This window comes from Parambassis ranga, chromosome 12, assembly GCF_900634625.1.
Source record: "Parambassis ranga chromosome 12, fParRan2.1, whole genome shotgun sequence".
Lineage (NCBI taxonomy): Eukaryota > Metazoa > Chordata > Actinopteri > Ambassidae > Parambassis > Parambassis ranga.
Genome location: NC_041032.1, coordinates 7,965,672 through 8,037,760, shown reverse-complemented (window position 1 = coordinate 8,037,760; position 72,089 = coordinate 7,965,672). Strand labels below are relative to the sequence as shown.

The 72,089-nt window shown below is 40.1% G+C and overlaps 2 protein-coding genes and 1 non-coding gene across 5 annotated transcripts; all 3 read left to right on the top strand.

Moving 5' to 3' along the window:
- The first annotated feature begins 9,552 nt into the window (after positions 1-9,552).
- trnaa-cgc (transfer RNA alanine (anticodon CGC)) lies at positions 9,553-9,624 on the top strand. Its single transcript has one exon. It is a non-coding gene; the product is annotated as a tRNA-Ala (tRNA).
- A 6,520-nt stretch (positions 9,625-16,144) lies between these two features.
- sh2d3ca (SH2 domain containing 3Ca) lies at positions 16,145-58,233 on the top strand. 3 transcript variants are annotated; one of them, XM_028417199.1, is made up of 17 exons: positions 16,145-16,212; positions 17,340-17,399; positions 17,930-18,202; positions 18,286-18,621; positions 18,722-19,181; positions 21,537-21,576; positions 48,958-49,086; positions 50,968-51,117; positions 51,616-51,893; positions 52,672-52,799; positions 52,878-53,250; positions 53,889-54,018; positions 54,158-54,273; positions 54,637-54,808; positions 54,890-55,001; positions 55,077-55,289; positions 56,256-58,233. In XM_028417199.1, exons 2-17 carry the CDS (start codon positions 17,381-17,383, stop codon positions 56,429-56,431), a joined length of 3,105 nt encoding a protein of 1,034 aa, XP_028273000.1. In that variant the 5' UTR covers positions 16,145-16,212; positions 17,340-17,380; the 3' UTR covers positions 56,432-58,233. The 3 variants fall into 3 exon arrangements, with proteins under 3 accessions (XP_028273000.1, XP_028273001.1, XP_028272999.1); XM_028417200.1 differs by lacking the exon at positions 16,145-16,212 and having other exon boundaries at positions 17,150-17,399; positions 17,930-18,193; XM_028417198.1 differs by lacking the exon at positions 16,145-16,212 and having other exon boundaries at positions 17,150-17,399.
- A 2,899-nt stretch (positions 58,234-61,132) lies between these two features.
- On the top strand, positions 61,133-69,746 carry urm1 (ubiquitin related modifier 1). Its single transcript, XM_028417308.1, has 5 exons — positions 61,133-61,190; positions 62,032-62,102; positions 66,852-66,933; positions 68,528-68,576; positions 68,994-69,746. Exons 1-5 carry the CDS (start codon positions 61,156-61,158, stop codon positions 69,060-69,062), a joined length of 306 nt encoding a protein of 101 aa, XP_028273109.1. The 5' UTR covers positions 61,133-61,155; the 3' UTR covers positions 69,063-69,746.
- Positions 69,747-72,089: the final 2,343 nt, after the last annotated feature.

Genomic DNA, 72,089 nt, shown 5'->3' with positions numbered 1-72,089 from the left:
CAACTCAAATGCTGCATTTATAAGACTATGCGACCTTATAAAATACAGTATTTCTACAAAAAAGTGACTAAAACTTACAAAAACAAAATATTTAAAAATTCACTTTTAAAGCATAAAAAGTAAAATTTAAGACTGAGTTATGAGCAGTGCTATTAGAGTTTTAACAGTAATAAATGATGCTTTTATGGAATTAATTAAATTATTTATGTTATCAGTGACAGTATAATGCAAAGCACTACATTATGATTGCATAGATACACTCCCACGTAGATGTCCAACATGGAGGTCTGTGAAAAATAAACAATTATTTGTCGTTACTTTCACGTGTAAATAGTATTGGCTAACCAATCTACTGTGAATGGATGCACATACACATACCAAACTATTATCCCCCTGTGCTTTGTGTATTCTCTAACGAGGAGCGGACAGCTGCCTCTCTAAAACTGAACTGTAATTAACACCTTTAAACCCATCATGCCAGACTCATAAATAAAAGAAGACGATTAAGGGCCTGGGACACATTAAAAGTGGATTAGTCGCAAAGATGTAAATATCCTGGACAAATTTTCATTATAGTAACCAGAATCCAGAGGCTGAACCCTCATTAGGGAGCCAGGAGGACTGAAATATATGCAAATGTTTTTGAGAAAGAGACACTGAGGCTAAAATGAGAAACGAGGAGGCCGTAACAGAGAAGTGCCAATCATAGATAACTTCTTTTGATCTAATTCCCAGGGATTTACATTGCTCTACACCAAAATACACACTGATGTGTACACATACCAGTTATCAGACATCAGAGTGGGCACAATTATCATAATACTCGACAGTAAGGATGCTAAGTTAGGTGTAATAATCGTTGATAATGTACAATTCTTTTTCACTTAAGCTGTGTAAATGCATGTTATTATACACACGGTATTGTGTAAAAGGTCAGAATGTGGACATTAGTGAAATTAGTGGCCTGTGAGATACTCAGCTCTGTGGCAATATACTGTTTTGTTATAATACGATTCTTCTTCTCAGTGGTTGCCTGTGTGGTGACAGGGACACAACACAGAGGTTTCATCTTCCAGGATCTCTCACTCTCACTGCAACAATAAGAGAAGAAGAAAATTTAATAATCAGAAAAACAACTTACAGCATGTTTGCAGCTTTTCAAATAGGTTTTAATTTAGTCTTTTGAGCTGCAATCAGTGATCACAATAAATCTTTGTCTATTTCACAATCTATGTCAAGAAAAAAATCTGATAATTTGAGATCTTTATAAAAACAAAACAAAGAATGAACAGTGAGTGTGTGCAGAATTTTAAAATCTCTGTTTGCCAGAGAGATAGAGGGTTAGAAGACAGAGGAAGGAAAAATGAAGACAGCTTGCCAGAAAAAAATATGTCTCATCTGTATTACGTGCTAGTGTGAGTGTGTGTGTGCCTGTGGGTTTATACGCCTGCCTCTGATCTCCAGGCTGACTGGATTCGCACCTGCTGAAGATTTTTTCTCAGACACTCAAAAATCTGTCACCACCACATTTTTGTCTCTCTCTGTCTGTCAGATCTTCATTGACCTTTTTTCCCACCCTTCTGCTCGTCTGCCTTCTTTCTTCAGCTTTACATTAATTTATTTTTTCAATTCTGCATGGATTTTAGAGCAGATTCCTTTCCCACAGAAATGGGCTCTTTCACTTTTCATAGCCTTCCTATATTCTTGATCTTTTTCTAATGCAGTCCCCTTCTCATTATTCCTCAGTCTCTCAGTCTCACGCTTGCTTCTCCCGTGGTTCTGTCTGTCCTTCTCCTCCCATTGCGATGATAGAATATTAGGCACTGTCGTTATGAAGTCCTACATGGTGCCATGTAACAATATAACAATGCACTAGTGTGTGGTAGTAGTTTACAAAGCATATAAATGATGTTAATATTGGAGATAAGGTGAGAAATTCAGACATCCAAGAAAGGTTCAGAGAGTAGGGCCTGATACAGTCTCCAGGCAAAGGGTGGTCAAGCATGGTCAGCTGGATAGAAGCCCTGAGGCCAGTCCAGGACTAGCCAGAGGGATCATGTCTCCCAGCTGTTCTGGGAAAGCCTGGGATCTCCCACGAGGAACTGAAGGAAGTTACTGGATGTCTGCTCCCCAGTTGATACACAACCCTAATGGTCTACGTCGTTCGGAGAAGGATGCAGATATTGTATAATAGTCCCTGAGCTGTGAACTTCCTCACATGTGTTCAGAATTAAACCACTGTTATACAGTAAGACCATGGCACATTGAGGCTATATAACAGCACTCGAGCAGACACACAAACATAAAGGATGAGTGGCAGTTTGTCAACAATGTCATGGCATTGTAGGGCTGACAGTTGTTGGTCAGTCAAAGAAAAAACAAACAAACATCCAAGCAATGAGGTTGACAAGTCATGGTATTTCTGTTATGCTGACTGGTGTTGTTTGACTACACTTGTGTTATGGAAGCAAAACAATAGATGTTAAGAATACAGAAATACATGGCAGTTACATACTATGTTGTGTGATGCAGGGATGAGATAAATCAGGAGAAGATGCCACATTTAATAGTGTGACAGTAACAATGCAACGAAAGTATTTATAGAGTTTTCAGTAAAGACATAAGAACCCAGCCACCTGTTCCTCTAACTATTTACTGAGACCACCATGTATGTGTGTGTGTGTGTGTGTGTGTGGGAGAGAGAGAGAGAGAGAGAAAGGGGACCCATTCAACATAACAGCACAATCTGCAGTCCACCATGATAGACAGCAGTATTAACGTGGCTTTCTTGTTAGGTTAATGTTCTGGAGTAAAAACAAAAATATCTAAGGTAACATGGTTATAAGTGAAAGGGCTGTAACTTGACTGTATTTGTTTTTCATAACTGCTGCTGAGAGTCGCAACTAAATTCATGCTCATTACATGTAAGTAATCAATGATCATTTTCATTGATCTTCGGCCTGAAGGAATGAGAGGTCATGAGGGACAGCGGGCATAAATGGCTAAAATCAATGCACTCACACTAATTGAGGTTGGGAACCAATCAGAGGATGGTCTTTCTTCAGAAAGCGTCACTGGAGTGAGGTCACCCATCTGCAGAGAAACTGCAAATCTGATCTAATACGATCCCAGAAGCCGTTTACCTGTGACCTTCACCCGAACTTCAGTGGACCCCGGGCTGTTTCCACACGTTCACACTGAGATATTTACATGTAAAGAAAGCAGCAGTAAAAAAATCCATCAACCATAGCACGCAGTGTTGGAATCATCTGTTCAATACTGAGTGCAGGGCAAAAGCCTGAGGCCTCTGATGTCAGCTATTTCCACTGTGACTTTAGTACATGTTGACATCAATCAATCGGATAATCCATTGAAGTTTCTGCATACAGTGCAGCAATATCTGAGGATCACAGTACAGTTCACATTACAGTAAGAAATAGTAAGAAACCCAGAAACTTTATTGACCATGCTTTTACACATCCTCTCATTGGACTCATCACCATAGTAACAACATCTCATTTTTGGACTCATTGTTTATCAATTAATTCAGATGTCCCATCGAGTGCCATCATACGTGCCTTGACACTGCCTGTGTCGTTCCACTGCTGGAATCCTAAATCTGAAAACAATTGATAAATTCTAAGCAGCAAGTTTTATAACAAAAGGTAATGCTGTGGTCTTTAAAGCAGACAGCCATCAGTTTTAGGTTTTATAATTTTACTCATTACTTTCATGATCAATCATATTATGTCTTGGCCCAAGCTCATATTTCTAAATTACTGTCCCACTACAAAACAGGGTATGGCTTTCTGCTGGAAGTTAAATGAGGCTTTGCCAAAAGGAATCACTTCTGACGAGTGTTAGTGCAGTTGTGTGTGTATGGTGAACATAGGCATTTATACAAACATAGGTTGTTATTACTTATATCAGTCTTTATCGTACAAACACACCTGAAATTTGATGTCAAAAATACAGGAAATTACAGACTTACAGACAAAAAAAAATCACAGTATTTGGGAGAAAAATACAGGGACAGAGAGCTGTCCATGAGACTTCTTTTAAAATGATCCTAGCAAAAATGTCTCTCTTTCACACACACATTTATACTGATACCATTGACACAATCCCATCATAGCCCTTATAACTAAATATAGTAGCAACTCTTCCTTATTCTATGGACATGCGTACATTCCTGTTATTACACAGAAAAACTGGTTCATGTGCAAATTAAACACTCTTCCATGTTTCATTCATAATTCATTGCATAATTTTACACCATAGTTCTCAGTTGTTAAATAATCTCGAGTGACTGAGAACTCAACTTTTCCAAAAAAAAAAGTTCTTCAGCTTTGGGATCTGGCTGAACTTTTCATCCATCCTTCCTTATTCAAAAATCTCTCCAGGTTGTAGTTATCACGTTGAGCCTTGCTACAGTCAGGGCTCTCATCTTTCTTTATTATTCATACATTAGAAATAGTCACTAAACTTTATCACAGAAGGTGTCGTGTCATTGCAGTAAAGCACAGGTGCTGCTTTGAGATAAATCCAGAGTTATTGTCATTCAACATCATTTCCACTGTTCCATAAGGAAGCACAGGAAACATGTTTTCCCTATAGTAATGTGGATATTATTTGTCACTCAGCTTATCGCCTAAGATTATGTATGTGTGGTTATTTTTGGCACTGTGAAGTGAAGCTCGGATGGAGTGTGAAGCAGGAGACTAACAAGACAGCCAATGACTTGCCTGTGCCTGCTCATTATCCTCAAATGGAGGCGGTGTGTGTGTGTCTGTGTGTGTCCTGAGAATATGATATTTTTGTAATGGTTATTGATACCAGAAAGAACTGCATGAATGTTTTTTGAACATTACTAATAACTACATAACTGGAATGCACAGTATTTATATGTGTATTTCTGTAGCTGTTATTTTGGTACAAAATCCATTTTTTCCCAACACTTTTTTATTCCTATTGTATAAGGCCAACCAATCAATCACTGAGCACTTGCAGGGATTTGTCTTGTAAGGCTGCTGTTGTGTCGCAGTGCAATAAACAATAATTGATATAAAGGAGCGAGTTAGAAGGAAGAGGGACTTAAATTACTCACTATTAGAGACTGCAGGGTGTTTTGTTTGTGAGATAACACACATTAATATTCCTCAAGAGAGTGAGAAGGAGTTTGGGAGATGGCAAAAATGTGAGAAACAAAATGGAGAGACATAAGAAAATGGAAGTAAGAATGACAGAAGTGAATAAATAAAATGTGGAATGCAAATGTACTGACATACAGACAAAACATGTAAGACTGACATATTATCTGCTGTTATTTAGATTAGGATTAGGATTATTTATTTAATATTCATTTCCTTCTGACTTAAGAAAAGGATTTATGCTGTATGTGTTATTATTGTGATGCTGACATGTTTACATGCAGTAACACTAACTGCAATATTGTTTATCTATTTATTTCTTTATGCACCTTTATATCTAATCCAATAACTGCACATGTACAATTGTTTACCTCCTGACAGTTTTTGCACTATGATTCATTCTCTGCTCAATTTGCACAACAGCTGATGTAGCACACATGCACATTTATATGTATGTATGTATGTATGTATGTATGTATGTATGTATGTATGTTTATATGCATATAGCTCATTTTTTTTTCTTTTTGCTCTTCAAATTGCTCTTTTGCAAATGATTCTATTTTGTCTTTCTTACATCTTTATGGCATTCAGTGTGAGCGGCAAAGTAAGAATTTCATTGTACAGGGAAACCAGTTTCCTTACGGTGCATATGACAATAAACACTTTGAATCTTAAATCTTGAATCTTGTGATATGTGGTGACAGTATAAGTTCTTATTTGTGTCCTGACCTATACACTGCAGCAGTTGTTTCTTTAGGCCAAATTTTGAGTGGACACTTATAGCAAGGAGCAAAAATGACACAGGTGAAGAAAGGGCAGGTGGGGAGAAAATGAGAAAATAAACAACATACATGTGGAAATTAGATTGTGTGTTATTGGAACGACATGGCCTCAGGTAAGCTAAGGGAGCAGTGGAGAGGGAGGGGGTTGAATGTAGGAGCAGGAGATGAGGAGAAGTGAAGGAGATGAGGAGAAGCAGGCACTTCTATGAATCCAAACACCTGAGGCCCTGCTACTCCTTCATCTCTCCTGTTCTGTGGTTGCAGAGTGGTAGGATGATGGCAGAATCTTATTGGAGTTCAGATGAATCGCATTAGTGTAACATGAAGCAAGCACTTTGACACACAGTAACATGTTGTATATCGGATTGGTTTAGAAATAAAATTTGATCTAATCCAAAATATGATGATAATAATGATGAACAATTATACAGAATGATTATAATTCGTATTTTTTGGTGATATTTAATTAACATTGCTATGATAAAGACAAAGGACTTGCCAAATTTTTAAGTGGAACTAATGTTTTGTCACTGCGGGAGGTCGGGTCATTATTACCTGCGCGCAAAACACCGAGAAAGAAACATTTTTGCTGGTGTCAGTGAGAGAAGATGCTGTAAGTTAAATTCCTGTTATGTAAACAAAGATTTGGATTAAGGCATGCTTTAAAGACTCTTAAGTTTCATTTCTATTCGAGTTAACGTTGCCATTGATATACAAATTGTTTGTTTTAAGTTTATGTTTGTAACTGTTGAATGTGCTAATTAGCTAGTTAGCTTACTTTGCATGTGCGTAATGAGGGAGAAGGGAAAACATTTGATTCGACGTTATGAGTTAAGACATAACTTAAGACAGACAAAGGGTGTTTGAGTACTTGTTGATTCTCATGCTGCTAATACCAGCATCCTGTGCAGGAGGTATTGTCACTAGCCTCTCACACTGGTTTCCCAAATTTTGACCAATCTTCCATGCAAACTCTTGGATTGGAAGATGTCCGAAGCTGTTTTGACTATTTCTTTGTTCTGAGCTATTTCTTAGTGGATGTTTTCTAGTGTGCACCGGCTCATTGTCAAAGGATTGTTTGATTGTTAAAAGATCAACCTATGCCAGCAACTTTTTCGGACAGATGGCCTCACAAAAACCTTCAAGCACTCTTTGATATGATGTTGAAAAAAAAAACCCTCCACTATAATATTTCTACCATCATGCTTCACATTTGATTTTTCCTCCTCCTGAAATGCTGCCTTTGGTGTCTGCAGCTTGATAAATCTCTCCAAAGCACATCATTGTAAAAGACCTATAGGCTTCCCCTGTTCACTGTGGAGAGCTTTCCCAGCATGATGTTATTTGCAGATACTGTGATAAAATTTTGGATTTCTTTGGATAAACGACAGTATATTTCATTTGAATTGGTCAAAGGGGATCTTGACAATATACCAGCTCCCTCTGATTGTTCAAAAACAAGGTTAGCATTTATTCATGCTGCATTAACTTGGCAAATTTGCACGCTTTCCAGAGACAGATATCATGTACACAGTGCTGCATCGGGGCTCTTGTCAGGGTTTGTACACACAGTTTAACAGGCAGGCAGCTGGGATCTCATTAGAGCAAGCAAACCTGGAACAAATGTTGGCGATGATCTTTGTTCTTGTCAGAGTGGATCTGTCATGAAAGACATAAGAAAAGACTTTCCTCTTGCAAACCGGACGAGTGGATAAGACAAGGGCAACACCATGTACAGAGGTTATGTATTTATAAATCTCTGTTTCTCTCTCAGTCTGGCTGCATGGCTTTTTACTCTTAGCCTTTTTTAAAGCCTCAGTTTTACCAGTATGTGCCTCAATCGTGCAATCTGATGCTTCATGTTCACCCCAGAGCAGCACTTGAGGTTAATAGCTGGTCTGAGTGCCCTTATTTCAGTTTTTAGATATGTCCCCTAAACCTGGACATTACCAGAACCGTTCTTATTTTGCCCATGCCACAATGCATTCCTTGCACATTATATAAATTACATGATTATGTGACATTTTCTTACCATAACTATACAGGAAGTACTGGTATTTACAGACATAAAGCTGAACTGTCACATACTTGCTGTCAGTTTTCACCTTCAGCCTCACAACTCTGCAATACATCTGTGTTCCTTTGTGTGAACAAACATGTGATTTGCATGACTTACCATGTGTGTACATGGGGGTAATCTCTCCCTTTTTATTATTTGAGCTTGAATACTATCATGATTTTCTGTTTTCATCCCTCGGCAGAGTGTGCACCACTGAGATGTCATATTTTATTCACAACATTTGCCACCTCGACAATTTTATTTTTAACATTTCCTTGCACGTTGCATTTATGAAAAGGACAGGCAGACCATAGAGGAGAAACTTGTTTGTGACATGGCTTCAATAGAGAGATTTATGAATTTGATAATGCATCCCTAAGTACCTTAAACTGAAGGGTTTGAACTTAACCCCACACAGATAAAAACTCCATACATTATGTATGACAGATGGGTAAGATTGAGTTAAGACCAACACCACTAGTGGGCAGTTGACATAACATGTAAATTTGTCATAAGCTTAAATCTTATTGTCGTATTGAAACGATGCTTCTTTCCATTAGTAGCATAGAAGTGATGACACGAGAGCTGTTGTGAGAGAAATGCCAGATCATAGTGCAGGAGCCCATTTTTCACTGCTCTCTGTTCACGTACACTTTGCAATTCCCCAAATCTCTGAGTTGATATTGTCTGATTCAGAGCCTCTGAGCCTCTGGGCCTCTGTGAGGAACAGAGTAGCCCTGTCAGCTCCTTTCTCTCACATGTCCTGCTGTCATTTCCATAATTCTGAAGGTCATTCAAGGCATCACTGTATCCACTGCAATACCTCTGTGATTCCTTTTAACGGAAACACAGTCATTAAAGGGTATTTTCTAACAGAAGGAATATTTGTGAAACCTGTGAGTAGTTAGAGCTTGTTTTTTTTTTGTTTTAGTGTTTTTTTTGTACATATTAGGGTGGACACACAAGTAAAAAAAATACATCTTCCTTTGAACTCCACTAAAATGGTTACATTTAATGTAGCCAGATAATCTCAACCCAATTATACCACAGTCACTTAAAGGCTTTTAGGAACTCCTTGAACAGTGAAAAACATCATTAGTACCATCACATCTCTTTTTCTCAGTGGTGCACACACACCTTTCACTTTCTTCTAACAAAGAAGTTGTTTTTTTTTTTATCAGGTTTGACCGAGAGAGTCTTTGAACTTTCTTTGATGTTTGCTGTGATTGCATCAAAACCGAAGAGGGAGATGATGATGAGATCGGAGCATTTCTTGGTGAGTTGTCTTGTAATTTTGGGAAAATGCAAAACAACAGTAGCTAGGACAACTCATCTGGTGATTGCAAATGATTTACAACATTAAACATGCAAACATCTTCCAGTAGTAGTTTTATATTTGCTCTGGATACCATGGTGGCAGTTACAGAACTTGCATGCTTTTATTGATGTGACCACAGGATGGCACATAGCTACAAAATGCTGCCCTTTTCACTTAAAAATTCATCCACCCTCAACTGTGTTTTCCTGGCTACATCTAACCTATACAATCAATCCATTAGAAGGGGATGTAGCTCAGTGGTAGAGCGTGTGCTTCGCATGTACAAGGTCCTGGGTTCAATCCCCAGCATCTCCATTTATACTAAATCCTGCTAATTTGGGGGCAACAGTGGCGCAGTGGTATAGCAGGGTTGTACAACAGGGTTGTTGGTGGTTCGATCTCAACTCCTCCCTAAGTCATTGTTGTGTGTCCTTGGGCAAGACACTTCACCCTAGCCGGTGGCGCGCCTTGCTAGTCATTGTATGACACTGCATGGCAGCAGCCTTAAACAATTTAGATACTTACTAAAGTATCTAAAATAAAAATAAATAAATAAAGCAAATGCATACACTTTTATTTCTAAATATTCTGAGAAAGTGAATCTACTGAGACCTCTGTTACCTGCCCAGTGTATTCAAACCCACAGACCTTGCTTATAGAAATTCATGATCTAATACCAAGATTTTCTTTTGTAGATTGTCCTAATATGAAGAAAAAAATAGAATCAGCTCTATGTTTCAGCTCCGTGCAAAAACATTAGTTAATAAAGCCATAACACAAGCTGTGAAGATATGCAGCATTAGGGAGTACGTAAACAGATTAGTTTATTAACACTCTATATCACTCATAACTAAAAGTATGATATTTATTATGTGCAGTGTTGCCCAAAAAGTGTTTTTCTCAAATAAATGAATGGATTGTCATTTCCGATCGGTGGAGGTTTAAAATAGTAAATGCATGTATCAGAGAGGAAAACTTGAAGGCAGTTGGCTAATAATAAAGACTGGGCAACAGAAAAGACAAACATAGTCCTTTTGAAGAGCCAATTACAAGAGTATTTATTGGTGCTTGAGAGAAAGAGGATTCATTTAGTTTGCTTTGTGTGAGCACTACTTGAGCTGTCAGTGCATTCACACACGAGCAGACATGAAAATATTCTTAATGAGGAGCTGCGAAGCTGCACAACTCATCCCACAAATCAAATAAGTATGCAAATAAGGACAGTCGAATACTTAAAAAAACAAACTGTCTCTGAGATATTTTCTTCCTCAGTCTGGAGTTCTTAGGTGTATTTATGAAAGTGCATGTAATAGATTTACAAGTTAATATGATAAAACCTGAACTATACCAAATATCATACATAGTAGCTTAAGGGCAGGACAACAAACATTTGTTCTCAAATCAGATTTAGATGTTTTTAAATTTGCATTTTTAATGTAAATGTAACTGGCATCCAAAAAACTAAATGGATGCAGTGGAAATTATGATCTGATGTGCTTTGTTGTTCACAAGATAATGACAGGACATGGCACCAAGCAAGGACTCTATCTGTCAATATACGCATTGCCCATCTAAACTCCTGTGTCTTATTAGATTTCACCGATAAATAATTGATGACTTTGCACCTCCCCCATCTCCCTCAGTCTTTCTCTTTCTGCCTTTTCCTCTCTGTCAGCTGTGCAGAAGGACACTCAAGGTTGAACAATGATGTTATGTGCATTTTGTGTGTGTGTGTGTGCATAAACCATGACAGAGAGCAGAGCTCACAGAACATGGAGCATCCTGTTTTTTTTGACTCCAGGAGGCTGGGTTGATGGAGAGAGGTAGTGAAAGCAAAGGAGAAATGAAAAAGCAGTGTCAGAGAGAATTTAGTACAAAACAAAAACGCATAAAAACACAATAAAGTGACAAGCATTAAGAAGAAAATAACAGGATGGAGTTTTAGATTAGATGAAAAATGTATGATTTGCTTACAGAAACTGGGTCACAGTGCAGGATACAAGCTACACAGAAAGTCGAGATCAGTTTAGTAAATATGGACAGAGGAAAAAAATCACTGAAAAGATGGCCACTGTTTTCTGTGCATTTACAAGATTTACACACAGATTAGATGATTTTCCTTCTAGCATCATTCAATATACAGATAGAAAATCATGAATACAGAATTATGCAAATGTGCATTGTTAGCTTCTGACACATTTCATGAATTACAAAACAGAGAGATGACATGTAATTTATCCTTTTCAATGGTACCTCTGTCAGGTTGGCATGATTATATGCATGAGACTTGAAGTCAAATAGTAAGGTTTTAAAAAAAGGATCAAATAGTAATAATTTAAATAAGAGGATTAACAGCTGCTTTATTACTGTAAACCAGGATAGAGGGTAAATGACACTTTGTAAATGCTGCTTAAACAACCTTAGATGGAATTTGAGACTGAATAAAATTAAATACTGAAGTTGGCAACAAAGTCTCACTATGACATCATCACTGTAGCTTTATAAAAGCCTTCCATAATGTCAAATAATGTCACTCAACAAGATGGAGTTTTTCTTTTAGTCTTTAATAAAACCCATCTAAAATGTCTCTGTTTCCATCAGGAAACTGCTGCCGGATGGAGATGAAGAACTATTCCAGACGGGGCCCAGGTCAAGATAATAAAAAATGGATTTTAAGGACAGACAGCTGTAGCTCAACATTTACCAGGTAAAAGGAGACCATTATGATTGAGCTATTTAGCTAAAAGTTGCAATTTTCCTTCAAATATTTAATATTTCATATCTAGACTTTTTTCATTGTATCTACAAGTCTGTGGGATATTTTTAGTTCTCCCATTCATACCTGTAAATTGTGGTGTGGATACTGCTGGTGTTAAAGTATCATGCTTCTGTAGTCAGGCTTGAATAATTACACCTGGGGAAAATGGGAATCCTTTGCATCCTGAGTGTTGTAATAAGTACACAGTGATAGAAACAATGGTATAGTATAACATCCTCTCTTAACATAACTCCAAAAAAACATCATAACATTTTCTCTGATAAGCCCTTCATCTTGAGTCCTCTTAATTGTCCTTTTTGTCCACCTGGCTGCTGTCCATGGCACTGACCCCCCCCCCCCCACCTGTCCTCAATGTCCATTTTGAGGGAGGATTCAGTGTTTGCCTAATGGAGCAAGTTCTTGATGCATTCACCTGTCTGTGTTTAGGTTATATAGCACAAAACCCATCCTTGCTTCATTTGATGCTTTCTTAGATTTAAGCTACTTACTGTAGCATACAGCAGGTCTGTGTGACTTGATGCCCAGAATATGTCTCAGATGATTTCTATTTTACCTTGAATAGTTTGACTGATTTAATAATCTTTCCTCACTTAATATAATAGCAGCAAAGAACAAGACCTGCCTCTGGCTCCACTCAGTGAGGGAACCATCTGTTTTAACACCTCTCCTCTGGGACACTAATCTCAAACTGAATCTCAGCAATCACCCAGATCCCTTTGAACCTCAGTATAAATCACATTATCATTTCACTCAACCAGCCATTCTCAGATTTACTCCCTACCAAAAATCAATCTCTGCAGCTTAGCTATTCACTGCTATTGCTGTTGTGTGTTACCATCATGTGTAGATTGTCAAATGAGGACAACCTAAGGTACCCCGTTATGCATATGTCATGGTTTTATGATGTTAGCCTAATTATATCACCAATGCTTAGGGAACCAAATCCTTTAAGTTAGATGCTGCATTTCACTGTATAATGAAAAGTATACAGCATTTCAGTACATATGTATTTCTTCAGTTGTAGTCAGTGTGATTCAAGTTGCAAACATTTAAATCAAACACAAATGTGTGTTATATTGGAAATTCAGTGATTTGCAGGCCTCTAGTGGCTCCAAATAGGCATTACATGGGTACATGGTTGCAATTTTCTGTGGAATGTACCAACTTGTTTTTCCAGTGCCAGTATAGCATAGTATAGCACTTTTTGAATTTGAGCAGACTAGATTGTCAACAGCACCAGGAATGGGAAACCATCCATCCCACGGATGTGCCTATAAGTGGTTTTAATCCATGATTTGTTCACTGTTTATGCTTAGAGGCCAGAAATATAGGACACCTGTATAGAGGTAGGTGCTTAAACATGTTGATAAATACAAGTATGAGTGATTTTTTGAATTAATATAATCCAAATAAATTCCCCATCAATGCACCAATCAAAGGAATATAGTATGTTCAAATAAATAACAGTATTCTCTGAAAAGAGAGTTCACATTCTACGTTTTGTGACTCAACACCACACCTTAGTGCTACTCTAAGAGCTGCACCTGGTGCAGATGAGCCACCTTCAGCTGGCTGGACTGCTAGCCTCATTAAAGAGTTACACACACTCGCAGACTCACAGGCCTCACAGGGAAGGGCACAGAAACTGATATCAACATTGTGGGGTAATTAAGCATATGTGCATGTGTGTGTTGTTATGCTCCCAATGCGGGTTGCTGTACCCCACTTTTAATATTGCTTGCTGTTAATTTGATCTGTATACCCCTTCCTTCCTAGTAAGTAGACTCTTGAGCATTATAACCTGGAAATGCTTTCAGAATAGTCCTTTCACCTATATCCAAATATAAATTTGTCCCTTTCTACTTGACCCAGACAGGTAAAACAGAAAGTGACTTCCTGGTTATTTATTGTCTCCCTACTGCCCTGATAAAGCAAGACAGTTTAAAATGTTGCAATAAAAAGTGGACTTTAGGTTCAGAGTCAGGGCTACCTAGCGATACGCTTTTCACATGACCTTTTAATGAACCAGAAGATTCATGATGCTATTTTAAATTTGCTCAGCAGTATTGCTAAGATTTTTATTTCTGGGAAGAAATAGTCATTCTTTTAGAAAGTAGAAAAAATAGTTACCACATGCACAGTTTTTATTCAGATCTTTTATTCAGGTCTGAGTCGCACTAATAGAGCCAGGTGGTTTTCTTTAATGCGAAATGTTCATCTTTGGTGCCCTCTACTGGGTAAAATACACAATGACACCTTTAAAAATTATTTTAATTATATTCTGTTCTTTGTGCCCTGCTGTTAGTATTTATTTATTTAAATTGAAGTATACACATTTATTACTTTCAGTGCCTAAATCCTCTTCAAGCATTTTTATTATTATTGTTATTGTTTGTTGTTAATTTTAGAGCGTTTCTTAAACAGCAAAATAAGGGTCCTCAGAAAGAAAAACAAAAGGTCGGGTCCATGTATAGCAGAATGGATGTCTAAAGCTGGCATCAGTGTGCTGCTTTAATTTCACCTTGATGACAAATAAGCCTTCAATAATTCAGCTCTCTGCCTCCCTCATGTTGTGACAAACAGAGGCCACATCAATACATAAGTGACAAAACCTGATGACAACACACTCTGAAACACTACCGCACTGACCTTTCCCTCCACCGCTTTCACCTCATTTTACCATCGTTGTATTTTGCAGCAGTCATACTCTCTCAGATAGAACACAGTAATAAGTGCCATGATGGATGCTTGACAAGGAAAATGGTTTCTGTGACACAAAAGAGGAGAGAGACATAGAGACAAGCAGGTGTAAACATAAAGAAAGTTACAGTTCTGTAGAGATTTGACCTGAACAGAGGAAATTACTATTTGCTCTCTGGGGACAACACAAGGACTCAAAATTTATAGCATTTTTATTTTTAAGTCCATAGCAGCTGAGACTTCTGTTTGTTCTGCTTTTAATGCAACCCAGGAAACAATCATTCTTTATGCTTCAGGTTCATTTTGCTAATAATATCTGTTATAATGTGTATTTTGCATTGCTTGCTGCATGTATACATTTTCATCCACGGCAGCTTATTAAACCAAAGCAGACAGCAGGATCTGACTGACAAATATTCTTCTTTTAATACACACAGTGCAGTCATCTTCACAGTAATATCATGAAAGATAAATTCTTTTCTATTCTATCTATATTCATGACACTGCATTTTTCAGCAGAAGTAGAAATATGTTTATAATTTACTCATTTTGATGTTTAGCTGCTACACAAGAGCAGTGTTTTGCAAAATGTAAATAACTAGTTTGCACTATAAACTGAATTAACACACTGAAAAACAACATTAGTATGTTTGTCAGAGTATTAGGGAGGCAAGAAGAGTAATCATAAAACCATATGTGTTGTTGATGTTTATGTTAAAAGCCAAAGTCACGTTGGAGAGCTTTTAGTACCTTTCTTTATTTAAAAAAAAGAAGAAAAAAAGTACCGTATATAATTTTATTGTCATCATAAAAATACTGACAGTGCTGTAATCAAATAGACATCTATTGCTTTTCTTTGTCAAACAATTACATAATAGTATTGTGTTATGAAAGAAACTAAAGAAAGGATCATATATGTAGTATATAGACGTTACTGTACACACCACATGTGGAACTGTGGAAGACTTAACAACCAGTGGGAGGGGGACTTACCTTATGTAGACAGCTACTTTTGGTCTAAACAGGGTTTCAGTTATGTATGTGTTTCTCTGTGTTTCTGCAGTGCAGTGTGTATCAGAGCGGCCTCCCGTCAAAGTGACTGATATTTGTCATCGCATGAGAAGGCAGAGAGCTGAATTATTGCAGGCTTGTTTTTCATCAAGGCGAAATTAAAGCAGCACACACACTGTTACAATGCGCAAGCGCTCTTACACACAGCCATTCAGTCTAGTAAATTACTTTGATGGAAAACCTGGTTGGGACACAAAGTCCAAAATGAAACACTCTATTACTTCAGGGTATGTGTGTGCTTGTGTTTACTACACTACATCACATTTCTCACTCTGCTTCATCCACCTTCACAGAAGAGGCCTGCAGAGCGGTGATCAGCAGTTGTGCTCACTTTGTTTAGTCTAAGTGCCGCGGTAGGTGTACTCATTTAAAAATAAATTTATGTTTAACATGAACTGCTGGGATAATGAGATTGCATTTAAATGTGTAGTGAGATTACATGGATAAAAACCTTTTGGATTTTTAAAAAAGTATTAACCTCTATGGTTTTTGCACTGCAGTTTATTTTTCTGTCTAATGTACATCACACTGTTTATTCATTTTCACGGTTGCTTACCAGTGTGGTTGAGTGCTGACAGGAAGTTGAGTGGCGTTTTTTTGCAGAAGCCGCACACCAAAGAGTCAACAGGAAGTAAAAAGGACACAAGATGATATTGCTGTATGTCTAAATAGTATAGCATGCAAAACACTATCATTACTTTGTTGTAACATAGGCAACAGCAGCACCTTAACTGACAAATGAATAGATGTAAAATAGTAAAATCTATGTAGCAGTTTTTGGTTGTGGGTAAATCTCAGCATTAATAAAGGTAGATCAAATAGTACTGTATCTACCTCAGTCTTGTCCACATGCCATGTACTTTTGAGTCACACAGCTCTTATTGATTTCTTCCTTCTTTAAAATGTTGTAAAAGATTGATTAGATTGATCTTGCTTACGCTGAAGTGCATAGTGGCATCATAAAAGTAATTAAATATTAACTATCTGCAATGGGGAGATTAAAGGAGTTTCTAGTAGATAATTGGTGATATCACAAGTAATAATTAGTGATTATAGCCTCTGTATGAGTTCATAACAATTTTTTAAACAAGGCAGAATGCCACCAGTCAGCACTTATGTGTACACACCTCATAATTTCCACTGGCACGCTTTCTGATCTATCGGTGCATTTTAATTACAGCTGTAAGGCACCCTCACATGTTTCACAGTCTTTTTTTTAACCTACCCTGTCAATCCTTTTCATCTCATCTTGGTTTTCATTTCCTCTAACCATCAGTGCTTTCAGCTTTACACAGGAAGTGTCAGGTCAGCCCTTCCCCTGCTGCTCATCTCTGTAGTCTTAGTTTTTAAGCAAAGTGTGTACAGAATTACACCCAGGGAGAGGAACTGTGGTTCATACCAAGGCTTCTCCTCCTTAGCGAGACAATCTTTTGACAATCTGTTGGCACTTTGCTTCTCTTTAACTGCAGCTCTTTTTCAGATGATCAGTTTGACTGCACCCACCTGCAGTGGAACCACAACATGAGTTTACGGAAGCTAAGTGAGTACTATGTGTTTCTGTGTGTAGCAGGTGCAGCTGTTTGTGTTGTTTATGGTAGGCTTGGGTGTGAGAAGTTGGGTTAACCAGAGCTGAATATCAGAAACTCCCATTTGAGTTCTGCAAAGTTTAAGTGATGCAAAAAACAGCTTAAACCACTAATATTCATACATAGACCCTTTTTGATCTGTTTTACTCACTCACTTAAATTACACAGATTTTATTTTAGTGTGGTATATTTTATATATAATATGTTTTTAAAAGCAGGTTATTTGTATGTTTCTTTGACACCCAAGTGGCAACACAAGCTCAGTGACACAGATGAAGATTCACTGGTTGACTGCTTCTTTATATCAACAAAGGATTAACTTTGTGAAAAGTGATATGCTGCAAGAGTTGTTTCTCAATCCTACATTAGTAGAAAATCGAAGTACTGCAGCTCTATGATAGATGACATGGATGATAACAAATGGCCAAAATCATTTGGATACTGACTTTTGCATTCTTTCCCTTCTATCTGCTCCCCTCTCAAGGTTTCAAATGGTTTGACAGCCTATCCAACCTCTCTTTTCGCCGCTCCACTGAGAAATCAGACTCCAAGTCCTCTAAGTTAAAGTCTGGTGCTGGAGTAGGACCTGAAGATGACCGGGAACACTGCAGTGACCTAACTCCAGCTGAAGAAACCCTTGACGACATGGGTGCCATGCGTCCTCGCACTGCCAGCTATGTCCGCTCCAGTGAGAGCTACACCCATGTGGGCACACTGCCACGTCTGCTGGGAAGGAAAAAGGACAAGGGTAACAAAAGTAAAGCAGCAGAAATTAGTTACTAGTTGAAATATGCTCTTTTTTAGATATGCTCTTCAGCTGATTACTGCTTTCTTCCTCAGGAGGCTCAGGCAGCGATAAGAAGAGTAAAGACAAGAGAGGCATCATGAGAAGTCAGAGCCAGAGACCTACAGGTGATTACAGCCAAGGGTCTTCAAATTTCACAGGCTTCTCATTTAAAGTATTTGCAAAACAAGCTCATCCCAAGTCAGTGTCTGAGCACAGCCAAATATCAGACTCCAAGTCCAAAAACACCTGTGTAAATCCAGTAGCCGAGGAAACACTGGACGACATGGGGGCCATGCGTCCTCGCACTGCCAGCTATGTCCGCTCCAGTGAGAGCTACACACATGTTGGCACGCTGCCACGGCTATTGATGAAGGACAAAAGTAGTAAAGGTAAAGCAACAGAATTTTGTGATATAGTTGATGAATATACCTCCTACTGTCTGCTCATTTTTTTTGCTAATTATGGTCATTTTTTCTTCTTCTTTCCCAGGAGGCAGTGATAAGAGGAATAAAGACAAAAAAGGCATTAACAAAAGTCAGAGCCTGCAACCCGCTGCTGATGAAGGCCAAGGGTCTGTGAAACTCTCAGTTGTCTCTTCTGTGTCTGTAGATGACTCTGCTGTTAAAGCTGATGTCAAACTCAACCAAAGCTCTCCAGCTTACCCCAAGACACATCCTAAACCTACAGTAGAGAGTGATGCCATAAACACCCAAAACATCACCTCCACACCCATATCTCGCACTGAAGATGTGTCGCCATCTGGTGACTCTAGCGCGGAACTCCAGTCAGAGATGTGCAACATTAAGGTCGATGCAGACTTGAAGAATGAGTCCACCAAAGAGGCTCCTCCTCTCAACAAGACATGTGAAGGTACTCATGAAGGTGATGGGTCTGGGCCTGGTTCTGAAGCAAAGGAGAAGCCAGGAAACCTAAACGACAGCATTGATGGGTGATTTGTTTTTTCTTTCTAAAATGTTATTTAATTGGATTGCATTTTATACCGTTTGCACAATAATTAAAAGGGAAAATCAAACATCCCTAATATTCAGATACTGAAGTAACTTTGTTTGCGGCTAGACTCCGAGCAGACGCCAGGGGGCGCTCTGAAGGTTAAAGTGCACAAAGAAGTTTGACAATTCATTTAGTGCTGACTTTGCTGTGGACAGGACTTGTCTTTTAGGCGATGGTGAGAACATAAAAAGATTCAGTGTTTTTAAGGCAGCAGGTAATATTGATTCCTTTTATTGATCACATTCTGCTGGAAAGCTTCGTCTTATGCTGGTTTGATGATTTCTCATTTTGCATTGATTTGTTCTTACACACGAGAGACCAGCCGAAATATGTGAGCTCATTGTGTGCGTACTTGATTAAAGTTTGAGAGAGAGTGAACTAACGCTCCACCTGTCCTCCTCCTCCTCCTCCTCCTCCTCTCAGCCGTGCTGTTTCTCACTGTTTTCCCATGACATGCCAAGGGCTCCTCGCCCCTCCAATATCCCATGCCTCACAGAGAAGTGCGTGTATCGTGTTACCGTGGGATCTACGCTGCATGTGTATGTGCGTGCCTGGTTGCAGTCTGTAGTTGTGCTGGCATGTGTGAGCGTGCGGCATCAGTCCATTAGTTCAGCTCAGGGGGCCGTGGGAAATACGGCTCTATAGTGTACTCCAAGTTGAGTATGGGCGCATCAAAGAGCTTTCTGTCAGTCCAGCAGTAAATCATACATCTGTCCATCTCAGCCTGTCATACTCTGTCCACAGATCTTCACTTCTTCTTCTACTGAGTTTCCCTGCTTTTCTGGACAACTTGACAGACTCAGTATTGGTGATGCTTTAGGTGGCTGGTAAGGTTTGTGATTTAAAATGTAGTGTAGCGTTGTAGTAAATGTTGTTATGTCCTCAGCTTTAGCTTCAGGACAAAACACCTGTTTGTGTGATTGTTGTCACTTATTTCTATGTAAGATGTACAGTAATGGTATATTTTAACAAGAGACTAGAAGTAAAAGAGAAAAAGAAAAGTTCTGGTACACAAATCTGTTTATATCTGAATTGTTGTACAATTTAAACAGGGTATCTCAAGACCACATGAGTGGAGTGCTCACTGCGCTTACTGTGGTTAAGAAAAATGACATGGTGTTTGTCTTAAATTCCTTTACAGTGCAGTTTGTAGCTACATGTGATAAGCTTATTTTCTATAAATACAGCATCCACAAAAGCAGCAGCAATATAATAACATTTGTAATTGTATTTTATTTTTTAATAGGGCTTTAGTGTAGTAACAATTTATATAACTGTTTGGGAACTGAAGGGACAAATTGCTTCGTAAGTTATTTAATCATCGCTGGCCCTTCTTTGATATGCGTCTCATTGCACCAAACATTTTCAGTTGCTGGCAGGTTGGGATTGGATTTTGTTTGTTCCCTCATACCATCACAGATGCTGCATGGCTTTTTAACTGTATGGATAATAAACCAGATGGTCCCTCTCCTCTTTTAGCACAGAAACACAGCATCCGTACTCTCAAAAGTTTGGATCAATCTTTTAGTTGTAATGTTATTTGTTTTGCATCACATGTAAAATAATGTTTTTCTCCCTCCATAAGTGATGTTGCTATCAGTACAAATTACAGGGACATTCTTTTTGTCATGTTTTTTGAAGCAGAGTTAAAAGCACCATAGGAGCAGCTTGGGACGGGAATGTAAAGCTCCTCTACTGTGGGACCTATTAACATTCCCAAGCCCGCTGCCATGATGGGACCCTTTGATCTGACCTCTCTGTAGTCATGTGTAACACAGCTTTGCTCTGGGCCCTGTGAGACCCATCATGCAATTGGGAGCTGTGCTGATTGATGTTAAAACTTGTCTGGGGGTGTAATTGCCTCTTTTACTCCGTATCACAAAGCTGCACAGCAGTACCCGCAGTATGACTGCAGCACAGCAGGGTTTTGACACATGATCGGGCTCCATCATGAGTGCTAAAGTGTGAGTTATGGTGCCCGGGAGATTTTAGAGGCCGGCTTCATATTCAGCAACCTAAGATGCTCAGTGGGGTTTGTTATTTATCTATTTTCCATGAAGCTCCACTGAAGCAGCGTTTTAACTCACTGGAGAGCCTTTACAGTCAGGGGAATACAAAGATTTTTTTTTTGTGCTGCACCTGTTAAAAGAGCAGATCAAATGCAAAAGCACAAGTGCATGCATCAAAGCATGTGTACACACAATTTGAACACAGGTTCACAGGCTTTTTTCTTGTTATTACATCTTCTCTTATCTGTTCTGTTTTGCACTTATCCTTTTTTTATCTTTTGCAGCAACATGAAGCCAGCAGAGAGCCAGGCAGAATATGTTCAGGTAAGTCTGCTCTGTCTTACTGTATTTTCCCACAGTAATGTATGATTACCGTCTGTCTACATTTCAAAAATAGACAAAAAAAACACCTTTTCACCTGTTTTTCTATGCATAAAAACAGTAAGTCACATTTCAACCTTCTCATTTCAACACTAATCTTTCTACACACCTTTAATACCCGAGATGTCGGTAGATATTAGTTGTAGTTTTCAGCCTGAATGCACAGGTGAGTTAGAATTTCCTCCTCTCTAATATTATTGAATTAGATTTTTTAATGTGAGCACTCAGATGTAATTGTGGCTGATTATTAGCCCTCAGTCTTCAGCAGCTATGCTCATTCCAGCAGGCTCACTCTGCATTTACCCTAATTCAGACTGCCATTTAAACTAATTGAATTTGGAGCGAGGCAGTGCAAATGTCAGCACTGTACACCTGACAGGCAGCATGCACTGCCACCAATAGGTGGAGCCATACACTCAAGTTGTGGGCTGCTCAGAGATCAGAGAGCATGTGAAGCTGTTTTGTGACCTTGGAGATGGGTAGTAAGGATTCATGTGTAGTACACATGCAAAGAAACATTTCAGCTGAGATCAAACGTGGTGTGCTAGAGACATAAAGTGAAGCTTAAAAGTGAAGGAAGGAAGAAGAAAGAGTGGTAATGAAAGACTACAGTGAACTGTTGAGCTCTTGGGATCTGCTTTTCTATTGATTATACTTCAGAGGAGAGGTGGTAAAAGCCTTCTCTTATGACCCTGACCTGTACTCCTTTTGTAAAACAAATACATCCCAACTTCCCTCGGCCACAACAAATTGACTAAATCCCACCACACATGCCTCCCTGGTTATTGCCAATAATATATACAATAAATACAATACAATATAGCATAGAAAGCACCTCTTTAATATATGCTCTGCTGATGTCAAATGTACCGTAGTTAAAGGCCCTTTAACTTCTGCGTTAAGTCTCATAGTCAGTAGTTATTTACAGTTGTGCGTATATATATTTAATGTGCAGCTAGTGTTTCTAAAATGTTTTAGGTGATCATGTAAAAAAAGGTATTTCTGATAATTATTGCTTTAAGCTCGACCTTATCTTTTAACTTAACACTGATAAAACAAATTCCACACTCACCTTAAATACTCATCACTTGTGATCAGTGAGGTTTATGGTTGACTGAGAGGACTCCTGCATATATTTTCACAAAGTACTATTCCTAGCTTCAAACTCAAATGTACAAACTTTTGAGTTTGCTCCTCTGGTTTTCTTATCCTTGCACACACTACTACAGCCCCTCCCAACGCCGCCCACCACCCCACCCATTCCCTGAAAGCTGCCGGCAATCCCTCCATCTCCATCTATTTCTCTGAAACATTTATGACAGCTGATGTTTAAATCAGGAGTTGGCCTCACTCTTCCCCTGATACAGAGCGACACACTTGGCCAATGACTTCAGTTTTTCACATGTGCACTTATATTTATAAAATAAAAGAACAGAAGTAAAATTTAAAAAAAGCAAATGACAGTGTACCAAAAAATCCAATTCAATACAGTTAGTAAGAAAAGCCTTAAAGCATTCAAAACCTGCTTTTCAGTTTTATCATAAAAAATCCATCAGCATTTATTTTTCATGGGGATACAGGGCGGGTCAAGCACATACATTTTTGTTTTTGTGACTTTGATTGTGAAAAGAAAACCGCATCTTAAAAATAAAAACACACTATAGTGCATGTTGTTTTAGGTAACTAATGAAAACTGTTCAGTCTAAGCAGCTTGTTTTTGTATGTGTGTGGTTACTTGCTTTATGATTGTGTGCGTTTATTTTTGCCTGCAGCCCTGCCCTGCTTTGTCTCTGTCCTGTTTAGTGGTTTGGTTTTGCTTTGACGGGAGGGGCAGGAGGAGGAGGAGGCGGGACAGGATGGTTCATAGGAGGTTTATTAACATATGTCTGGCACAGGACTCAAAACAGTGCTGTGGAAAAAAATAGGTTGTGCAAAGGTGCTCAGCTGTGTGTTACTGTGTGTTTGATTATGAAAGTGGTTTAAATTTCCAAAACGTGTGTGTCTGTGTGCTGCCTGGTTAAATTAAGGCAGTGCCCTATGGGGGCATATACTTGTGTCTGTGTGTGTGTGAGAGACTACTACAGTAGATTGAATTAATGTGGCGCCTCAGTAAATGAGATGGGGGTGTAGACTCTCAGGGATGAAAACACACCCCTGAAAAGTGTACAGTTACTATTCTGTCTCAAAGCAGAGACAGACTAACAAAGACACTTGTCTGCAAACAGTTTGTGCTTAATTTATTTCTTCTTTTTCCCACAGTGTATACTAAATGTTCGTTTTCTGTTGTTGAAAAAGTGTCTCCACTAAATATACCCAATTCACAGCGTTTATCTTATTAAATTAGGTTTTTATCTTCTTAAGTTGACAACTAAGGAGTATTCACAGCAATGCTAGCATGTGTATGCATGATTCAAGTGAAAATTCAGATGTATGCATGAATTGAATGCCGAAAAATTCTGTGATATTTACTGCTGGTTGACTGTGTTCTCAGGTGTATCTATTATTTTGTCCACCATCTTCAAGGTCAGCATCCTCATACCTCTGAGGAAGCAGTGAATAATGGAACATTGATCGCTCTTAGATGGGATTAAAAAGTATTTATTCATGCTAAAGATGTGTCTAGTTGCTACAGCAACACATTTGTGTGAGGCATCAACATTTTTAAATACGATTAAAGCAAGACAGCTGATATTTAATTGCACTTTTTCCTCACCTAAATGAAGACTTTTTAACACATTTGTGAGGACAATGTCACAGTGTTCCCAGCAGACCTCTTTCCCTTTCTGTTTCATTATTGCGTTCCGATGTTTCAAACCGGCTTTGAAAAGGATATCTCTGGTTCGATACGGATTAACTAGTTGGTGAAAAGGGTCCACCCTGTGAAAACACACTGATGACAATCAGACACACACATACACACACACAGGTCATTAGCTGTACCCTCTGTACCCCCAGCGGAGCCTGGTCTTTGTTTTACACATGCACATGTCCTCGCACATGTCCTCACACAGATGTGTTTGCACATATAATCTTGATCTACCCTCAGTGTATTTCTTTTCATCTTTTACACACAGGCAGACACACATTTTTTTCTCTCGCACTCTCTCTGTCTCTGTAAGCCCCCCTCACACACACACGCTCGCACACACACACATTTTCATTAGTGGGATGCTTGCAGGCACATGCAGGGATTCTCCATTGTGCTCCCTATCAGCCTGCGGGATGAGGCTCACTAATTAATATTTAACTGAAGACTGCCTCCAAGCAGGGGAGGAGATGTGGAGATAGAGGACTGGAAGGAGGGGAAAGCAAAGGGATGGCCATGGAGGAGAAGGGAAGGGCAGAGGAGAGAGTAGAGAGGAGGATCAGAGAAGAGAGGAGGTTAGGCTATTGATCAGAAGGATAGGAGGGAGAAAGAGATGAAGGGAGGAGTGCACTGATAAGAACAGTTGGAACAATTCTGGAAAGCTAAAGGACAGGTTCACTGATTGGATGACAGAGGAGGCACTGACAGGGAAAAGAATTCAAGAGCATAATCTATATTTCTCTGACAGACACATATACCATAAATGCAGGCAGGAAAAAGACTGGGATGAGTCGGGGTAATGGAGTGTACAAGACACTAAAGTAGAAGGGAAACTCTTTAGTAGGCACAAATAACAAAACAAGTTGAAGCCATTTTCTTCCACTTTTTTTAACCTAACCTCCTACTAAATGATGTGGAACTGTGTGACTGAATGATGATAAATTGTCACATTTGTCTCCTAACATGTTACAGTAGTTGTTTGAATTGATCTTAAATGTTTTGTGTTTACTAATCCTAGATAAAATATGACCATATAGAACCCTTTGGTAGCTATTTTCAGTTAAATTACATGGGATTCCAACATATTTAAAGTTCAAGACGGGTACATCCTGATGCAGCAGAATACCTGCATTTTTCTGGTGAAATTGTTGCTTCAATATTTTGATGGCACAGCTTCTCAGTGCAACCATTTGATGTGTTTGACTATGTTTAATCCATTTGTAGAGGCAAAGCAACATTTCAAATTTAAGCTTGAGCTTTCAGAATGTGTTTGCTTCAGAACAGTGACAGGACATGCTTGTCTTAGCAGGATTTTTTTCTCTAGTGCAAATCAAAATCAGAAAAGGAGCCAAAATGGCTACAGCACAAATACTGCCGTAGGCAGAATATATTTGAGAAGCAGTTTGTTGAGTGGCTATTAGCTAATGGACCTTAAAGACCAGTATGCCCTGATGTTGCCGCTTTAATAATAAACTCAGAGTTGTTGTGAAGCATCTTATTTTAAAACTCTCCATCCATCATACTGTCACATGTTGCAGAGGCATCATGTCTTTGGGTTGTGCGTCTATCTACTTGTCTTGTTCATTTGGCCTAAATGTTAAATTGGCCAAAAAACAAACACTGTGACTTTTACCCCGTTCACACTGGGGGAAAAAATGTGGCTTAAGCGGGATTCGGTCGCATCCAGATCAATCCAGATCTGAGTGTGGACACAACTGTGTGCTAGCCAGATTTGAAAATAGATCTGAACGCATCCAGCTTAAAGGCTGTCTGGGCTCAATCCTACTCTAGCTGGAATGACTTTCTCCAGTGTGAACGGGGCCTTTATGTCTGTCCCGTTCTCGTAAACATTGTTAATATACTAGGTATACCTTAAATAATCTTCAATTTTGCCACAAATGTCCACATGTAAGCATCAACTACACTGTAATCCTCTTGCATCCTCTTGAGTGAAAATCTCAACTAAAGTCAATACCACCATCTTTATTTTCTTTATTCTCCTGTTCCTTTCTCTTGTGAATTGAAAGAAGCAATGGTGATCAATCTCTTGTTTCGGTATTGTGTGACAGTGTGCTGGGATTTTGTTTGGCACAGCAGCCAGATGTATCACACTGTATGTTATGATTGTTTTGCTGTGGTATTACAGAGGATTGAAGGAAAGAAAGCACCGGACCCCTCTTATGAGATTATTTGCTTCCCTAGTGTGTAATCTGTCTAATCCAGCATTGGATAGCTTGAGATTACATTTAGAGGAGATGCTGCGGTTAATGAGTCTATCCTGTGTCCTGTAGCTCTGTATCTGTCTGCCTTTTTCTCTCTCTGCCTGTGACCCACAAGCATGCATTCAAGAGGCAGATTAGAAAAGTGATTAACTTGCAGCAGCGGATGCTGTGTGTTTGTGGGAGTGTGAAGATGACCTCTGATGACAAAGGAAGAAAGAAAGAGTGTGTTTTGTTTTTTTGTGACCTGGTGCATTGCATATTTCTCTCCAATCTGGCTTGGTCTATCTTTCTCTCTCTCTCTTTCCTGGTATGCCTCCCTGCAGTGGTGCAGGACCCAACTAAATGCAGTGTCAGAATTTTGGATGCTGTCAAGGCTTTCGCAGTGTTGCCATGGTGAAGCGTCCTCAGTGATGTCACTCACTTAGGCCTCTGGAGACAGAACCCCACCCCTCCTGACAGCTCCCTGCCAGTATGTGTGCGTGTGTTTGTGTATGTGGGTGTCTCTATGTGAAATGGGCCGGTGAAAATCACACCGTATTATCCTTGAAACACCTGCCTGTGTTTCAGCTTATAATGAGCTGTCTAGCTGCAGTCTGCATGGCTTTTTAGAAACACATCATTATATACACACATACACACGTGCACACATACTGTAGTTCTCTCTCTCTTTCTCTCTCTCTCTCTCTCTTTCTCACACAGAAAAAGATATCTGTCAACATGATTTTACCAGAAACCAAGTGCTCTGCAGAGCCTCATATAGTCTTAAAATGTAGGTGGAATAAAAGGTGTGAATATGCATTTAAATGTGTGTGTGGTGGGGGAGTACCCCTGTTGGGTTCCTTTCATGGCAAAAGAAAGGTTAAATTCCTTTGGGGGGCATTTGCCGCTTTCTCTCCTTCTACCCTCATCTTCTTCCTTCATCTACTCATCTTTTAATTATCTTCTCTTTCTCTCCTCCTCACTTTCTCCCCGCTTTCTCCCCCCTTTGTCGTCCCCCCCTTTACCCCTCTCACTCCATGTCAGCATTGTCTCAGCGCTGAAGCGGGGGTCATTGGGTGGGTGGGTGGGGTTTCTGCCTGCAATTCGACAGCACTCCTCTCTGCTTGTGCCTGGTAGCATGCAACCCCCCTTCTTTCCCCTCCCTCCATCTATCCATCCCTCCCACCCTCTCTCCCACTGGTCCACCCTCCCCCCACCCACACTCCTTTCATCAGCAAGCAATGAGGTAATCCCTAGCAGCCGCGTGAAGTGCAGCAAGTGCAGTGAGAGGCAGAGAAGAGCGAGAGCAGAAGCGACAGAAGCCGGTGCAGGGCAGAAGCAGCCAAGATGTCAGGAGCAGTAATATCTCTTGCTGTTATCAGTACCAGCTGTTAGCGGCTTGCTTGTAGGTAATAGCTGATGTAGTTACCAGCATCTGCTTTCAAGCTGTAGCTGTGGTGTTAGCTCTTTAGCTTGTAGCCTGGTTATTTTGTAGTGGTGGCACTATGTTTTGGGGCTGTTAGCCAGGCAGAGAGGCAAGAGGTAGACAGGCAGGCAGGGGTGGGACAGGCTTAGCCCAGGGGCTGGTGTTCAGATCGGACACCCTGGGTGGGGTAGAGAAAGAGCGAGAGAAAGAGGACAGAAGACTTGCAAGAAGAAGAGGCAGAGGTGAAGTAGAAGAAAAAGGGAAAGGAGCATTTGAGAAAAGGTACTAAGGGAAGGTGCGTGCCCACCATGACGGAAAGGTGTAGTCTGTGGAGTGCACTCTCGGCTGCAGCATGCTGCTTCTACCGGGGATCCTTCATGCAGGTGCAGGTCAGTGGATATCTGTCTGTGTGTGTGTGTCTATGTGCTGTGCTTTGGGTGCATGATATGTCATAAGCAGGCATATGTGTGGTCTGATTTTATCCCAAGTTTCCTTTTATCAGATGCATTTGTGGATGCACGTCTATGTGTGTGTTTGCAGTGCTGTGCTTGTGTGTATTCGTGGGAGGTGTGCTCACTGCTGGCTCCTCTTCTGTCCTGGCAGCCGGTAATGTCAGGTTGCCCCCTAGTTGGCAGACCGATGATATCATAGACTCTGTATAGTTTCTTGGGTGTCAGATGGACTGTGTGAAAACACTGTGCAGAGAGAGTTAGAGTGCGGGAGGAAAGGAGGTTTGTAGAGCACAGGGATATGTGTTTGTAACTGGTGAGGTTGTGTATGAGAGAGGGAGCGAGAAAGTGTGCGAAGGGTACAGTAGAGTGTGGTGTGTATAGAGTATCAGTTTGACTTTAGGACTAATTCTGGCATGAAACCCAATATGTGGCCTTATTCCTGGGACATAATGACACCTACAGAATACTGTGTGTGTGTGTGTGTACAGTGTGTTTCTCTGACTGTTACCATGTGATATTTGATGCTATTGGGTAAAAAGCTTGTAAACAGTAATTTTGAGCTTGTTATGCTGTGACAGCTATGCATATATGGGTTGTATCTGCTTAGTTTGAGAAGAATCAAACTTAACATTCTTCAGAGTGGGAGCAGTGATGACTTCACAACATGAAGAGAATGGTGATAATACATAGATGAGATAATGGGAAATAGTAGAATGTAGGGAAGCAAAGAATGATATCGCCCAGGGTTATGATACCATGCTGGACTGATGTGCTTCACTTCTCTTTGCTTCTCTTCTTTGTTGTTATAAGTACTGCTTTGGTATGTAAAGGAAAGACCAGTTGTGTTTAGGGAAGTAATCCCGATCTTTGGTGTTGACATGTCCCACCTTGTCGTCTCCGGCAGTGGGACCTTTCGGCAGTGTCACAAATACATCTGAGACAGTTTGGACAGTTTTGTTACTCTTAAGGGAAAGAACACGCATAGAGATGTCTTCTCGGCTCTTTTTGGAGGCGTCTTCTTTGGTTCAGAGTGAAGTGTTTCAAAGCTCAGAGTAATGAAGTTATTTTAATTAAATCTGTCATGGGGATCCTGTGTAGTGGTAGCTGTGGTTAGGGTATATGTTTGTGTGTGCAAGGGGTGGGGGGTAAGTTAATTAGCGCTTGTAGAATGGTGGGAGATAAGTGGGAGTAAAAATAAAATAATTACTTCATTCTCAGCAACTTGATTTTGTTTACAAACAGTGTGATTTCTGTCTATAGACCAATATTGATTCCATGATCCATTCTAATTAAACACAGCCTGCCAAGCACAACACTGTCTGTCATGTAACCTGAACACCGTCTGCTACCCAGGGAAGCAAGATTTAGTCATTACTTGTTCTGACATTCAATGCAGATTGAATCTTTTCTTTGCTCCGGCTGGGTGAATATTTTTATTTTAGATTTTAGATTTTTTGATCTTGTGTGAGTAATTAATAACAGTGTCATCAATGGCAGGCTGTTTTCTTCCCCTTTTGCTTCATAGGTGTTCATTAGTGGTCAGTAAGCACACCAATACTGCTTATGCTACAGAAATATTTGCTGCTGTTTATCCCAAACTAAACACAGTCATACATCAATGAGCCAGAAAGTTTTGACCACACACAGCTCAGGTAACACCACAGTGTATGTTAAGGACTGAGATTGTTTAGGTGAACAGTCGGTCGCCTCTAACCAGGTGTTAAGACTAGGTCTTTATGGTCAGTTATGATTCTCAGTAAAGTTATAGTAATGACTTAATAAGACATCATTGTTATACTGTTGATGTGTAGCAATGATACTGACACAGTGACAATGGTCTGTGACCTCAGCTCATCAACTGTATCAGAAGAGAGAGATTACGCTTGATCCTCTGGTCTAGACAGCTAACTATGAACACACACACACCATCACACACACGCATTCAGGCATGCAGCTTAACTATTGTGTCTGCATTATACCCAGTGCTTCCAGCGCGTCTGTGTAACTGGGACAATGTAACTGCCTGCTGGACTCCTGCAGCAGTAAAACTCTATGTCATTCACCAGAAAATACACAAATACGTAAACAGATGCACGGGCATAAAATACACAGACGCATCCCCTCTTTTACTTTGATTGTTTTTGAAGTTAATCCCATTTTTGTGCCAGCCACTTTCCCTCTCCTCCCCCTCCTCTCCTTTTCTCTCTCTCGCTCTCTGACTCAATTCCGTAGCCTCATTCCCTGCTGACCTGACCAGCATGTGGCAGCCGTCATGCCAGCCAGCAGCCAGTCCTTCTCTGTCCTTTGGCATTCCTGCAGCACGGCTGTATCTGGAACGTTGCTGTCAACCTTCAACCCTTGCAACATGCCACCTCTCTGCCATCCAGTCCCCCTGCACTGTAGACCTGGTTTCTGTTGTCCAGTAGCCTTTAGTTATTACTGTGTAGAATAAGATGAGGCAGTACAACTGATTACTGTGTGCTTAAATTGTTTCCTGTGTCAGGAAGGCTATAATTACCTTAAATTACCTTATCTCGTGCTGAGCAACACTCAGACAAACTTGTGGACTTTGAACATGAAAAATTAGAGTAAATACAATTGAGTTGTTAACCCTTTTTAGACCAAAATATTAAGGTAAACCAGTTGATTGGTACAATTTGTGGTTTAAGTATTGGAGACAAACACAAGTGAAGATTTGAAGAAATCTATCTACAGCTATATCATACATATTAAAGTGTCCGATTTTATTGCATTGATGCTCCTTCTGTGTATCTTGTGTCTGTATTATTCCTATCTCGAGTCTCAGGAGAAGGTCATAGTTTAATAACCAAGATTCAGCCTATAACAATATGTCCCACTATATGATCTCTCATATCTCTTCAGTCTGTTATTAGTTTTAAAGCACAGCAAAGCGTGTACTCTCCTCTTGTGTGTAAGATAGCAGATCACATAGTCTTTGGTTGGTTTTGGTCCACTCAATCCATCGGAGCAGGTTAACCAGCGATCAGTTCGTCAGTCAGATCCCCTGGGAGTCCTCACGGTTTTGTATTAGCTTTAGCCATCACCCCACTGTCTGTCTTGTCAGCGCTAAGCTAGCTGTAGAAGATATGGTCCTGCTAATGCCTTTATGTTTGTGTGTGCGTGTGTGTGTGTTTGTTGGTCCACGCCAGGAATGGAGCCCAAACCAATTGGTATGTTTTTAGTATTGAAATATTCACCATGTAATCCCCTCTTCTCCACTCCTCCTATCTCTCTCTCCCTCTTGCCCTCCTCCCTAAAGCTTTTCACCACAAATCCTCTTTTGGCATGCCTGCCTGTCACACCCTGCAGGCTCATAGTGTGAAGGGCAGCTGTGGCTGCATGTGTGTGTGTATGTGTGCGTGCTTAAATTGCCTTGTTCTAGAGTCCATATCCTCATTAGAGCACTGTGATGTTTTTTTGGCACTAATGAGGAGCAAGACTGCCCGTGCATGTGTGCTTGTATCTGTCAGCTGTATGTTTCATGTGTGTATGACTGTGTATGTGATTCTCTAGTCTATTTGGTTAGTTGTGTATATTGGACATCTTAAACCATTACAGTGTGAGTGGATGAAGAGGCTTATATTAAGCCAGTATAATTTATCAAGAATCCTTTATATTGGCTGTTTTTGAAGTTGGTTTAATGCTTGTTGTCTTTGTTTTAGTTAAAGAAAGTTCTTTAGTGTGAGCTTGAAGTAGCAAACAGCAGGTCATATACACACTAATATATTTATTTTGAAACACACAGCTTTTTCTACAATTAGGGCAGCTGAAATGGAGCCCTTTGAATCACTGCTTTCTGTTGTATGTTTGAAACCTCTGGTGATGCACTATAGTCTCGACAGGCAGAAATGTCATCTGCAACCACTGATTCAGACACACAGATGGACTTCATCAGTCGATCTTTGGCCCTCTCTGATTTGTCAAGTGAAGTTACCAGTATATGATGCATTTATACATGAGTTTAGTTATTAATTTGCAATAATCACTGTGTTCAGTGATCAGTCCTACTTGTCTGTAGAGAGATTGTTTTGTGTTAAGATGTTGTCTTAAAGCATTCCCTCAGTTTGCTGTCACTCCGTTGGTAACACATGATTATTTATGCCTTCCAGAATTGTTCCAGATTACCCACACAAAAGCGTGAGCATTTAAACAGCTGCCATCTCTGGCAAGGAAGGGAGAAATATGTAGGTATAGTTTTAGAAAACACACTGGTGGTGTCAGGCAGATTGAGATACATAGCCTGTGACATCAATGCACACTTTACTGTCAACTTTGATTCAAAGACATATTGCCTCCTTATGGAAAGTGTTTGCACTGTAGAAAGAATCCAGACAGCAGGGAATTTACACTAACAACTAATCCACATGTACGTGAACATTGAGTTTAAGATGCATCACTAGTACTTACGGAGGAGACTGGGGTGGTGGCTGTCAGTGAATCGGAAGCAATTAGTGAGGATGGTTGGGCTTAATTTGCTGTGAATGAACCAGTTATTATTTGTGAAGCTTAAATGATACAGTGGCTGTTTTAGCATTTCTTTTCGATCACGCTACCACATCTGTACAATAAAGAAAAAATTACTGAAAAGAATTAACTTGTAAAGAACACCTATAACGATTATGCTGTGACTCAAATCTTTGTACTCACTATAAAAGCCCAACTTAACATGTCCTTCCTTACTGTGAAACAGCTGCAAGTATTGAGTTCTCTTTTGACGGCATGCTGGAGAGTCTGGTGGTATTTCATTCTTCTTCAGCGCTTCATTCCTCTGATACACTGTGCTCTGGCTCTTTTCAAAGCTTCATTTTGGCTTAGGAGGTCAGAGAACTGCAGTTAAGTGGTTCTTCTGCAGCAGGTCTGTAAAATTTAGAGACAGGAGTTTTCATTTCTAAAGGGATAAACTGTGGATTAACAGATCCGTTGACATGTGCTTCTTTGTGTGTCTTATCAAATTATGTTCATTTGTCCTCAAGGTTAATTGTTCACATTAAAAGCTCAAAGGCATTTAGTTTAATAAATACTGCAATATAAATAAGTCTAACTGGCAGTATGTGTAAGGATAGCAGAGTCTGTCTTCAGGCACTCCGTGGTTCAGCAAACCGAAACGCATAATATGTTCACTGTTCAAACAAGTGAAAATGGCAAAAAAAACACACGAAATGGTCTCTTCATATCATGACGTTTAGCTGCAGGCCAGGATCACTGAGCTTTCCAGTTCAGTGTCTCGTGTAATCGTCTGCTCTCCGCTGACATGATAGAGAAAAGCTTTAAAATGGAGTAACATAAAGAGTACTGCAAATGCTCCTGTGAATTTAATTGCAGTCTCGCCTCTTTAAACAGAGGCTGGTGGAGGAGAGATTATTATAAAAAAATACCTGCCTGCAGGTTAGATTAAAATGGCCTTCTACTCAGTATTATAATGATTTTCTATACAGTATGATTTAGGATGTAAGATAATAACTCTGGTTAACATTTACATTGAGCATTAAGTACCTTACCTTGCTTTGAATTTGTTAAATATAAGAGCTATGATTCAAGTAACAGCAAACGTTGCAAACTAACTGCTAACGTTAAAGGCTGAATGGAGGAATGTGTTTTTTCCCATTAGCTCGGTTTAAGTATTACTTTGTTTTGCATTGCCACTTTGTTCTGTGTTGACCAAGAGTAAAGATTACCCTGTTCTCTCCTTATTCTCCACTACATTCATTCACAACTCTTATATTAAAATGAATCGTGAAAACTTTCAGAACTGACACAGAGTGCTGAACGTTTTGTGAGTGTGAATCAATCCTCTGAAGTCTCTCCACCACTCTGTCGCTGAAGAAATCACACATGCCTGTAAACACACACACACACACACGATGCTCACATATGCTGGGAAAGACACAGCTGAGAGGGAGTGTGGCATAGTGAAGGGATTTGGTGCAGGAGGATGGCGATTGTTTGCTGTCTTCATCTTTGACCTCTACTGACCTCGGCGAACGCAGAGGCTATGGATCGCAGGCGGCTGGGGCTTTAAAGGCTCAGCTCTCCCAAATGAAACAAATAGCCGTTGTGCTCTCATGCTTTTAATGCCTATTGTTTGATACAAAAAGTCAGGGCCTCTGGTTTGAAATGATAGATAAAGAGTGCAATCTGGAAGATAGCACCTCCTCAGACACAGAGGTAGGGAACTAATAACCACAGCAGTGTTCATTTATATGATGGTGTGGTCTTATTTCTGCATTTTAAATGAATAATTTAAGAGATCACAACTTTTACAGACCATGATTATATTGTTGGAAATGTTTCTAAAACATTCTTCCCGTCTAAAGTTTTATATTGAAAACTATTTATTCAGGCTGAAGTGCGTCCTCTCAGGGACACTTTTTTTCTCTCTTCATGTCAGTGTTGCCTTTTACTCTAATTTCTAATCAGTCCCACTGGGGAAAGAGTGTTTGATTTACGGAAGGCCATGGACCTCTGTGGGGTTTTTAATGCATCGTTTTTCTTTATGAAAAGACCCGGGGCTGTTAAAGCCTCTCTGGGTGATTTGCAGAGAGCAGCTGAGAATGGCAATGAACAAACTCTCTGTTTGTCTCGCTTTCCTCTGCACACACACACACACACACACACACACACACACACACACACACACACACACACACACACACACACACACACACACACACACACACACACACACACACACACACACACACACACACACACACACACACACTTGTGTACATGCCTAAACATAGATGCATGGATGTATAGATTAGAAGCAGAAATCTTGTTTTTTGGATAGTTTTGCTGAAATCATTTTAATCTCATATTTGAATTTGTCGTTTTCAATCAGATTAATTCAATAAAAACATTCAGCAGCATTACCGCAGAAGTGAAAGACAGAGATGGAGAAGCTCCCGCAGATCTACTGCTCATGGTACTGATAACATTTTAGTTATTAATGACACATTGCGGGTGTTAATGTGAAGAAGATACAGATACTGATTATAGCTTAAACTGATTTTAATTGACAGATATTTGAAAGCTTTGTTGAACATAATTAATTGTAATTAGATTAGATCAGATAACATTCTTGCCAATAAAAGAGAATTCAGGCACCCTGCACACAGAGATCATGTGCTGGAACACATAAAACGCATGCATGCAGCTAGTAACTGGTTTGTAGTTAAAGTGATTACCCGTAGTAGACACAGATGAAGATGGTGTTGATAGAGCTGGTATATTTCCTATATTCAATACTTGAGCAGGAGTCTAGATATAAGAGGGTGATGGGAAGGGTATGGAACATCCTCCAGTGAGGCAATTATTTTCTGTATCAGAACATCTAGACCTGTGTTGTCACACTTGGTTAAGTGGCTTTTACTGTTGACTTATTTCTTGCGTGCCTGTTGGATCAGCTCACATTGACTGCATTTAAAATTCAGGATTGGATTGCATTTTTGTGAGTTCTTGGCTAGTCTGTGAGTGACATCATACTCTAAAAAGGAGTATTAGGGTAAGCAGTGGAAGGTGTGGGTGGTGAAAGTCGGAGGGTACAGAGTAAAGAGAGAAAGAGACCGGAGAATGAATCTGCAGCGTGTTGTAACAGGCTAATTTCTCACAAGCATCTCTTAGAGGATGTGTCTAGTGTCTCTCGTGGGAGTGTTTATGCTCACACCTTCACACACATTGAAAGTGAATCCTGTTATTTTCTGTTTCTGGAAAGCTGTTGCAAAGGCAAGACTGCACTCAAAAGGTACGCACGTGCAGGGATCAATGAAAAGTGGTGTGGGAGTGTGTAGCGAAGTGAGAGTCCCAGCTATAGCAGTAAAAGCTCCATCTGCATCACCATGACAACAGCCCGGTAACAACAGGGAGACAACACCCATCTCAGCCCTCCCAGCCCCCATCGGCCATGTGTGTGTGCACGCTTCATTACATGCATATTTGATGGTGTACACTGTTTTGAAATTCCCGTGTGTGTGTGTGTGTGTGTCAGAGAGAGTGTCCATTAGGGAGCACCCCAGCAGGTAATGTCTGTGTCTCAGAATGATGGACATAGCCCTAATAGCTCTGCCTGTATGCCTCAGTGGGGAGTGGTCACACTCACACACACACAAAAACACACACCCGCATACACACTTCATTGCTGCCTCTGTATGAATGGAACTGATACCTCAGCAGCGCTCCCCTACTGTCTCCCTCAGCCAGCCAATTGCACAGCTCACTGCTCAACCTCCAGGAAGAGATGACATCATTGCTGGCCAATGGCATCGCAGCTTTAGGGCGTGCTTCTTTGTGATGGTCTGCATGGCCAGGGGTGACAAGGAAGAGTGTGTGCGTGTGCTTTTAATAGGGAGATAAAACTGTTTGATATGCAGCTGCAGTCCACCTGTGGGATCAAACATTTCCATTACATCATGTCAGTCACCGCTGTTTCTGTGCTTCCTTCCCTCTCTCACTTATTTCTGCCTTTATAACTTATACCCTTTCCCTCTATTTATTTCCTCTCTTCTGTAATAATTTTATTTATTTTTTTATATTTCCTGCCTTTCATTTTGTTTGTTCCTAAGCTCTTGCCCCTTTTTTCATGTCGGTCCACCTCTGATGAGTCTTTGACTACATCATCATCATCTCTGCATGTTTGTGCATCAAGTTACAGGGCCTGTCGATAGGTCGATGTTTGTACTGTGACTTGGCAAAATTTATGTGTGTGTGTACACTGACACAGCAGGGAGTAGGATGTCACCTGACAAAGCTCCAGATGAGCACATTTCTGATACAGGTCAGGCTAAAGTAAATGTTTTGTAGCATTATTTGGGTCTGTTTATTCAAGAGAAGCAACAGAAGGGTGATGGAATTACACACAAATGTTTTTTATAACGCCTATAGTAGTTTGATCTTATAGAATTTCATCAAATGCCGATACTTGCTACCTTCGTCTTGAAAGGAATTAATGGCACATTTACACAAACATAACAATATATGAACACTATAAAAATGTCCATCATATAAAATCCAGACTTTCACATTGCTTCACAAGCACAGACCTGATAAAGGTGAAGTGTTTGCAGTGTATTTGACTTGGAGCACATTTGAGACAGTGTGTCACATCACCTTACTGTGAGAAAGGTGTAGGTCCACCACCAACAGTAGATGCAGAGAGTGTCCCTATTTCAGGTCACTGAATCCAATGTGAGTGTTGTTTAAAACATAAAATTCAGCTTAATACCTTAATAATTAGAAAATAATTGAAAAAAAAAACATTAAAAGCTGTTGTTGTGTCCATGTTTCTTGGCTGTGTTTCAACTTGCAGAGCTGATTAATCCTCTGCAGTCAGTCATTGATTAATTAATTAGATGCTGTGTCACCATATGTGTGTGTGTCTCCATGGTAATGAGGCTGCAGCTTTGGCTGTTGTTTACATAAAAAACAAACATATATTAAAAGTCTGTCTACGTCAATGATCCCTCAGCCTTCAGAAAAAATGAGGTTTATAGCATATAGGTGTGTTTGTCCTCCCTGTGTGGCATTAAATTAAAAATTGGCTAGCTAATCCTAAAGTTTCCATTTGTGGGGGCGGGTTGCAAATGCATTGACCCCAATGCAGAAATGATAGATTTATCTTAAACAGCTCGCTAGTATATCATCATTATTGTGAGAATTTAGTGTATTAATATTAACCAGCCAAGGCTGTCCCTATTCACCAACCCCCATCTCTCATTTTTGCCTCTCTGCAGCCTGTCCTTCAGCTGCTGCTTCCTCTCTTTCTGTCCCTTTCCTGTTTAACTGCTTTGGAGAAATGCATTGTGGGTTGGTGGTTTTCCCTTCACACCTGCCACTGTCAAGATAGATGGTGCTAGTATGGATGGTAATAGCACTGGCTTGCGGTTAAATGGCAGAGAAATAAGAAATAGATGTGTGTGTGAGAGAGAGAGAGACGTAGGGTTTTCGTGGGCAATATATACTTAATTTCACGCATGTGTGTCTGCACCTACACAAATAAATTTGTGTGGTCATTTCGTGTGTGTGTTAACAGGGGAGTATTACTATTGATGAGTCCCGAGACCTACATCCATCAGTGTGATGACCTTTTACCCCAAAAGCCAGCAAATTACCCATTAATGGTAGAACCCATGAAGCAAGCATGACAGTGAGTGGCAGCAGCCACAGGGGAAATAGTGGTTTAGTGGTTGAGTAGTGTCTTTTTTGAGCCAAAAAAAGAGAGCTTAAGCTGCACAAAGTTGTGTTTTACTGTGACCTGATTCTGGTCACCACACCGTAATTAGCGTATTTGTCATAATGAGGTTGTTTTTAGAACACACGATTGTCCCAACCCACTCCCCCACCAATCACAAGCTCCAGGCTGCCAAAATTAAAGGTTAGGTTTAGATTTCCAGCAGAGTGAATAAACTGCCCTGAGCATCTTTCAGTTGTCCCAGCTGGTCCCGGTTGTCATAGACACTAACAGCTCCTGCTTCAATTAAAGACAAATAGACTATATTATAATTAAATAGTGGTAAAGGGACACTGTGGGTTGAGCTTAAGAATATTAGGACTTGATCTATGAAAATAAATAAATACATAAATCAGCAAGAAAGCAGATTTTCTATGAGTGGCAGTAAAGACAGTAGGCAAAAAGCTCAGGCAAAAAGCAAATTAAACGAGATATTTAGAAATGTCGGCGTTATGTTCTTTTTTTATTCTTTCTTTGTTTTGCTGATGGAACAAGGTGGTGCCTCTGCTGTTGTATGACATCAACACAGCTGTACACAAACAGCAACACACACACAGACAGCGTGGTTGAGTGCATCAGTGGGGGAAAGTGCATGGAGACTAGAATGATATGTGGCTGAGAGGTTGGAGCTGGAGGAGGAGGAGGAGGAGGAGGGATAGAGCCAGAGAGGAATAGAGTGACTATGAAAATAGAAGGAAATAGAAGGAAATGGATAAAGGAGAATCTTCAGTCCAAGAGAAAAGTAATGGAGGAGGATAAAGACAAAATGTAATGATTGAGTTGGCAGGATAATAAAGTTTATATTAAGAGGGAAAGATGGAGTGGATGCTTGGCAGAAAAAGGAAATGAGATAACTGACCTCACTCAGGTTATTTTCTAAACTCCATCCTCCCCAACTCCTCGTGGTTAACAGAAATGCCACAGAAAAAGGTGCACTATAAAAGTAAAAAACAAGACAAGTTCAGAAAAGCATTAACGTGTAAGCACCGAGAATGGCATGTCAGGAGAAAAGCGAGGATGCACAGAGGAAGGCTGCGGTCTTTGCCTAAAGCATGGTAGATGGAGAAAGTGAAACCTGATGAGAAGTACTGGAAAAGGAAGCAGCGGAGTAAAAGAAAGCTGCGTGATGAGTCAGACGTGTGTGTACATTTGAGACGTCTATAAATTGCACAGGGGGCACAGAAAAGCAGGGGGAAATGCAGTGATTGAACTGAAAATCCTCCATTCTCTGTGATTAGTATGAGCTTTGTCCAGCCAGGAAAAAGGACTGGGTTGGCTCAGCTGTGCCAGCTGGGTTAATAAACATCTTGAGGTTTATTTTGAGTATGAAATTTAAAGTCTTGTTCTTGCAGAAATGCAATCTGGGAACCCACTGGCTATCGTTTTTGATGTAGGCAGCAGGACCAGTATGTTGTTTGCTACCATCTTGAAATGAGAGATGGTGGTTGTAATTGAGAAACAATGTCTGTGACCAAACCTTTTACATGCAGATGCAGTGGTTTAAAACCACCAGGCTGGCTAGAGAGCAGAGTGTTCTATCTCTTTTTCACTCCATACTGACTGCTTTCAATCTAAACATGCTCAAAGGTGACTGGTTAATACTACTCCCAACAAGAAACCAGTTGTCTTTCACTACACTCTCTGCACGCACCTGTAACCACAACTGGCAGTGATGTCACATTGTACAGACACACTAAACCACTGTTTGTGCCATCATCAATACTCTGACCAACTTGCAGTTCCCTTATATCAAACAGGCTCCCTGCTAGAAAGAAAACTGCACAACGGAAAATGAGCCATTAGGTCATTCAGTAGATCACATTACACAATTATTTAAAACCAAACCCCTGACTCTGTGTTGGTGTAATGGTGTCTGTGTAAGTTCCTGTGTGAGGTGACGGTACAGTAAACAACACTGGAGTGTTGGAAACATGACTAATAAATGTTGTACTTGTCCCAGATCCCCCTCAGCCATGTTGGCAGAAGCACAGGTCACCGCATACTGTAATGTGTGTAACTTTAAAGCATTAGTCATCGTACTGTAAAAGAACAGCAAAAAGCAGCACGACTGAGCGGGTCGTTGAAGTGTTTGTGTACTCCACGATAAATGATTTTTTTTTTTTACTCTTTGTTGTGGTTTTATGAACAGATTGTAATTCATTTGGACAGAGTTCAGATTTTAAGTTGTTGGCAGTAAAGTGCGTCTAAATGGTTTTGTTGCATTTTTATCTTAATATGCTGTTATAGCTTATCTTTAGTCTTTAAATGAAATCAGAATCCGGATTTGTCTGGTCACTCAACCCATCACTTCCCCACAGGGACAACTGATGACTCAAATATTTTATGAATAGTTCACACACAATCACACATACAATGACATACCATGAAAACTGCTCCCAACCAGCCACGTTTTACTCTTCAGTACACCCCACTGCACATGATAGAGCAAAGCACACATGGGGCACATTAACCTCTCCCTGTCACACCCACACACACACACACACACACACACACACACACACACTTTTCCTCAGGGAAACACCAGCTGGGGCATGCAGAGTATGGAGTTACCATGGCAACAGCATCTATAGGTGTGGCATTGCTGTGTGAGTGTGAATATATGTGGTTTCTTTGGTTTTTCTGTTGACACTACATAATAATACTGATTTGTGGACACATAACCATTATTTTTATTACAGATAACATACAGATAAGAGTCATCTGTTAATACTATACTCTGTCTTTTTCTGTGAAATTAAGTTAGTAGACAGCAGAAGGCTAGTGTTGCAGTGGTTATTTTTATAAGCAGTTATTTTTCTAACTAAAGTTAAATTTGTTGTAGAAGAACAAGAGATATCAAATGTTTCTCTTTTAGTGTTTCTACTTGAAACATTAACGATAATCAGCATATAAATTCATACATTAGATCTTTAGTGCGTAACAGAAGACTGAATCCCTCAGTCATCTCTGTCTCTCCTAATCTGTTTAATAGAAATGCTGTAAATTGTATTAAAGTGTTAAGAAATTTGTAGGTGTGTCTAATTGCAGCTGCATTGCTGTGTCATTAGCAGAAGCATTAAACTAATCTGTATTAGTTTCAACCAAGCTGTCGGATTTCATCCAGAGAAACATCCAATTAAATCTGTGTAATCTTTAATCAGGATCTGCATCGCTCTCTGAGTGACATCAACGCTGTGTTCCATAATAACTAAACATGTAACCTGTATCTTTAACAAAGTGGAACCCTGTCATCTCCACCTCGGGTATCTGTGTGCATCCCTTTCAGCTGTGTATCCTGTTTGTGTACCTGCTATTTTTGTGTTTGCTGTGTGTCTTTATTGGTGGAGTAAAAAAGGGGGGTTGTGTCTGATGTTTTTTGGGAAATGGGTGTTTACTACCATCACTGTGTGTAAGGGTGTGTGTATGTGTGTGTGTGTGTGTGAGAGAGAGAAAGAGTGTAGCCTATAGGCCCGTTTAGCAAAGAAACCACGCTTAACAGCCAAACATCATTAAAATCTCTCTGGCTCTTCTGTGTGTTTGTGTGTGTTGTGCATAGTTCTGTCTGTGATGTTAGCTTTCTTCTTTCTGTTTTCCCTCTCATCAACTCAGACAACCCACATAAATGAGCCCAAACAGGTACAGTTCAATTCACCAGTGTGTCAGCATGGTGGATGCATGCATAATGATAATGATAATAATACACACAGTCAAAGAGAGGACATGCAGCCCTTTAGGCAGCTGATTGTCAGCATATATCTTTTGCCACAATGACAGGCGCGCACACACACACATACACACACACGTTTCAGCTTCCATAATGGTCTACTCATCAAAGTGCTGATAGATGTTGTTGGCCAGGTTGATTAAAGACAGAAAGAGAGAAATGGAAGAAGGAAGTGCTTTTAGTAGGTCTTTGAGGCGGAAACAAAAGGCAGGAAAAGAAATGAATGGCAGACATTAAAATATGAATGGCAGAGTCAGTCAAGGACACAGGGAGAATCTACTTGTCAAGCTATGAAAGGATACTTCATACAACTTGCTTTTTTTCACAGCTGTGGTCATTCACATCAAGTGACAGCTCAGAGCAAGTGTTCAATAGAAACATCACAAATGGTCGGCCATGTTTTCCACACTTCTCCTACCATACTTTAAGGATCAACTACTCAGGTCGGCCTGGTTTGACCTAATGTGCTTAGATGTACTACAAGCTGCGGCTCACACAGTGCCGTCATGCAAAATGTGATTTCAACAGACATTTTGAGTGCATTCATTTTCCAGGTCCAGAGTTCAGCTGAGTGGAGAGAGCAGTTGATAAAAATATTGATATGTCAAAGTCTGCTGCAGTTGTCACAGCAATTAAGCTTTATGAGCAGAAGAGAGTGAACTGAGGGCTTAATTTCCCCCAGGGTTGGTTGTGTCAGACTTCATAGAGACTACAGATCTTTACTCTGACTGTGCTTACTACTCCATAATGTAATTTATCACGTATACTCACAATAATATACACTATACCTTCATTCATGATTTAGCTGGAGTCACAGTCTCTTAATGCCTATAAAAGCCTCTTCAGATTGAGTTAACAGACAGTATGGGCTAGCGAGAGTTAAAGGGATAACCTGAGAAGTCCTGGGAAAGAAAAGAAGGAGAGCAGCAGAAAGAGGGATTGTAGTTTTGAGAGAGTGGAGCTATGCAAGGTGGGGTGGGGTGGGGGTGCTCTGCTTCCTGTAGTCTCAGTGGGAATGTAGCTGTGTGTCATATCCTGTCCTCCAGCTGTCATTCAGTACAGGGGGTCTCTGCTTTGACACCATACTGACTGACAGCTCACAGCCACCCTCTGTATGTGTATAAATATATATATTTCTGATATACTGTGTATCAGCATCCAGCTCCCCCGAGGGGTGAATACCCTCTGTGTGTGTGTTTGTGTGTGTGTGTGTGTGTGTGAGAGAGAGAGAGAGAGAGAGAGAGAGAGTGTGTACATGTAGGAGACACTCATTCCTAATGACAGCAGAAGGTCACTGTTATTACTCTCATGTTTTCTCTCTGTCTCCACACCAGCCGTCCCTCTCTCCGTCTGGCTCTGATGCTATCTGATCATATGAAACATCAGCACTGTTATTTTTGTCTTTGAGTATCTCCCAATTGTGTTTTTTCAGGATATGTGACTGTGAGGTTCTTGCTTAACCATAAGTTTGATTCTCAGCCAGCTGGTTTTAGCATGACAGGTTATTGCACTAACATCTCATTTGAAGCTTTCAACTTTCCTTTAAATATCCATTTGGAGTTTGGAGGTGCGTGCCAGCTGATTACTCAGTCTCGACAAAGCACTGTAACTTTGAGCAATGCCCTTTTAGCATTTTGTATTAAACGAGGCAAATATTCTTAATGAGTAGTCATTTAAAAAACTAAGGGGCAGTTCTGTGAAATGTGGGATTTTAATTGGGCTTTTCAAATTCTAGTTAAATAAAAGTTACATGTTATGAATATTCATGAAGGGTGTATTTATGTCATGATTTGGAGAGAGGTTGGCACGTTGCAATTTTTTAATTGGTTTGGCTTTGTCGTATCATTATCTCCACAATCTGTTAAGATTCAGAGCATCACCCACAGCTTACCACATGTTGTCGACAACTTCAGCTCTTTGCAGAGCTTTAGCCTTCTGTTCAAGTAAAGTTCAGCTTTGCATATGGCAAATTCAAGGCTTTTACCTTTGTCGGTTGTTTTTGGGGATTGGGGGTTCATCTGTTTTCATTCTGTGTGAATTCACAGGATTATTTGCTCATCAGTGTGTACTACACTTTTCTCACCTTTGAACCCGTTATCTTCAACTAGAGACAATTATCTCAGTATATGTATTCGAGGACAGAATATGTGGGTTAATCACCATTTACATCTGCGGTCTAGTTAAAAGTGAAAGCTAGCTCTAAGCTAGGTTTTCTGGTGGCTTTGTGCAATTGTGGACTGCAGCCACCTCAAGATGTTCTGTGGTGTAAACATTTGTTTAGACTGCTACACAGTGTGCTGTAAATCTGTGTGCCAGCTTTCTGTATTGCATTGTATTGCAAATATAGTTGAATTAACTTTGATTTATAGCCTTCATCTCATCTTACTAAGAAAAAAATAATGGAAGTCTAATGTTACTGGCACTTCTCTGTAATGCTCAGATCATTTTACATGTGACTTAAACAGTACTACACCCATGAGAGCCTGTGAGAATATGACAGTAGAAATCAGGCCGGAGGGCACAGAGGGATTACTGCAGCCTGGAGAGGGGTGATACTGTCCACGTACATGCATATATACCCCTATCACAAGAATATACCAGTGTGTGTGTGTGTGTGTAATAGGAGATAGGAGGATTCAAGGGTCTTTATGGGGAGAGGAGGGGGAGGAGAGAGCAGGGGAGGGGAGGGGGGCACAGGGAGCAGATCAAGGGATCTAGCAGAGTTCTTTAGGAATTGGACCCCTGACCTCAAGTGTGTGTGTGTGTGTGTGTGTGTGTGTGTGTGTGTGTGTGTGTGTGTGTGTGTGTGTGTGTGTGTGTGTGTGTGTGTGTGTGTGTGTGTGTGTGTGTGTGTGTGTGTATGCGCTGCACAGAAGGTGGGATCCTGCCCCCACCCCACCCCCCCTCCAGTTGCCCAAACCCCCCACCTCTACCACAACTCAGGGTGTTACCATGACAACAGGGTTAGAGGCTAGCCCACTAGCTGGAAAAGAAAGGTGCATTCTGACATGAGCTCAAATCCAAGTGCTGCAGTGTGTTTTGAATGCTTTCAGCCCTTTTGTTGGTGCCCTTTTATTAGTGGAATGTGTGCCTAGGTTTTTCTTCTCTTTTTCCCCACTTTGCATCCATGCTGTTAAATGTGTGAGACTTTTCTTTTATTCTTCCCTGCAGGTTTTTATACTTGTCAGCAATTATTTTTCATTTCATTTTTCACTGATACTTTTAAGTTGTGGATTTTTACTTTTATTGTTTCAAGGTTTTTTCAAGGTACTTAGCAAGAGTTAGAAAACAACATCATGCTGATTTTTGCCAGAGACAACACTCCACCCTGCTGCGGTGTGAATAGTAAATACCTGTGGCATTGTGTTTTTGATCAAACCCACATATCCATGCACAAAGGTGACATTGTTTCACTTCATTTTTTTTAACTTAGCCTTGTAAAAGTGATTACTTGCATTTTCTGTATGGGTAAACTGCAGAGAATGTAAACTGGACTGGACAAGTGAACAAAAATAACCAAATCAGTATGGAATAGACCAAACCACAGAACCAGGGTAACAAACATGCGACATGCTAAAAAGGGTGTGTGTGCATAATATATGTATAAATATGTGCATATATTTAGAAAGTCTCCCTATTATCATTCCTTTCATTTTTTTCTTTTTTTCTTATTGATGTTGAATGATACTGGTGTCAGTTTGGATCGGGGGGGGGGGGGGGGGGGGGGGTGATGTCAATGGAACGAAACTGTCTAATTGGCCTGCTGTGAGGAGAGCAGGCGCAAGAGTGTGTTGGTGTAAATTAGGTGAGGGATCACACTGCGTTGTTATCTATATCTCATTTTCACACATGTAATGTAAACCCCTCTGTTTCTTGACTCAGTATGCACCCCGGCATTATTATGAATGTCTTTACCCTGTCTGTGCACGACTTTTTTTAACCTGGTGTTGATTTAAACTCAGCAATAGTGCCAACTATTGAAGAACACACACATATCCACACATGCCTAGAGATTCATGGATGAATGCACACACACACACACCAATCACTTTTCCCTCTCTTCACCCCCATGGGGAAGCAAAGTCCTGCATCAGCTGCTAAATTGCCTAAACTCTCTCATCCACTAATGGGCTACCTGTCTTCCTGCATGTCTGCCTTTCTGTAATGAGTTTCTATTGTCTGTCTGCTTCTGTGCCTTCCAGAATGTCTGATGTCTTGTCTTTATGTCTGTCTGCTGCCTGTTCCTGCAGCTTGTCGGTATCTGTTCACTGTCTGTCTCTCTGCCTGTTGGCTCGTAATTCAACTGGTTTCTGTGTTTTGGTCTGACACATCATCCTGCGTTGTTTGTATGTTGTTTTGATAAATCCATGTCCTTCAGATAACAACAGAAAATTACTATTGCTCTACATTTGTTTGCCTTTCATTTGCTTTCATGCCACTGCTTTGATATATGGAAAAATAAATGTTGCAAAAGTGGTAAATAATTGAGCTAACATAGATTTATGGGCACTGAAACAAGACTCATAATATAATATTGGTCTTGTCAGTGTGTCCCATTGTACTTATTCCCTTTGTGTCTTCCTCTTTTTTAATCAAGTAATATATTTTTCCTAAATGAAATGTTCTCCTCTTTATTCTCATTCTCTCTGAGGTCATGTATCTCTTGATCTCTGCCCCCCTCTCACTGGAGCAAAAGTGTGTCTGTCATTGACGCACACATACATTAAGCTGAAATTACTTTTAGAAAAAGGGCACTCACATGGTATACGCAGCATAAACAGCCACCAAACATTAACATGTGTTAAAATAAATAATACACTAGGTTAGAATACAAACAAGTAGATTTTGTGTTCATCCTCAAGTTACTCTCTCTGTCCATTTTCTCTTTGCCAGCATGATCCCTTTGATGTCACCCTATCCCATGAACCATATCATAAATAGAGCCCTGTTGACATTTCAATTTGCCTCATAACCCCACACATATAAACACACACACACTCACACACAAAGTTTATTGTTGAGCATGAGTTCATTCGCAGGCCTCTCCTGGGTTTCCTTGGAGACAAGGAAAAGCAATAACTGCACACTTGACCCCTCTGCTCTTTTATTGGCCTCTTCTCCCCTTCTCTCTCTCTCTCACACACACACACACACACACACACACTTAAACACCTCAAATCTAATCTGAGAGAGTGAAGCCTCCATGGCAATATTCCTCCATCTTCCCCTGAGGATTGGAGAAGAGAGGCAGGAAAGATGGGGAGAGGAGCGAGGACTGGAGGAAGTTAATAATTTCATCCTGCAGTGACCTGGAGACGATAAGATCGAATGTTCAGATCTTGTAGTCACACACTCAGGCAGGAGGGGGGAAACATGCCTTCCCGACCCTCTCTCTGTGTCTGTCACACAGAAGAGTCAGCAGAACTAATCTGAAACTTTCTGATTGTGGGGAATGAACAGAGGAGAGTGGAGCTGTGGGCAAGAGGGAAAAAAAGTAGACGAAAAACATCGACCCCAAAAGAAATGAGAGGGAGACTGATTGAGGGAAAATATTCGGAGGAACGACAAGCCGGCCTTAGCGACAAGGCTGTTTACTGTTTATTTTGGTCTCCAGTCTCATTTCTCTTCATATTGGCAGAGTCGGGATGAGTTCCTTCCTTTCACTGTTTATTCCTGTGTGGATTTCTCTGTTTGGTGCATATTTGTGTAATAGTGTGTTTGTGTTGGCCTGGATGTTTGTGTGTGTGTGTGTGTGTGTGCATCTTTGTTTTTAATCATCTTGTGTTGTGCGTCTGAACTCAATCTTTCCACTGTCATCAGTTGATATGGGGTCTTCACATAACATTTGTGTCCCAGTATGGGAGTTCCTATTTTCCTTTCCTGTCTAAGCAAACAGTACCTGAGCAGAGGACATAAACACAAACTTCAGCAGTGACGGGCAAGTTTGTGAACATTAGGTGTCAGTCACGTGTTACTTTGAAGTGTGAAATATGTCCTTATGTGTGTGTGTGTCTGGCATATTACAAGCCACCTAGGTGGCCACACTGACTGGGTCTCCCTCGTACATAACAATAAGAGCCCACTCATGATGATTTCTTCCTCTCAGTAATCAGGTCAGGGTCGATCGGATTGTTTCTGGTGTGTGTGTGTTTGTGAAGAAGGCAGCACACAGTGATGCTTCCCTGCAGTGTTGCCTTCTGTAACACAGGTGTGTGTGTCTGCTTTTGTAAAGCACACTCACATTACTATACTTACAGAATTCATTTTAAATGGATTTTTATAGATATATTTAACTCAAATATCAGCGTATATAACTCTCAATCTCTATGGGATTTATCTGAATAAATAAGTTATAGATTGTTTTGTCCATTTCCAAACAAACACACTGTTCAGCTACCTGTGATGAATTCCTTGCACAAATTAACCCCATGCTGATGTCTTGTTTTCTTCTCTTGTTTGTCTCAAACAGTTCTCCAAGGAGAAGTACCTGCTGGAGTCTCCTCCTGAGAAACTTCGCAAGGAACTGGAGGAGGAGCTGAAACTGAGCCCTGCTGACATCAGGAGCCATGGCTGGTACCATGGACACATACCCAGAGAGGTAGGAACACTGTAGTATGTGTGTGCAGTAAGTACCGTACATGGTGCTAGAAATACATCTTGAATTTATGTTTGAAAACAGATTACTTGGTGTAAGGCAGCAGCAGAGATGTAGCTTAAAATCATTTGTCACTAATCCGCATGATAGCTGTTTTTAAGAATTGTGAAGCCACCCGCTAAGAAATGAATAAAAAAAAATGTATTTGTGTATTCATAATAATACAAAACTGTGACATGAAGTATATATATATATATATATATATATATATATATATATATATATATATATATATATATATATATATATCTATATATATATATATATTTATACTTATACTTCATGTCACAGTCTCTCAGTCATTATGTCGGTGACATAAATTATGAATACACAAATAAACAATGTCTAAGAATTGATATATTGGTGCTTTGCTTTGTATTTCAACCCCCCACAATTCATCATACATATTAAAAAGACAGAATTCAATTAGAGATATGTACAAATATAATAGTATTTCTGTGTGGGTTGACGTGGTTGTCAACCAGTAGTATTAGTTGAGCGATTACTTGGCCAAAGTGTCTGGCTTTGAAAGCACAGTTTAAATGCTTTATACACAGAATGACGCTGATTAATGAATACCATCATCTGTCAGAGCTCAGTAGAAATTGCTTTAGCATTCAGAAGGAGGGGAAACTCTGCCAAACAGACAGCTGTGTGTGTTGCTGATGTACGCAATTGAATTTCACAGCTGGTGACCGAGGCGCAGATACACACACACGCTGCATGCACATGTGGAGGGTACTTGTTCATAGACACACAGCCTCTGTCTTCTTCTTGATCAACCTCTGTCTCTGTTTTACACACACATAAACACAGACACAGATTCAAATCAGCCATCTGTGAGTTTTTCCTCTTCACATTTACATAAAATATTCATTTATTCATGGATTTGCCCCAGTGTAAACTTGGGGAAATCCCTGGACCCCTGGTTACCAAAACAATAGTTAGTGACTAGATGTTAAGGGAGCATACTGTACCTTATATTTCCTAAATTCTCCTTTATTCATCCTTTTATTGCGTTGTGCTTTTTGTTTTGTCATGAGTGCATGGACATTAATGGTTCCCTTAAGTCATAATATTTTACATATTTATACTTCCCGTGAAAATTAAACATGTATACATTCTTTAATGCAGAGATTAAAAATTAATTCTTGACAAAAGGTGAGATCCCGTGCTTGTCTTATAACGTATATACTGCCTCCTGCTGGTTGGCGATGTTCTTCACCTTGGCTTGTGGTGCATTGCATATTTCATGCTCTGTTTCCCATGTTAAATCGATTTAAAATAAAAGTAAAATCACTTTCTTTGCAGGTAGTTTTGAGGAGAATGCTCGGTTTGAGATATTTCTCTTTTACTACATGGCTACCAGATCAATATTTGTGATCTCTTTTCACAGAAATCAGTGCAGTGTTTGTTTGGTATAGCCAAGATGTACTGTCGGAAACTCCTCAACTAACTGTGTGACAAGGGACATTGCTTGTTTTGTCAATAAATTAAAAATAAGTTTCTTTTTCTTTTTTTTATTTTTTTTACTACTCTTCAGTTCATTTCTGTTCATCATTGCCAATTCAAATTGTTTATAGCAGAGACAGTTTGGCAGCCAGAGAGATGCGCTGTGTTTGTTCTGCAACACAAACTGTCCTGAGGCATTGTTGTAAATAATCACGATTCTCTAAATTCAATTATTCAACAGTCAAATTGTCAGAAACAAAATGTGAACATGCAGGCTGTAGCTCAGTGAGCCGTGTTGGCTTCCAGCTCTTTAGACTTCAATGTCTTCTTTTCTAAATTACAACACCGTACATTTGTTTTTTTTCTGCACAGGTGTCAGAGACTCTGGTTTTACGTAATGGAGATTTCCTGGTGCGTGACTCTCTGACTAGTGTGGGTGACTATGTTCTGACCTGTCGATGGGATAATGAGGTGCTGCACTTCAAGATCAGTAAGGTCCTGGTCAAGTCCAATGAGACCAAGGTAGGTATTAATATTCTATACAGATACAGTGGCAGAAGGGGGCAGTAGATAATATTTATTGCTATACTGTTTGGTAGTTCATTTAGTGGCAGAACATCAAAAAGATGAGCCACCACCAGTGTTAAACTCACTTGTTAGTTCCCGCGGTGTTCAAGCAGAAACATTAATGATGGCCGTGTTTCATTCAAAAGTCTCAGCTTTTCCAGTGAGTCAGCATGCACAAAACCAGTGATGGCTTTAAATACTTGCTTGGATTGCAGCCATTGTGCACCAAATGAATAGTGAGCAACATCCACTGCCTTCTGACTTGTACTGAACATGCCAGCTTGATTGTTATTCTAAAGACATCGTGCTTTTGACCTCTTTTAAGCAGTTCTTCACTGCAATTTTGAGTGTACTATACACACTTTTGTGGCCACAAACATTCACTCTCCTGTGTGTACATCCAGCTGTAAAAAAAAGATGTTATATTGAGCTCTGTTGTATCTTCATCCTCAGGTCCAGTACATGTTGGAATCTGACAGTTTTGACTCAGTTCAAGAACTTGTACGGTTTTATGTGGGCCAACGCAAACCAGTCTCTCAATCCAGTGCTGTCCACATCTACTGTCCGGTGAGTAGGACTCTCCCGCTGCGTTACCTGGAGGCCACCTTCGCCCTCTCCAACAGCAAGCAAGGCTCTGCCTACTCACCATCCAGTCAGAGAGGAGCATACATCAAGAGGAGGAGCGTCACTATGACTGATGGGCTGACCACTGAAAAGATGATATCCCACAGGTGAGCCAGGAGAACAATGAGTTTTTGTCTGCATAGCAGAGCAGACAGTATTACAATCCTAACGTTCTTTTTTTGCAGTCTTCATTGTATTTTGCATTGTTTCATTGTCGCCTTATGTCATACACATGATTAGCGACTCAGACAGTCCCAGTCCCGTTGAGACTCCAGTGGCACCACCAGAACCAGAGCCGGAGCCTGTGCCCAACTGCAGGTTGTGTGTGTGTCTGTGTGTGACACTTGTGTTGTTGTGCAGCACCGGACTAGTGCACTTTCCTCCCACATTGCTGCGACCCAACCCCTCTCACTTCACAGACACCTCTAGCACCTCTCCAAGTAATGAGCATCAGGTCCTCAGAGTGTAGTTGGAAAATGACTTGTTCACTTATCCACTTCAGGATCACTCAAGTTTTAAATATGTCAAGGCTGTTTGAAACTTGAAATTGAATCTACGAAGGAGAAGCAGACAAGTATGTACAGTGAAAATGCATTTTAGCAACGCTGGGAGTAAGAAATAAATGAGAACATGATATGTCTCCCAAACATATTCGGGTATCAATGTTGTAAATATCTAAGAATATTGAATTTTGTTTCATAGAGAAAAAAGTGTACTGTATGCTGCACATTGTTCTGCTCCTCCTTCATTCACAAAGATAAAATCTCTCACCCTGAAGTAATAATGATTTACCTCCTTCACCAGACCTTTCCTGTCATCTGGAACTGATATGTGTGACTAAAGATTTGTAGATTTTTGACATCCTACATTTTTTTTTATTTGCAGCCCGTCAACAATCCACCATCATAAAGACGCGATGCGGAACTGTGCGATGAGCATGGACCAGATTCAGGAGTATCGCTGCCCCTTGTCACCTGTTGGGGAAACCCCACTGTCTCCAGCATATAGTGCTAGTAAGTGCAGAGACACACACACACAGTGAGACACATAAATAAATACAACTCTTACAGATTTTCTGTCTCGCTTTTCAGTCACTAGGCAGAGAACCCACTCAGGTGGGCGGGTTCTGGCTGTCGTCCCTCCCTCCCCAGTGATGCGCCGGTCCAGCGACCCTCAACTCAGCCCCTCATCCAGTAATGACCCACCAGAGTATCCCGCAAATACCTCTCATTCAGCACACTCCTCGCCTGCCCATCATCCCAGCTTTCAATCGCGTTCCTCAGAAACAGCAGGAAGCTACTGTGACCTCAGACCTTGTCCTTCAGGGCCCCCCAAACCTCCAGCTAAGAGCTATGTAGAGCGATTGAGAGTGGAGGAAGGGAGGGAGCAGGGGGCAAGAGAGGAAGGAGAGGGGATGTTCAGCGCCCCACAGGTGGAGACTGCTTCCTCATTCAAGCCATCCAGGTAAGAGTTTTTGCATTCCTTCCACTGAGTGGAAAAATACAGGTCAGCAAAACCTGCGCCACCTGGTTGGTCATAGGCAGAAGAGCAGGTAAAGCTTTGACAGTCACTGCAGCAAGCAAAGAAAACCTGAGTAAAGTTCTGATAATCCTGTGGGAGCCCGAGGCAAGACTGTGTGCTGCGGTTAGACACGCAGCAGTTACTGTGTTTTATTGGACTTCCAGCTACGGGAGGACACAGCAGATGAGGCTTGTAAAAGGAAATGGTTAGATACACGGCAGAGTTGGCAGCAGGCTGCACCTTTGGACATCTGAGGGTCCTCTGTGAAATTCTGGTGCAAGGAGGATTACTGCTAAATCGCTGTGGGCACTCCTGGGGAAATTGGCAAGTAAGGCAGAAAAGATCCTAATGTTAGAGCCAATCACTGGCACATTTCATCCCATATTAACAGAGGATGTCGCAGCAGCACAGGGTATTTCAGCAGATGAAATTGAACTGTTCGGAAGAATTTGTGAATTTAGAACAGTGAACAGCTTGTCCACCAGAGACCAGCAGTATTATTGTTTCAATAAGCTTAAACATTTCACCACAGTCGTGATGGTGGGCTGATTTTCTAATGTGGCTTATCTGCTGTTGCACAGGTACGAGTCATGCCTTATGCCAGCAGAGAATAAGCCTCTGGAAATGTCAGTGTTGAAGAGAGTCAAAGAGCTGCTGGCTGAGGTGGATGCAAGGACCGCAGCTAAACACATCACCATGGTGGACTGCATGGTAAATGCACACAAACACATAGAAAGGCAACAAATAGACAGTCACACAATGCTTATTAGCATGATCACAAACTTTAAATAACAAAGATGTAAGCACAATAATACACATGCTAATCATTCTTTTCTTTGCTATTGGCCAGGTTGCTAGAATAATAGGTGTAACCTCAGAAATGCAAAGGATGATGGGAGTTTCCTCAGGTCTGGAGTTACTGACACTACCACATGGACACCAGTTGAGACTTGACCTACTGGAGAGGTACAAATATTTAATTCTCTTCTTCCATCTTTTGTGTTTTTATTCACAACCGTTGAATCTCATCATTTTCTTTTTCATAGTAGAAAAAAAATACTCAAAACTAGCCTGAAAGCTGTGAGGCATCAAACTGTACATTGCTTTGTGTGTCATCCTCTGCTTTGCTGAAGTTCGGAAGTAAACTTTTTGTAAAAATTATTTAGCAGAGTACTCTAAATAAAACATATTTCACCAACTTCTAAAGGCTCCATCAGATTACATCACCACAGTCTAACACAATGTGAATTCTGAGAATTATTAGGCTTTGACTCAGCAGCCTGTGCGTTCATAGCAAATACACTCCTTTTTACGTCCTTTTTATGTCAGGTTCTACACCATGTCCATCATGATGGCAGTGGACCTTCTTGGCTGTACAGGAAGCACAGAGGAGAGGGCGGCCCTGCTTCATAAAACCATCCAATTAGCAGCAGAGTTAAAAAGTAATCTGGGCAACATGTTTGGTTTTGCCGCTGTGATGAGGGCTCTGGAGCTGCCACAGGTAAGAGAGATCCCATCATTAGGGGTTCTTTCATAGTTTAAAGTCAAAAGTTTCATAAATGTTTATATGTTTTTGTTTTAGATTTCCCGCCTGGAGCAGACATGGGTAACTCTACGCCAGAGACACACAGAGGGAGCTATTCTATACGAAAAGAAACTCAAACCTTTCATGAAGAATATGAATGATGGCAGAGGTGATCCTAATGTTTGTCATAAAAAATGTGCTGTGATTTTACAACTCTGAGCTAAAACCTCTCCTTTGCTTCCAGAATCCAGCGCTCTGTCCAACACCTCCTTCCCTCACATCATTCCTGTTCTATCCTTACTGGAGCGTGGTGTGGCCCTTGGAGAGGCGCTGGAGCCCTGGGAGAGCACAGAGGTGGGAGTGGGAGTGGATGTGGTCATGTACCACCTAGAGGCAGCTCGTACTATTGCACATCATGGCGAAATCTACAGGACCAACACAGAGACCAAATTACAAGGTAAGAGTGTCACCACTGAGGAGCCAAAGTTGTATTACTCTGATATTTTGGTTTATGGCCACCTGAGAAACTAACCTGTTGTAAGTGTCATGAGGCTTACATCTATGCATATTTAAGAGTGTGACTGCTTTCAGTGATAGATGTGGTGCAATCACACGTTGCTAACTGTCTACCAAAGGGTGATCCATCTCTCCAGCCTCCTTCGCTCTCCATCACTTTGCTCAGTTTTGGAAATAATCAAGCAAATATATACTTCCTGCCTGCTAGATGGCGACAATCAGAGCCTCCACACTGACCTGAAGGGGCAAATCCTGTGTTATTAATACATTACTTTAAATATGAATGAGTGTACAGTATCTGTCATAACATCACTTATGTAATGTAATCATCATGCGTGTGTATGTGGTCCCTGTGCTGGCTGTATTGATCCTTAATGTCTCACTATCGGTTCTCAATTTAAGGCCATTACTGCTTTATTGAACGGTGTGTCGATACTGATCAGTTCACGTCTGTGTTTTCTGTTATATCCTGCTATTGATCATCCTGACCTCCGTCTGCTCCTTTCATCAACTGTTCTATGAGTCAAAGTGGAACAGAAGTCTTTTATGTTCAAAATCCATCTTTAGCTCTTTTATAGAGTTTGACGATGGAGTTTATTTCCTTTATTGAGCATTGAGGAAAAATGCACACACATCATAGCACACAGGTTGATTTCCCTTGAGACTTATTGCATCAAAAGCAGGGAAGTTCATTCTCTACATTAAGGAACAGCGTGAGTGACAAAGTGTTCTCAAAGCTGCACTTCTCAGAGCTTTTAACTTCATCACACACTCCTCATCAGCAAATGTTACTGGTATAGAACCTAAGTATAGCTTTTATACCAGTGCTGTCTTTTACAGTGTTGTCTCTAAAGCATCAAAAAAGCAGGATCTTATCTCTTAATCTCCTCTCTTTTTTTCTCACCAGAATTTCAGGAGCGAGCAGAGATTCGTGACATCTTCCAGACAGAGTTCCAGATGCGTCTCTTGTGGGGCAGCCGTGGCTCCGAGGGCAGCCAATCAGAGCGCTACGAGAAGTTTGACAAAGTCCTTACTGCCCTATCACACAAGCTAGAGCCCCCTGTGCGTCACAGCGAGCTATAGCATCTGCACTAACGCCGAAACACTCCCATTTGCACTTACCACGCATAGTGGTATGACCTTGTTTTGCATCGATGTGTGGGAGAGTCTCCAGCTTGAACACCAGGATGAATGAAGAGGCAGCTAAAAGAGCGTGCGCAGTGGGCAAGAGGGTTACAGAAAGGAGGGTCTCACTTGTAACGTGTTGCACTCACTGTGGACTCCAACTAAGGCACAGAGTTTCTGTTCCTCACTCAGCGCTAAAATATTTAAATGCAAGGGAGAGGAGCAAAGTGGAAAGAAGTGGGAGGGAAGACGGGTGACCAGCTCCTCTAGTACAAACAGTACCGAGTGCCCCGTGGGCCAAACAGAGCTACAGAATTTACTCCAGTATAAAAAAAACAGACACTCAACTGCTGTCACACACTGTAGCCCAGATGACAACAATAACTTGCATAGCTCATATATAGATGTTTAGTCTGTACGAGTGTGTCAATAAGTGTGTTTAGGTTCCTTTTTTTTCCCCACACCATAAATGTTTCATGCTTTATTTTTTTGTCTTATTTATTTGACATGATCAAAGAATATGAAACATTATGGACATGAAACTCATGAGAATCTGTCAGTGCTCATTCTGAGGGAACCCTGTTCATAAAATCTCATTAAATATGCATCAAGCAGCCCCATTGAATCTCATTAAAAATGTATCAGGCATGCATTAATAAATGTATCAGAAATTAAACATTTGCAGAAGTGATGCAGCGACTTCAGCGTGAGGACTTTGTTGGGCTGTTTAAAAAAACGTGACCTCCCTCTGTTGTGGCCGTTTGACTTTGGTATTGTGTGTCCTGTGCACAAAATGTAGCTACAAAAAAAACAGCATTGTGGGAGAGAGGAGGTGTATACACTTTAAATTTAGTTAAAGCAATGTTTCACTTAGTATAAAAACATTTATAAACATGCTTTGGTATTTGCAGTAATAGTTAAAATGCGTGATGCATGCACCTATAAATGTTATACAAAGTCAAAAATTGCTTTAATGACAATTGAAATAGGAAAACATGAAAACATAAGAAATATACAGATGATTCAGTGCAAATATTTTGTGTCTGTGGAAAATCTTCAATGATAACCAACAGCATATGTCATGTTTATTTTTTCTTTTCAGTTTAAAAACTGAATGAGGTGAATCTAAGGATGTGTATACGACAGCTGTGCTACAGAGAATGTCTCCTGGTTGTATGTTTTGAATTCTTGGTGTAACAGCAATAGAGCAAAAAAAAAAACAAATGACTGGAGGGATTCTGTTTCTATGGGAATACATTCTGGTTGACTATTCAGTGTTATATTATTGCTGCATTTGTAGTATAGGGGCCTGATAAAGCCAGAGCCACCTCTGAGATATGCAATCATTCAACCAAGGGCTGAGACCCCAAAGGAACAGACACCCATTCAGAAAATCCAAAACCTTACTTATCCAAATATTATCAATACACTTTGAACACTTCCATCCAGAAAATCCCTTGAACAGTGTTCATGAGAAGCGATGTGCCAGTCCCCACTGTTGTCCAGCAGGGGGTGCTCTTCAGCAACTGCTAATATTGAAGACACAGATCCATCGAAGAAACAACACCTGTAGTGTGTGTGTGTGTGCTCTGAGAGATGAGGATGCCTACTGGTTTAGGTTTGATGACGATGATGTAATATGTTTTTATTTGTCCTATGTTGAATGCTGTACAGGAATGCTCTGTGGATTCTCCTGTTCTGTTTGACAGGATTCTATGAAGGTGAACTTGAAAAGCAAAAAGCTGAAAAATGATTTAAGACTGATCTCATGTTTTTTTACGTACTGTACATAGCAATTCACTTTTTTCAAATAAAATGAATGCTTGTGTCAGTGAGTGCCTGGGATACCTTGTACAAGTGTAAGAACATGCAGTCCTAATGCTGTGTGAGTCAGCTGCTCAGACTTCACCCAGTTCAACACAATATTAATAATAGTAATAATGAAAAAGCTGCAACTAATGATTAGTTTCATTATTTCAGTAACACTGTTGTCATTTTGCTGCTCATAGATTTGTTTGCTGATACTTTGAGGAAATATATTTAGCCTATTTTAGTGCAAATATATCCAGTACATTTACTTTCGATATGTGTATTTTATTGCAAATAGTATAATTTTTTGGGGGTGGGGGGGTATGAAATATTAACTAATGGTAGCAGGAAAACACAACTGCTAAGCTGCCCAGACAAAAACTTCCATCACGAGCCATGCTCTTGCAATGCAGATTAAAATCCAATAGGGGTCAGTATTCCACTATCAAACCCAAGCTGAGCCTTCTCACAACGTGTTTGCAATCTTGGCCCTGATGTATAACCTATAGCAGCCTACAGTCATAACCATCCTCACTCCTCATCCTGTTTAGGTTCAGATTACCTGACAGTGCTGAGTTTTAATCCTTCCTCACCATGTAGACAACATCCTGTTTTACCCCTTTTTAGTTCATAAAACACTTTTTAAATGATCATTGCATGTGAAACTTAATGTTTGCATGTTCTCTTTGACTAAAATTGTTGCATATCATGAGCACTAGGCCTGCATGTTGCTGTTGGTGTGAAGCAGAGCACATTGTTTTGCAGACAGACCCACAGTGATGGCAGTGGGAGGGAGAAAAGACAGATGGAGTGTGTGTGTGTGTGTGTGTATCTATATATGTGTGTGTGTTTGTATGGGTGCATGCCTGTGTTTTTGTGAGTGTATATGTGGTAATAACACAGATGTTGCAGGAATACTGCTGTTTTTTTTTTGTTTTTTTTTTGCTGATCAGTCCCCTCTCAAAGGAAGCTGCTGATGGAAGGGGGTGGGGTTCACTTTATTCCAGGCAAAGAAAATTCCTGAGAAAAGAGATAGTTGAAGAATGTAAGATTACAAAAGCTGTGGCGTTAAACAGAGAAGAGTACAAAAGACAGAATAGGATGCCCCATAATCTGCTACAATAGAAGATTATAATTTGCTCTAGTCTTTGTCTCCCCTGTCCATACAGTTCCATAGGCGTAACATGTTATGGATGTAATCTCTAAGAGGATTCTCTCTGCTTGGTATCATGGTATATGTTAATTTTAGCTCTTTATGTTTCTTATTGAAACAGACCCAAGCACTCCCCAGCTTGCCAGCTTGCAAGCCAGCCTGCAAGCCAGACAGCCAGCCAGCCATCATCAATTCACCCCCTAATCTCTCCCCCCAGTCCTTCTTTAGCTAATCCGTTGTGTTGGTCATTGTCATCTGATCATGTGTGACCTTGGCTGTTCTATGGCTGGTGCCCGCATAGCGTTGACATTTGCCATCCATCTACAGGCTGATATTAGTGGAGCTGCTGGGGTGCAGTGATGGGGGTACAAACTTGACTGTGTTGTGTCCTAGTGGAGTTGATTCTAAAATCATATCCAGATCTGAGGACAAGTTGGCAGATTTTTTTTGGGTTAAAGATGCAACAAAATGGCTGAAGACTTGCATTGTTTGCATTGATGATTGTTTTGGTTGCTGCAAACTGCAACAATAATGTGGCTTACCATCCACAGCAGCTGTACCCAACCTCAGGGCAGCTTAGCTAATGTGACAAGACATGCAGCGATGGTGTGATCATTCCTGGAAAACACACTCTATGACCAGGAAACTTGCATCCATACTCGTGCCACCATCTCCTGCCTCTCTGCTTCCCTCTGAGCTCTACCCAATGACTGTTTTCACTTATGAAGATGCTCCATATTCCAGCTGGAACAGAAAAAACTGCAACCAGTAATCATTACTTTTGAAACTGTGGCCTTCCAACTGCCTCATTTTCGTGCCTTCCTCACCTCCTCACCCACGCCTCACTCTTCCCTTCCAGCTACCACAGGCCCCTGGTCGATCTGTCTATCTGCCCCTGCACTGACTCCTCATTAACACATGAATAAAGACGAGGAAGGGCCTGCGAAGGCTTGGACGCCAACAGAAGGCAGCATATTTGCAATTCAAACCTCTGACCATCAAGACTCACACCCCCCGCCTCATGCTCCCCGCCCTGTATGCTGGGACTGGAACTGTCACTGGTATGATTGAGGACGTATGTAAGAAAGGAGAGAGAGGGATAGAAGCAGATGTGCATTCACACACATCTCTCATGTCATGCCTCTGCACACTTTCTGTAGACAGACACGATGCAAATGCATGCAGACCTGAATATGCAGAGTTAGTGTGTGTCTGTGTGTGTGTGTGTGTGTGTGAGAGAGAGAGAGAGAGAGAGAGAGTGAGTAAGTGCTGTATTTACTAATGACTTCCTATAATGACTTTCCAAAATAAGATCAAGTCCAAGGGAATACTTGTTCTTAAAAGCATGGTTTTAGAGTTTTGGGGCTCTGACACAAGTGTAAAGAATAATAAAGATTAAATCAATTTAAGCAACATAAAAGCGTTGAAAACTGAAGACATTTATGGCAAATTCAAACTAATATGTCTGCATAACGTATTTGTTTGCATTTCTTTATGTATGTTACTAAAGAAAATTTAATTTAGTTTAATTTTTTATTAGATAACAAAAAGATAAAGAATTGCGTTGTATTGTTGACAAAAAACATTACTATTATTTGTATTTTATTTTAATAGTAATAATTTGCTGATGGATCCTCGTGTCCTCTTGTGTCAAATAGAAAAAAAATCACCTACGTCACTTCCGATTTCCTCTTCAGTACTTCCTGCATGTGCCGACAATATGGCAGCGCCCATAGCGATTCATCTGGAGTTTGGGTATGCGAAGTTTTATTTGTGTAATTATTATTTGTCAATGTATCTCTCCGATGTTTGTATATAGGGACGGTGTGTTAGCGACATTTACATATAAATAGGAAGAACGCGCTCTTATAAGACAGATACAGAGCAAGCAGGACAGAACTTAACCACAGCAGAGAGCAAACACTGCTGTATAACTGATCGATAGCTGATCCTGGAGCTCATGTGTCAGTTCTCTAATGATCAAATGCGAATGTCAGCTACGCTCCTTCATGTGCTTTCCAGCCGTACAGTCTGTCAACATTAAAACAGAGTCCGTTGTCTCATAGAGAGGGCTGTCTTATCAGATATTTTCTACAACAAGACAGAAAAATACCCTAACATCACCCTCACAGTTCTCCATTGGGGAACCTTTGTGTAATTTTAACATTTTAGGACTTTTCCTGTTTTGATGGCACTCACAGAGAGAACAGAGACAGTGTTGATATATTATTGTTGTGATGTTTTTTGGTTGTTTGTTTCTTTGTTTATTTTAGATTTAGTGTGATATAGTAATATAGCAAGCAAATATTTTTAAATGTGGTCAGATACAGTTCAGCAAACACAAGTTCAAATTCTGTCTGGGAAAATAAAAAAATAATTACATAAAACTGGATACTTCACTTGTTTCTCCTTTGATGGTGATAGTGAGTAAAAAATGGCATAAAGCTGTTAGGTCATAGTCAGGCACCTATAAGATCTGTAAACACCATAGAACAGAACTAATTATTTGATTGATTAATGAATTAATAGCATCATTGATGATTGATGTATAGTTTAAATACCATAAAAACACACGTTTTGGCTCCTTTTTGTCTAGAGGAGGAGCAGAGCTGCTTTTTGAGGGTTTGAAGGAACATCGTGTGACTCTTCCGAGCCAGCTGGAACCCTGTAAGTATCACATCTTTATCCCTGAGATATTTACAGCATAAATAGTGCAGATGCGAGTCAATATGGAACATAAGCAGACTGTAATCTTGAAAGAGTGAGAAAGTGGAACGAGAACTGATCATTCTCAGTGGTCACCATCTTGGTTAGGTTGCTGCGGCTGTTGAAGATGGCACATATAATATTATGCTGCATGTTATTACATAATGTTATTGTCTTTATCTATAATAATTGTTCAGTTAATGGATTGGTATTTATTGTTTATTTTAATCGTTTTAAGAAACACCACTATACTGCAGTTGGATAGAACTCAGTGGTTTGCTTATTAGGTTGATTAGCACTCTGTCGTGATACCAGTCAATTTGTCACCTAATGTTACCTCAGTAGAGGCTCATCCAGAGTCACATATTGCTATTTTGATTTTCAGTCAGCTCACAACTTGAAACATGAATATGAAATGCCTGAATGCTTCATCTCGACTTCTTCACAGAGTAGAGTGTAATTGGTAATGATCTAAACTGAAGTCTGTTATACATCACAAGTATAGAATTGAAGTCACATTAAGATTTGGCATGTTAAAATAAATTACTTGTTTGTATCTTTTTAGTACAGCCATCATAGTGCTGCTGGTATTGCTCTATAAAACACTGAGTTTGCCAGCTTAAAATGAGCCCTCTCAGATAGGAGGAAGGTTCACAACATTCGGTGTGGTGATGATGATGATGATGATGATGATGTGACATTAGTAAACAAAGACTGAAGAACACCCACTCTTTCTTCACTCTTGTATTATAGCTACACAGTTGATCTAAGCCTACCTGAGACTTTGTTATTGCACATGATGTGAATGCATGATCCATCTTTGGTCAAATACTTGCGGGATGTGTGTGTGAATATGTGTGTGTTTGTTTGTGTAGTCTGGATATTAAGATGTTACAGTTACAAACAATAAGTTTCTCTGTCATATATAATAGTGTAAAGAACATTATCTTCCTTCCCATCCACCTGTTTCTGTTAACTTTACTTGTAAATGCCCACAGGTATAAAGAGGGTGGACCTTTATGTAGGTTGCCAGAGAGAGAGAGAACCTTTTTCTGTCTGAGATTATTTCTGCTGCCTTGGCAATTGTGCGTTCATTTCTACATTCATAAAAACCTTTCCACCCCAGGATCTAAATTGATTAGATTTTATTTTCCAGAAAAATTCAGGTTCCTTCTAATATGGGTCACTAACCTGCCTGCAGCCTGATTTTATTTCCCTGAACTCAACTCAGGAGCCAGTTCATTGAGAAAATAAGTGGAGTTTGTAAGTGGAGCTCGTGAATCGTAGCTGCCTAGAGGTTAAAATGTTTTGTGATTTTTATTGTGGGTGTGTGCATGTGTGTGTGTGTGTGTCAGAAGAGAAAGAACAAACAGGAGAAATATGCCTTTATATATGTCTTTGGTATTTGACGAAACAAAAGGTGTTCATCCATGATGTTACCACGACAACAAAAAGACAAAAGTTGACCAGAACAGGGAATGTCAGCCTGATATGACCTTGCTGCGCCAGCTGACCTGTGTGTGTGTGTGTGTCTGGTTTTGATACAGCATTTGCTGAATTTTCTTATTTATCGTAATCTTGATTCTAACCCGGTTGTGTGTCTGCTGATCTAAATTTCGCCTTACACATCTGTGTGTGTGTGTGCGTTCGTACGAGTGTGTGTGGGGACAGAGTGTAGTGAAGGCAGATATAATTGGTTCTGAATCCTTCGTATTTCTCTTTGACCCCAGCCGGTGATTGATGACCCTCGACTGAAAGACCCCACCCCCTCTCTTTCTCCATCTAACTCTCTCTCTCTCTCTCTCTCTCTCCTACACACACAACAAAAACCCCCGTGGTCTGAGGATCACACCATTTTTGCCCTGCGCATCAGCAGAAAGATGGATAGCTCATCCCCCTCACATGACCATCATAATTGCACCAAGACAGAAAAGCAAAAAGAAGAAAGGGAGCAGAAAACGGCATGCACAAAAGAAAAGCAGGAACGGTTTTGAATCAACATCAAAATGGCGCCTTTTCTCTCCCCTCCCTCCATGTCTCCTTTCCCACCCACGCAACGCAGCTATCCCAAGATGCACCAGGAGCCTGTGACGCATTTTCCCTCTCTCTTGTCTGTTCCCTTATTTTCTTTTCCCTTACCTGGACCGCAGACCGACATAAAAAAACCTTCACCTCTAAGTTACTTCATGCCCCTCCTTTTGCCTCTGGATGTCTTTACGTTGTCTTTCCTCTCTAATGGAGTTCATTTATATAAGCCTGTCTCATCGGTTCAGGCAGTGGATGATTTAAATTCGTAGAGCTGTGTAAAATTTTACAAGAAAGCCATTAAAGAGGGCAGCACAAGCCTTATGTTTCTGTTATAAAAAAGCTTTATTAATGAAAGTTTGAATTGTTATCCACCTATTATCCACCTGTGTATTCAGCTAACCTTTGTTCTATGCGCAGCTTTCAACATGTTTGCTTGTGTGTGTATAAAATGAGGAATATAAAAGAGATGGAGGAGGCAGAGAGGGGAGGAGGGCAACTTTTATGCTTGTGAGAGATGCAGAAAGAGAAAGAGAGCAAATGACGAAGTAAATGGGTGAGAGGATGAAAGCGAATAAGGGGTAATGGTGGAGAAAAATGCCAATAGTCAAAGGCAGTAGGAGTGCAAAGAAAGGAGGCGCCACAAAGAAGGAGTTATGACTGTTGTTGTGATTAGTTTTGTTTTTAGCCCCGCAGAGGTGCAGGTCAATATTCACTGCCTAGAACACAGTGTGTGTGTGTGTGTGTGTGTGTGTGTGTGTGTGTGTGTGTTGCAAGGAGAGGCATTTGTCTTTTTTATATGGAGGCCTGGACCTGCAGAAAACTAGCACCATCATTATACTACTGAGCTGGCAGACAGCAATACAATTAACCTGAACACCATGCACACACACACACACACCCTTGAACCTGAACACACACACACACACACACACCCCTAATACAAATCACACATCATCTGCACTGTCTGTTGTGTTATAGACACAGTTTTTTGTGTACAGATATTTTATAATCACAGACCTGTGAAACGTTTTAACTTTCGATTTTATTTGTACTTGTAATAAGTCTGGGATGAAATCGAAGAAAAAAGGTTGAACTTTAGATCAAAGCTCTTCACTGTGACCATTCAACATTCTTTCTGAATGTAAAACCTGCAGCCTTTGTACGGCCTTAATTTGATTATAGTTCAGCTTTTGATGCAGCTGAACCCCACAATCTCTGAGTGCTTCGACGCCTACCTGCTACAGCTTCTCGGCTCTCCTCTACACTTGGCTTCGGATGACTCACCGTCGTCCTCTTACCCTCATATCTGTTCCATCTGCTGCTGCTCTGTTGTCGTAGTGTATTTGCTCTTTGTCTTTTCTGTTTATTTACTCTCTGTCCTTGTAGATTTCTGTCCTTTCGTCTCTGTGTAAACTGGTCAAGGAGGCCAATTCAGTTAATTTTAATAGTGTGTGTGCGTGCGTCTGCGTGTTATATGGCTACCGGCAATTGCCGACCTCAAGTGATATCGCCGAGCTAATGCACGTCAAGCAGACAGCTGTGATCATATACAAACATACAACCAGGAAATGATCGCAAGAATGAAATATATTTGTGTGAATGTGTGGTTTAGATTTGTTGCATTGCTGTTTTTTTATAGTATATATATAATATATATATAAGTAAAACATGCAAGGAAGCACACACACATACACACACTGAGGCTCTGACCACCTTGAACATTGAGGGTTAATGATTGCCATAACTATAATATATTCATTGTTGGTTGTTTAGTGGGGATTTATCCTAAAACCCCTCATTGGTGTTGCCTTTGTGGCTGTCAGTCGTCTCAGCCTATTGTTGAGATGAGGTCAATCTGATTGTTCAAGAGGTCAGACTCATAGAAAATTCAAGCATTGCTGATATTTGAGCTCAGACAGAAGCATAGAATTTAATGGGTTACATAAAAATATTGATATTATTAAAATAAATATTATATTCTGAAATGTGCTCTTTTGCTGCTGCTGCTGCTGTTGTTTGTTGCTCTTGTACTGCAAAATATCACTGCAAGTGTAAGACCTGACAGAAATATCATTGTCATTTATTTAGACCTTTTGGGAAATATGTCTTATTTTTTAACCTTTAAAAATAACATGTCAGGGCGTTGATGGTCTTTTGTTCCCATCTGTACACAAATATCATTAATGTTTTTTTTATTTCTTTCTACCCTTAAGGTGAACAGTGTCACTCTTGGCCATTGACATTAGTCAACCCCCACCCTATTTCCAGTGTCGCTCTCCTTCTCCCCCAACATACACTCATAAATATACATGCACAGACACACACACACATATACACACACACCAACCCCCCCACCGTCCCGCCTGGTTCCTCTGTCGCGTCACATCGACCAGGGGGCTGGAACCATGCACCTTGACCCTTAACCCCTGACCTGTGACCTCTGTTGTCTGCCTCTGTATGAGCTGTGTGTGTGCCCACATAAATCTGTTTACGCAGTCACACTGTGGGGAGCTGCCTCTCTTTTGGGATAAAAACAAGACCCTATAATGCAAATCATTAAATTTTAGTGTGAGCCTGGTTCTATAGTTACCATTAGAGTGAAGTGAAAATACAGCATATGAATGAAAGTCAATGTAATGTCCTCTGAAGCCTTGAAAGTGTGTGTGTGTGTGTTTTTTCTAGGGGACATGAAGCAGCTGCTGGTCTGGATCCAACGGAACCTGCTGAAGGAACGACCTGAGCTTTTTGTCCAGGGAGACTCTGTGTGAGTGCACTTGACACACACTTGATCTGTGTACGAGAATATCACCTGAACGGACATGTGATGCATTACCCTGCCACGCTGCAGCTGTCTTCTATGACTGTAATATTTGCTTTCCAAGATCTGTTCTTGGTGTGTCTTAGATTTCTGAAGCTATTTTTTCTGCACTTAAAACTGCTGAAATGCTTGAGGAAAGAACAGTCTCCCCCTCAGGTTATGGGTTTCAGTAAGATGATTACCTGTGTGCATGTGAGGTTGTGTGTTTACGCTCATGTGTGTGTGGGGGTTCTGGGCTCACAGCAGCCTTATAGGACTAGCTGACTTTTACAGCTGCCTTTGTGCAGGACTATTTATAGCACCATCTAACCAATGAATGGAGAAAAAGCTGTGCTACCTATAAACCTTATAGATTAGATGTGTGTGTGTTTTTGTGTCTTTTATATTTGCAACATGTGCTGTTTTTTGAGCAAACCTTCATCAAGATGTAGCGTCATCTGTTTTAAATGGGTGCTGTTTGATTGATTTAGGTTACAATGGTTATCTTGTCCTCTGTTGCTTTGGTCTTTTTCAACACAGCTTTGTTTTTTTGGTGTGATGGTGCCCACACATTTGTTCTGACATTGCCCTTTCTCATTGACGTCATAGAGCATCTATAAGGTCCATAGAAACAGTATGAGAGGCATCAGTGCGTGTATATCTCATTACCCACATGAGTTAAACTCACCTCTTTTAGAAACCTACAGCCTTAAGTGCCTGTTGTTACCCCTCCTCTATTATCTCCATTATGCTCTTTTGTGTTTTATTTTTGGGACCCCATTAATTTTACTTTTTTTTTTACCCCCCCCTCTCATGCAGTCTCCACTCTTTTGCCTCAGCCGTTTAGGTCTCATCTTTAGAAAAACATCATTACTTTCAGTGCTTGTTAGCCAGAAAACAATTTGGGAATTAGTAAGTAGTAGGCCCTCTGCACCATTGCAGATAGAGCTGTTTAAACACACTTTGCATTAGAAGCAGTGAGAATATTGCTTGTGGTTCAATATAGGCTGTAATATAGATACAATACACGCACAAACACAGACATACACAATCTAAAATATGTCTTTTTAAAATGCTATATTTGATTACCTAAATTCTATGGACTGTATTTTTTTTTATTATAAATGCTATTAATATGTATTTATTTCATTCTGTACTTTTTGAATGTAAATTGGGAGTAATATGTGTTTTGTCATTTCAACAAAAAACAAGTCGCTGACCTTCAATTTATTTTTAAAACGTTTATGTTTTATTAAATTTGAAAAAATAAAATCATGCCTAAGATTTAAGCAAATACCCCTGAAAATAGCTGTCTTCATGTTTTAACATGAAAGTTTGTACTTTGTCTTGATTTTTATATTATTAGCCTATATGTAAACATAAATATATCATAATGTAAATCTTCACTTGACACAAGGTCTGTATTGCATGCGTAGAACATGCAAAACAAGCTATCGGTTTGTACCTTTTCACACACGAGTGTACCTGTGCTGTCTGTGCTGCAGCCTGTGTTACCTCTGAGAGAGATACGTCTGACTGAAAGCGGTGTGTTTTCCCACAGGAGGCCTGGGATTCTGGTGCTTATCAATGATGCAGACTGGGAGCTAATGGTGAGGACTGGGAGCCACGTTCACTGTCAGATGGTGTGGAGTGTGTGTGTTTCCTAGCAGTGTGTAAAATGATGCGTTATTTGCGTAACTGTTGTAAGGCCTGTTTTTGGGGTGCACCATTACAGTGTTAAATGATTTGAGGTCAAATATGCAGAGTTAAAAAAAATACATCTGTGAGTATTTAAATCAGGAACCTGCATATTCATTGATACTGAGTTCATGTTTCGCACCTGAACACGCTTCAGTTTGGATGAATTGATTCTAGGATGTAAATGAATGAAAAGTTTGTCATTGATTGGACACCAATGTGAACACAGAAGTGATTTACACATTTGTGTTAATAAACACGGCCCCTTTCTCCTCTGACATGAGCAAATATTTGAATATTGAATATTTCTTGTGTTTCCTTAACCTCAGGGGGAACTGGAATACCAGCTGCAAGACCAAGACAACATTGTGTTTATCTCTACTCTTCATGGAGGATAAAAAAAACACAAACATGTTCTTGACATAGGTGCAACCTTTTTCAGCTTTCCCTCCACATCCTTTGCACTCTTTACCTCCAACAACACTTCACCCCATTGGACGCTGTGGACGGGCACTGTGACGACTGAGATGATTAATGTTGTTCCACAGGAGTGAGGGGACATTTAGAGACGGTCACAGAGGAAAATGTGCAAGCAGGAATTTGGTGGATATGTGGTGTGGCTGTACTGACTCCCAGGTGTAAATATCTGCAGTTTACGGGTCTTTCTGCGTGATTGTTAAAGACCAATTTAGCATATATGTTGAGGTTTAAAGTTGCTTTTTTTGCCACAAGAATATGTACTTTAACCCTGTATTTCTTAGCAATGTGAAATCATTTAACAAATAGGTTAATACACATTATAGGTTAGCTGTAGGCAGGTGTTTAGGTGTTTAAGGTGTTTAAGCCCAAAATTCTAACTTCTCTGAAGATATATTTTACAACATTACTGGTTTCTTTTTGAATCTGTTTGTAGACTACAGAAAATAAAATGCTTTATATGTTTAGTTCACCCCTTGTTATATAAACACACTAAAATGTTTCTCTCTTCAAAATGGCCTTACAGTGTGTTTGAAAGCTATTAATGTAAATAACAATAAATGTTGTTTTTTGCTCATATAATAAAAACATGTATATTCTTTTTATTACAATGTTTTATCCATTATAAAATGAAAATAACATCAAATAATATGTTTGAGTCTGTGAAAATATAATTTTCGCTGGTACGTTTTTAATTATATTTTATATTAAGAGACGTATTTTACTTTTTTCATTTTGATGGAGAACAGGCATATTTACAGGAAATAACGTGATTAAATATGTAATTGGGGATTCAGGCTGCACACGCCACTCAAATGTACAAATAGGGGGAAAAAATGTTAATAAATAACTTTTTTGCCATGTTATCGCATTTTTGAATGTAACGTATTTGTTGTAAACAAATTCTAAAAACCTCATTGTGTATTTTTGCTTCTTACAATCTGTCCCTGTAACATGCACTTTTACCTACAAGGATGTGTGTGCCGCCTATATATCCACACACGTTTTCCACAATTTGGGATTTATACATCATGCTTCGATAATTCCTGCTGATAGTTTATTGCTGATCGATTTAAGCCCAGCTCTGTGATCACACTGCAGTTTTAGGCTGATTAAACGAGACTTGAGGGAGATTTCACCTCATCCACACTCAGCTGGAATATTCATAAGAAGAAGGGGGTGCAGGGTGCGCACATATGTGTGTATGTGTGTGTGTGGTGATGGTGGTGGTGGGTGGGGTGTGAACTACAGGACCACTGCGGGAGGTCGAGGTCTAGCCTCCGGGCTGCCCTCCCCTGAACGCCCGGGGCGACCTAAAACCTTTTCTCGGTTGTGGAGTCCGATTTGCAACGGGAAACCGGCCTATAATGGCCGATAGAAAGGAAATGCTAATGAGGCAGTGAGGGGGTTAGAGAGGAGAGAACACGTCGCACTGTGTCAGCCAGCCAGTGCAGGCCGAGAACACTCTGAGGCGATCATCAGAATCATTTTTATGCATCTTTGGCACCCACAATGGTCAATAGATCTTCACACCTTTAAGTTCATGCAGGTTTTTGAAAACATTACCTTTATTTTTTTTAAGCTGTTTATCACTATAATGTGTGAGATTTGCATTATTTGTGTGGGAAACACATGTTTTTATTGCCCAGTTTACATGTTATTTACCAGAGCTGTGTGTGTGAGGTTTGGACTATGATCTGGGCCTGCACTATCACTGTCTGACAGCTCAACAGGAGATACATGCTGCTGATGAGACCTTTCTCGCCATCAACACCAGAACAGTGGGAATCAAAAGCCCATGTGATCTTCACAGCATGAGGCAGCACGAGGAGGCCAATTAAAATTAACCTACTACAGTATTAATTGTTACACTTTTGTAAAATGACTTTGTTGTTAACCGCAAGTAACACATAACTGGAGTTAACTTCATTTTGACACAACCTAAATTATTATGAACTTTCTTCACGCTTGTGTATTCTGCTGTTATTTATAGCGCCTGCTTCTCTTCATGCTGAAGCTGAATTAGCTCTCAGTGTTTTACTGTTGCACCCACAGACATAGATTCATGCAGGGAACAAACAAAACTCTGAAACACACTGACCAAGGTGCATACACACTTTTGTTTGTTTTTAATAGCTATTAATTAGACGCACTTGAACGGCAATAAGATCTAATGCAACATAAATCTGCAGCTTGAGAAATAATTAAAATGTATGGTAAATACATAAAATAGTGTTTTTTAAATTATGTAAAAAAAAGATTTTTCAAAGTATTTAAATGGAAATATTTGATTGTACATGTGTCTTTTTTATGTATTTATTATTGTTATTTGTATTTATTTTTTTGGCTTCAAACACCTAGCCTATATTTTTCAAAATAATAATAAATCATCAACGACAAAAATAAAACAAACTTCCCATGTGATAAACTGTGGAGAAGACTTGTCCATTACATTGGACACTGAAGCATTTCCGCAAGAGCAAACATGATGCACTAATCCTCTGGAATTAACAGAGGTTAGCTTTTAATGCAATACACACTGTGGCTCTGTGTGTGTGTTTTGAATTAATTAGTGAGTAACTGAGAGCAAAATAAGGGCAATTTTAAACCATGTTTGAAATAAGAAAATGTAAGGATAAATAGAGTAGATGGCACGAAATTAACAGCTAAAACATATATGTTCCATATTTACTAAATGAATTTGTACTTTAATCGTTTTAAGAAAATTATGAGAATTATTTTTATGTAGAAAAAAAAACATTTTAAAAGCGAAAAAGGACAAAGGGAAAGCGTAGTAGAGTCTAATGGGGCAATCAGTGTCCCACGTGATTTATCAGTGACGCTGTTTGGCTCCAGAGATTTGGCAGCATCCACCATCAGGCCATGTTTGTGTGTGTTCTCCTTTCTTACAATACTGTTACACCTTTTCGTTTACTCAACTGTCTTTT

What these genes read in the sequence shown, in the direction of transcription:
- sh2d3ca (XM_028417199.1), top strand. An exon ending in TCAAGTCCAATGAGACCAAG is followed by an intron (nt 51,118 to 51,615) that starts GTAGGTATTAAT and finishes CTTCATCCTCAG; the next exon opens with GTCCAGTACATGTTGGAATC. An exon ending in GTCTCCAGCATATAGTGCTA is followed by an intron (nt 52,800 to 52,877) that starts GTAAGTGCAGAG and finishes CTCGCTTTTCAG; the next exon opens with TCACTAGGCAGAGAACCCAC.
- urm1 (XM_028417308.1), top strand. Translation starts at nt 61,156, where the DNA reads ATGGCAGCGCCCATAGCGATTCATCTGGAGTTTGG. An exon ending in GCGATTCATCTGGAGTTTGG is followed by an intron (nt 61,191 to 62,031) that starts GTATGCGAAGTT and finishes CTTTTTGTCTAG; the next exon opens with AGGAGGAGCAGAGCTGCTTT. An exon ending in TTTGTCCAGGGAGACTCTGT is followed by an intron (nt 66,934 to 68,527) that starts GTGAGTGCACTT and finishes GTTTTCCCACAG; the next exon opens with GAGGCCTGGGATTCTGGTGC.